Here is a 59241-nt window from a genome sequence, read left to right on the forward strand (position 1 = left end):
AAGTCACTCGCGCGGGAGGTTTGGGCGTCCTCCGCTGGGAACCCTAACCCTAACCCTAACCCTAACCCTAACCCTAACCCTAACCCTAACCCTAACCCTAACCCTAACCCTAACCCTAACCCTAACCCTAACCCTAACCCTAACCCTAACCCTAACCCGAACCCTAACCCTGACCCGAACCCTAACCCGAACCCCTAACCCTAACCGGCTAGTGTGGCTAGGCGGTGTGGCGCTGTGGCGTTGTGGCGCAGTCACGTGAGTGGCTGAGCTGTGGCACTGTGGCGGCGTGGCGGTGGCGTGTGGCGGGCTCATGGGCACGTGATGGCATCACGTGGTGGCTGGTACATGGGGCTGAAATCTCTTGGCGCGCCACTTCCGTAATAGGAAGGTCGTACCCACTTTCCGAAATAGGAAATTTTCCGTAATAGGAAATATTTCCGTTTTAGGTAAGTGTCCCGATTTGGAAGTTGTCTAGACTAATCCGGTACACACCTCGGCTATGCACGGATGAGCTCGTGCATATGCGCATGCAGGCATGCATGCGCGTTGTCCTAGTAGGGATGATCCTAGTACGCGCATATGCGGAACGATGACTACCTATTCTGGCAAGCCTTCCGGTTCCGGCTTACTTGCAGGATGCATGCATGACGGCACGCACACCGATAAATCGGTGTGCCACACCTCGCTTGGAATACGAGGTCGCCGACGCACAACTATTTGCCTCACACCCTCCCACGAGCGGCGAGCGCAAATTTTCGCATCACACCACTAGCGATTTAACGACTTTACTGCGTTTCTCGCGACGGGCGCTCAGGGTCAAACCCACGCCCCCGTCTTCCACACCCGATGGACTTTCATCCACCATCATCTACGGGGAAAGGTATAAGTATCACCCTTCTCCCCCCGTCCTGACGAGTTGATCATAGGTCAACGAAACAAACGATCAATCTCTTTTGATTATTGTCGACACTTTGTTTCACGATTACAACAACTCTCACGTCCTCTTCCCATCAGCACAGCTGTCCGCCCGGCAAGAGAATCGCCTCGCTCGCTTCGCTCGCTCGGCTCATCAGAAATTGACAATTTTCTTTCTTTGGGTCATAGGTTTCTTGCGCCTCCTGTTTTTGGTTTTGATTTTCCTGTAACTGCTTTCGATTCTTTAGCTAGAAGAATTAAATGGAAAGTATTTTTTGCACAAAACCGAAAGGTATCTAATACCATAAAAGAGGATCCGAGATGGCGAATTCCTAAAGAAGAAAGCCACTCAATCCCGCCATTCACACCGAGATGGGTTGAAGACATGCTGCAAAGAGGAAAGAGTGAGTTGGTTCGCCAACTTACGTCTATACCCACTGCAGTACGATCCTCGCGTAGACATCCTTGCTACAAAAGAGAATTGATTGCACTTCAAACCTGGAGAAAAAACAACAATTTGCTAGTACTCCAGGCTGACAAAAACCTCGGTACCACAATCGTGAGACAAGAATGGTACCTGGAAAAATTAGATCATCTGGTACATAGCAATAAGGACTTTGACATGATCGGGGATAGCAGATATGCTGTCTGGTCACGACTCAAACCAGTCCTTACCCAGATTAAAGAGTATAAGAATCCCGAGATGCCTAAGGAAATCTTGGACTACATTATGCATCCGATAGAAAAGTTTGACTTCAAGGTCGAAGAACTACCACATTTTCACGGGCTCCCGAAGATTCATAAAGAACCCTGGGCCCTCCGACCGATTGTGCCATGTCACTCCTATCCGCTTGCTAATGCGAGTAAAGTCTTATCTCAATGCCTCAAACCGTACATTAAGGAGAGTAGGTGGATCCTTCAATCCACGCAAGAACTTGCCAAAATCCTTAAAGATTACCGAACAGACTCTACTGAAAAGTACTGGCTCTGCACCGGCGACGTAGTCGCCATGTATCCAAACATCCCTCGGGAACGTGCTCACCAAATCATTGGTGAAACAGTGGACGTTGGTTACGATGATAATTATAAAAACATGTATATGGACCTCGCAAGATGGTCAGATAATTATCTTCTGTTCGAATATCAAGACCAAGTTTTCTACCAAAAAGAAGGCCTTGCTATGGGTATCCCCTCGGCACCAGATGTTGCCAATCTATACATGGCCTACTTTGAAAACTCTTTTGCGGACCGCTTTCCGCTATACAAAAGATACATCGATGATGTATTTGTCTTGGTTCGCGCACCTACTAAAAAGGCCGCGTACAAACAACTGGAATGCATCAAGGCAGATGGCCTCCAGTTAACATGGTCGGTACAGGAAAAAACTTGCGATTTCCTAGATCTTTCTATCAGTCTCGAACAAGGATATATTTCGTTCAGACCGTACCGAAAACCATGCAACTCCTATGAACGTCTCCCGTTTATTTCTTTTCACCCACTACACGTCAAACGTGCTGCTTTTGTGGGGGAAATTTGTAGGATGGCTCGCCTTTGCTGGAACAGCAAAGTCTTTTATGAGGAGGTATATCACGTGAGAGATATATACCTCCAGCGTGGCTATCCTAGACGTCTTTTACAAACCTGGATTTCACAAGAATCTAGCAAAAGATGGGCTCAAAAAGGTACGATGACACACCCGAGGCCCTTGGAGGAAACCCCATCTTCCTGAAATCCGTTTATAACGACGTATGGGAACACATAGAACTTCGTAAGGTATGGACAGCCATGGAAAATGGCCTCGACAGGACTGATACTCCCCTCGAGGACGTCTCCCATATCATGTTATCGCTCCGAAAATTTAGGAATCTCGGAGAAATCAACAACAAGTATAACGCTGACATAATTCGCGGTTATAGAATCTCGGAAGAGGTCACTATAAAGGACAAGCCGGCCCCGAAGGTCCCTGTCCCCGCGCCTACGAAGACAACGGCTTTGAAACCCGTTGAACAAAGTGGAATGGTAAGGAGAAATCCCTTCGCCCAATCTGCAAGTAGACTTGATCGATACGATGTTGACGGATGGCATCCCCAGGGATCCCACCGCCATTAAGGTGGTTAACTACGTCCATAAGACGGTTTAGCCCGCCTGATTATAAGTCCGTTTTACCTCACTGGAGGCGAATCATTAGGTTGGTTCGGACGGCAGCTTCAGGTATGCAATGGAGACGACACCAATCGTTACATCATCATGTATCAGTCACTACTACCCATCTCTGGTAAGAGAACAGCTCGGCCATGGAGTGAAATCCTGACCCTAGCCTAACCCTAACCCGAACCCTAACCCTGACCCGAACCCTAACCCGAACCCCTAACCCTAACCGGCTAGTGTGGCTAGGCGGTGTGGCGCTGTGGCGTTGTGGCGCAGTCACGTGAGTGGCTGAGCTGTGGCACTGTGGCGGCGTGGCGGTGGCGTGTGGCGGTGGCTCATGGGCACGTGATGGCATCACGTGGTGGCTGGTACATGGGGCTGAAATCTCTTGGCGCGCCACTTCCGTAATAGGAAGGTCGTACCCACTTTCCGAAATAGGAAATTTTCCGTAATAGGAAATATTTCCGTTTTAGGTAAGTGTCCCGATTTGGAAGTTGTCTAGACTAATCCGGTACACACCTCGGCTATGCACGGATGAGCTCGTGCATATGCGCATGCAGGCATGCATGCGCGTTGTCCTAGTAGGGATGATCCTAGTACGCGCATATGCGGAACGATGACTACCTATTCTGGCAAGCCTTCCGGTTCCGGCTTACTTGCAGGATGCATGCATGACGGCACGCACACCGATAAATCGGTGTGCCACACCTCGCTTGGAATACGAGGTCGCCGACGCACAACTATTTGCCTCACACCCTCCCGCGAGCGGCGAGCGCAAATTTTCGCATCACACCACTAGCGATTTAACGACTTTACTGCGTTTCTCGCGACGGGCGCTCAGGGTCAAACCCACGCCCCCGTCTTCCACACCCGATGGACTTTCATCCACCATCATCTACGGGGAAAAGTATAAGTATCACCCTTCTCCCCCCGTCCTGACCAGTTGATCATAGGTCAACGAAACAAACGATCAATCTACTTTGATTATTGTCGACACTTTGTTTCACGATTACAACAACTCTCACGTCCTCTTCCCATCAGCACAGCTGTCCGCCCGGCAAGAGAATCGCCTCGCTCGCTTCGCTCGCTCGGCTAACCCTGACCCGAACCCTAACCCGAACCCCTAACCCTAACCGGCTAGTGTGGCTAGGCGGTGTGGCGCTGTGGCGTTGTGGCGCAGTCACGTGAGTGGCTGAGCTGTGGCGTTGTGGCGGTGTGGCGGTGGCGTGTGGCGGTGGCTCATGGGCACGTGATGGCGTCACGTGGTGGCTGGTACATGGGGCTGAAATCTCTTGGCGCGCCACTTCCGTAATAGGAAGGTCGTACCCACTTTCCGAAATAGGAAATATTTCCGTTTTAGGTAAGTGTCCCGTTTTGGAAGTTGTCTAGACTAATCCGGTACACACCTCGGCTATGCACGGATGAGCTCGTGCATATGCGCATGCAGGCATGCATGCGCGTTGCCCTAGTAGGGATAATCCTAGTACGCGCATATGCGGAACGATGACTACCTATTTTGGCAAGCCTTCCGGTTCCGGCTTACTTGCAGGATGCATGCATGACGGCATGCACACCGATAAATCGGTGTGCCACACCTCGCTTGGAAATACGAGGTCGCCGACGCACAACTAAATTGCCTCACACCCTCTTACGAGCGGCGACGCAATTTTTCGCATCACACCACTAGCGATTTTACGACTTTACTGCGTATCTCGCGACGGGCGCTCAGGGTCAAACCCACGCCCCCGTCTTCCACACCCGATGGACTATCATCCACCATCATCTCCGGGGAAAGGTATAAGTATCGCCCTTCTCCCCCCGTCCTGACGAGTTGATCATAGGTCAACGAAACAAACGATCAATCTCTTTGATTATTGTCGACACTTTGTTTCACGATTACAACAACTCTCACGTCCTCTTCCCATCAGCACAGCTGTCCGCCCGGCAAGAGAATCGCCTCGCTCGCTTCGCTCGCTCGGCTCACCCGAATTTTTTGGTTCCCCTTCTCTCACCTTTACCTACAATATGTCTTCCTCCTCCGCTGCCCGTATTCAGAAGCTCTCGCTTCGCAGCCCCTCTCCCTCCGCCAACGCATTCGCTAGTGCGGCTATCGGTGGCACCTCCGGAAAGAGGTTATTCGCAAGTGCCTCCCACGCAATCTCGGCGGCTTCGAGTGTTCGCGACTTATGCGACACCATTCCCTCGAGATATCGCGAACTCCTCCCCCCCGTTCTCAACAAGGCTATGGACACCCACGGCAAATATCTCGCCGCCTCCAAATTCCTTGTTTCCCTCGAGAACCACTCCTCGAACAAAACGTGGCCAACGTCAATTGCCGGAATGCACAATCCATTCGCATCCGTGCAATGTTCGAAAGAGTCTACCTCCATCATCTCCCCCCTCTTGGCTGAATCAACTACTTGGTTCAACCTGCAGAAAGAGGAAGCCCTTGCTAGGACCATCAAGGTCAAGAAGGCCGAGGTTGAGCACCTCGAAAAACTATGCTCACTCCCTACCATCGAACAACAGTTGCTGAAAGCACTGGAGGACGATTGGAAAGCCCTGGAAAGGGCTATTGGGAGCAAGATCGAAGGACCTCCGGAAATAAACATCCGCGGGGTTCCCGATATTTTTAAAGACGAGCTTCAGCTCGCCAAAGACCTTTGCCCAGTCTGGGCCGCTAAGGTCTGGGACTTTATGAGAATAAAGACCCAACGGCACTCCAGGGAACTGGATGCCAAAAAGGAAAAGGTTGCGGATGCAACTACAACCCCGATGGATGTTGATTCTGGGCCTTCCACCCAGACCATCAGGGAAGTCATCCGCGAGGAACTTCGGCACCAGAAACGAGCCGATAAACCTCGACATACCGGCAATCAGGTAAGTTCATCCGCATCGGATAAACTTCATGCCACTAACTCTTCACTAGGGAAAAGGAAAAGCCCCGAAGAAACGATTGTCGGGCTCCGGCCAGCAGGCCCGATCCAAACCAAAAGGTATCGGCGCCAAAGGGGTTCAGAAGCGGAAACGCATCGTGAGCAACCCCAAAGCTGGCCCTGCGCCGAAGAAGGGCAAGAAGAACTAGAAAATAAGATTCGTTCTTCCAATTGGTCAGTAGAAAACCCCTCTTCCATTCCGCGAGAAATCCTCGATATCCCCCACGAAAAAGCTCTAGAAATAATCCGATCACGCATCCCGTTTACCACGGTCGTCAATGCTGATTTTCGAGTCAAACTAGGGCCCGGGGTATCGTCAATCCCTTCAGAAATTGACAATTTTCTTTCTTTGGGTCATAGGTTTCTTGCGCCTCCTGTTTTTGGTTTCGATTTTCCTGTAACTGCTTTCGATTCTTTAGCTAGAAGAATTAAATGGAAAGTATTTTTTGCACAAAACCGAAAAATATCTAATACCATAAAAGAGGATCCGAGATGGCGAATTCCTAAAGAAGAAAGCCACTCAATCCCGCCATTCACACCGAGATGGGTTGAAGACATGCTGCAAAGAGGAAAGAGTGAGTTGGTTCGCCAACTTACGTCTATACCCACTGCAGTACGATCCTCGCGTAGACATCCTTGCTACAAAAGAGAATTGATTGCGCTTCAAACCTGGAGAAAAAACAACAATTTGCTAGTACTCCAGGCTGACAAAAACCTCGGTACCACAATCGTGAGACAAGAATGGTACCTGGAAAAATTAGATCATCTGGTACATAGCAATAAGGACTTTGACATGATCGGGGATAGCAGATATGCTGTCTGGTCACGACTCAAACCAGTCCTTACCCAGATTAAAGAGTATAAGAATCCCGAGATGCCTAAGGAAATCTTGGACTACATTATGCATCCGATAGAAAAGTTTGACTTCAAGGTCGAAGAACTACCACATTTTCACGGGCTCCCGAAGATTCATAAAGAACCCTGGGCCCTCCGACCGATTGTGCCATGTCACTCCTATCCGCTTGCTAATGCGAGTAAAGTCTTATCTCAATGCCTCAAACCGTACATTAAGGAGAGTAGGTGGATCCTTCAATCCACGCAAGAACTTGCCAAAATCCTTAAAGATTACCGAACAGACTCTACTGAAAAGTACTGGCTCTGCACCGGCGACGTAGTCGCCATGTATCCAAACATCCCTCGGGAACGTGCTCACCAAATCATTGGTGAAACAGTGGACGTTGGTTACGATGATAATTATAAAAACATGTATATGGACCTCGCAAGATGGTCAGATAATTATCTTCTGTTCGAATATCAAGACCAAGTTTTCTACCAAAAAGAAGGCCTTGCTATGGGTATCCCCTCGGCACCAGATGTTGCCAATCTATACATGGCCTACTTTGAAAACTCTTTTGCGGACCGCTTTCCGCTATATAAAAGATACATCGATGATGTATTTGTCTTGGTTCGCGCACCTACTAAAAAGGCCGCGTACAAACAACTGGAATGCATCAAGGCAGATGGCCTCCAGTTAACATGGTCGGTACAGGAAAAAACTTGCGATTTCCTAGATCTTTCTATCAGTCTCGAACAAGGATATATTTCGTTCAGACCGTACCGAAAACCATGCAACTCCTATGAACGTCTCCCGTTTATTTCTTTTCACCCACTACACGTCAAACGTGCTGCTTTTGTGGGGGAAATTTGTAGGATGGCTCGCCTTTGCTGGAACAGCAAAGTCTTTTATGAGGAGGTATATCACGTGAGAGATATATACCTCCAGCGTGGCTATCCTAGACGCTCTTTTACAAACCTGGATTTCACAAGAATCTAGCAAAAGATGGGCTCAAAGGTACGATGACACACCCGAGGCCCTTGGAGGAAACCCCATCTTCCTGAAATCCGTTTATAACGACGTATGGGAACACATAGAACTTCGTAAGGTATGGACAGCCATGGAAAATGGCCTCGACAGGACTGATACTCCCCTCGAGGACGTCTCCCATATCATGTTATCGCTCCGAAAATTTAGGAATCTCGGAGAAATCAACAACAAGTATAACGCTGACATAATTCGCGGTTATAGAATCTCGGAAGAGGTCACTATAAAGGACAAGCCGGCCCCGAAGGTCCCTGTCCCCGCGCCTACGAAGACAACGGCTTTGAAACCCGTTGAACAAAGTGGAATGGTAAGGAGAAATCCCTTCGCCCAATCTGCAAGTAGACTTGATCGATACGATGTTGACGGATGGCATCCCCAGGGATCCCACCGCCATTAAGGTGGTTAACTACGTCCATAAGACGGTTTAGCCCGCCTGATTATAAGTCCGTTTTACCTCACTGGAGGCGAATCATTAGGTTGGTTCGGACGGCAGCTTCAGGTATGATGGAGACGACACCAATCGTTACATCATCATGTATCAGTCACTACTACCCATCTCTGGTAAGAGAACAGCTCGGCCATGGAGTGAAATCCTGACCCTAGCCTAACCCTAACCCGAACCCTAACCCTGACCCGAACCCTAACCCGAACCCCTAACCCTAACCGGCTAGGGCTAGGCGGTGTGGCGCTGTGGCGTTGTGGCGCAGTCACGTGAGTGGCTGAGCTGTGGCACTGTGGCGGCGTGGCGGTGGCGTGTGGCGGTGGCTCATGGGCACGTGATGGCATCACGTGGTGGCTGGTACATGGGGCTGAAATCTCTTGGCGCGCCACTTCCGTAATAGGAAGGTCGTACCCACTTTCCGAAATAGGAAATTTTCCGTAATAGGAAATATTTCCGTTTTAGGTAAGTGTCCCGATTTGGAAGTTGTCTAGACTAATCCGGTACACACCTCGGCTATGCACGGATGAGCTCGTGCATATGCGCATGCAGGCATGCATGCGCGTTGTCCTAGTAGGGATGATCCTAGTACGCGCATATGCGGAACGATGACTACCTATTCTGGCAAGCCTTCCGGTTCCGGCTTACTTGCAGGATGCATGCATGACGGCACGCACACCGATAAATCGGTGTGCCACACCTCGCTTGGAATACGAGGTCGCCGACGCACAACTATTTGCCTCACACCCTCCCACGAGCGGCGAGCGCAAATTTTCGCATCACACCACTAGCGATTTAACGACTTTACTGCGTTTCTCGCGACGGGCGCTCAGGGTCAAACCCACGCCCCCGTCTTCCACACCCGATGGACTTTCATCCACCATCATCTACGGGGAAAGGTATAAGTATCACCCTTCTCCCCCCGTCCTGACGAGTTGATCATAGGTCAACGAAACAAACGATCAATCTCTTTTGATTATTGTCGACACTTTGTTTCACGATTACAACAACTCTCACGTCCTCTTCCCATCAGCACAGCTGTCCGCCCGGCAAGAGAATCGCCTCGCTCGCTTCGCTCGCTCGGCTCACCCGAATTTTTTGGTTCCTCTCTCTCACCAATACCTACTACGATATGTCTTCCTCCTCTGCTGCCCGAATTCAGAAGCTTTCGCTTCGCAGCCCCTCTCCCTCCGCCAACGCATTCGCTAGTGCGGCTATCGGTGGCACCTCCGGAAAGAGGTTATTCGCAAGTGCCTCCCACGCAATCTCGGCGGCTTCGAGTGTTCGCGACTTATGCGACACCATTCCCTCGAGATATCGCGAACTCCTCCCCCCCGTTCTCAACAAGGCTATGGATACCCACGGCAAATATCTCGCCGCCTCCAAGTTCCTTGTCTCCCTCGAGAACCACTCCTCGAACAAAACGTGGCCAACGTCGATCGCCGGAATGCACAATCCATTCGCATCCGTGCAATGTTCGAAGGAGTCTACCTCCATCATCTCCCCCCTCTTGGCTGAATCAACTACATGGTTCAACCTGCAGAAAGAGGAAGCCCTTGCTCGGACCATTAAGGTCAAGAAGGCCGAGGTTGAACACCTCGAAAAACTATGTTCACTCCCGACCATCGAACGCCAGTTGCTGTCAGCACTGGAAGACGATTGGAAAGCCTTGGAAAGGGCCATCGGGAGCAAGGTCGAAGGACCCCCGGAAATAAACATCCGCGGGGTACCCGACATTTTCAAAGACGAGCTCCAGCTCGCCAAAGACCTTTGCCCGGTTTGGGCCGCTAAGGTCTGGGACTTTATGAGAATAAAGACCCAACGGCACTCCAGGGAACTGGATGCCAAAAAGGAAAAGGTTGCGGATGCAACTACAACCCCGATGGACGTTGATTCTGGGCCTTCCACCCAGACCATCAGGGAAGTCATCCGCGAGGAACTTCGGCACCAGAAACGGGCCGACAAACCTCGAAACACCGGCAATCAGGTAAGTTCATCCTCCTCGGATAAATTTCACGCCACTAATTCTTCACTAGGGAAAAGGAAAAGCCCCGAAGAAACGATTGTCGGGTTCCGGCCAGCAGGCCCGTACCAAACCAAAAGGTATCGGCGCCAAAGGGGTTCAGAAGCGGAAACGCATCGTGAGCAACCCCAAAACTGGTCCTGCTCCGAAGAAGGGCAAGAAGAACTAGAAAATAAGATTCGTTCTTCAAATTGGTCAGTAGAAAACCCTTCTTCCATACCGCGAGAAATCCTCGATATCCCCCATGAAAAAGCTCTAGAAATTATCCGATCACGCATCCCGTTTACCACGGTTGTCAATGCTGATTTTCGAGTCAAACTAGGGCCTGGGGTATCGTCAATCCCTTCAGAAATTGACAATTTTCTTTCTTTGGGTCATAGGTTTCTCGCGCCTCCTGTTTTCGGTTTTGATTTTCCTGTAACGGCTTTCGATTCTTTAGCTAGAAGAATTAAATGGAAAGTTTTCTTTGCACAAAACCGTAAAGTATCTAATGCCATAAAAGAGGATCCGAGATGGCGAATTCGTAAAGAAGAAAACAACTCGATCCCACCATTCACACCGACATGGGTTGAAGACATGCTGCAAAGAGGAAAGAGTGAGCTGGTTCGCCAACTTACGTCTATACCCACTGCAGTACGATCCTCGCGTAGACATCCTTGCTACAAAAGAGAATTGATTGCGCTTCAAACTTGGAGAAAAAACAATAACCTGCTGGTACTCCAAGCTGACAAAAACCTCGGTACCACTATCGTGAGACAAGAATGGTACTTGGAAAAATTAGATCGTCTGGTACATAGCAATAAGGACTTTGACATGATCGGGGACAGCAGATATGCTGTCTGGTCACGACTCAAACCAGTCCTTACCCAGATTAAAGAGTATAAGAACCCCGAGATGCCTAAGGAAATCTTGGACTACATTATGCACCCGATAGAAAAGTTTGACTTTAAGGTCGAAGAACTACCACGTTTTCACGGGCTCCCGAAGATTCATAAAGAACCCTGGGCCCTCCGACCGATTGTGCCTTGTCACTCCTATCCACTTGCTAATGCGAGTAAAATCTTATCTCAATGCCTCAAACCGTATATCAAGGAAAGTAGGTGGATCCTTCAATCCACGCAAGATCTTGCCAAAATCCTTAAAGATTACCGAACAGACTCCACTGAAAAGTACTGGCTCTGCACCGGCGACGTTGTCGCCATGTACCCAAACATCCCTCGGGACCGTGCTCACCAAATCATTGGTGAAACAGTGGACGTTGGTTACGACGATAATTATAAAAATATGTATATGGACCTCGCAAGATGGTCAGATAATTATCTTCTGTTCGAATACCAAGACCAAGTTTTCTACCAAAAAGAAGGCCTTGCTATGGGTATCCCTTCGGCACCTGATGTCGCCAACCTATACATGGCCCACTTTGAAAACTCTTTCGCGGACCGCTTTCCGCTATACAAAAGATACATCGATGATGTATTCGTTTTGGTCTGCGCGCCTACTAAAAAGGCAGCATACAAACAATTGGAATGTGTCAAAGCAGACGGCCTCCAATTAACATGGTCGGTACAGGAAAAAACTTGCAATTTCCTCGATCTTTCTATCAGCCTTGAACAAGGATATATTTCGTTCAGGCCGTACCGAAAACCATGCAACTCCTATGAACGTCTCCCGTTTATTTCATTTCACCCACTACACGTAAAACGTGCTGCTTTCGTGGGAGAAATATGTAGGATGGCTCGCCTTTGCTGGAACAGCAATGTCTATCATGAGGAGGTATATCACGTGAGAGATATATACCTCCAGCGAGGCTATCCTAGACGTCTTTTACAAACTTGGATTTCACAAGAATCCAGCAAAAGATGGGCTCAAAGGTACGATGACACACCCGAGGCCCTTGGAGGAAATCCCATCTTTTTGAAATCTGTTTATAATGACGTATGGGAACACATAGAACTTCGTAAGGTATGGACAGCCATGGAAAATGGACTCGACAGGACTGATACTCCCCTCGAGGACGTCTCCCATATCATGTTATCGCTCCGAAAATTTAGGAATCTCGGAGAAATCAACAACAAGTATAACGCTGACATAATTCGCGGTTATAGGATCTCGGAAGAGACCGATAAAAAAGACAGACCGGCCCCGAAGGTCCCTGTCCCCGCGCCTACGAAGACAACGGTCTTGAAACCCGTTGAACAAAGTGGAATGGTAAGGAGAAATCCCTTCGCCCAATCTGCAAGTAGACTTGATCGATACGATGTTGACGGATGGCATCCCCAGGGATCCCGCCGCCATTAAGGTGGTTAACTACGTCCATAAGACGGTTCAGCCCGCCTAATTATAAGCCCGTTTTACCTCATTGGAGGCGAATCATTAGGTTGGTTCGGACGGCAGCTTTAGGTATGATGGAGACGACACCAATCGTTACATCATCATGTATCAGTCACTACTACCCATCTCTGGTAAGAGAACAGCTCGGCCACGGAGTGAAATCCTGACCCCAGCCTAACCCTAACCCGAACCCTAACCCTGACCCGAACCCTAACCCGAACCCCTAACCCTAACCGGCTAGTGTGGCTAGGCGGTGTGGCGCTGTGGCGTTGTGGCGCAGTCACGTGAGTGGCTGAGCTGTGGCGTTGTGGCGGCGTGGCGGTGGCGTGTGGCGGTGGCTCATGGGCACGTGATGGCGTCACGTGGTGGCTGGTACATGGGGCTGAAATCTCTTGGCGCGCCACTTCCGTAATAGGAAGGTCGTACCCACTTTCCGAAATAGGAAGTTTTCCGTAATAGGAAATATTTCTGTTTTAGGTAAGTGTCCCGATTTGGAAGTTGTCTAGACTAATCCGGTACACACCTCGGCTATGCACGGATGAGCTCGTGCATATGCGCATGCAGGCATGCATGCGCGTTGCCCTAGTAGGAATAATTTTAGTACGCGCATATGCGGAAAAATGATTACCTAGTTGGGCAAGCCTTCCGGTTCCGGCTTACTTGCAGGATGCATGCATGACGGCATGCATATCGATAATGATATGCGACACCTCGCATGGAATACGAGGTCGCCGACGCATAAAAATTCCCTCACACCCACTTACGTGCGGCGAGGAAAGAATTTTTCGCATCACACCCACCAGCGATTTAACGACTTAACTGCGTTTCTCGCGACGAGCGCTCAGGGTCAAACCCACGCCCTCGCCTTCCACACCCGATGGACTTTCATCCACCATCATCTCCGGGGAAAGGTATAAGTATCATCCTTCTCCCCCCGTCCTGACGAGTTGATCATAGGTCAACGAAACAAACGATCAATCTCTTTTGATTATTGTCGACACTTTGTTTCTCACGATTCCACAACTCTCACGTCCTCTTCCCATCAGCACAGCTGTCCGCCCGGCTAGAGAATCGCCTCGCTCGCTTCGCTCGCTCGGCTCACCCTAACCGGCTAGTGTGGCTAGGCGGTGTGGCGCTGTGGCGTTGTGGCGCAGTCACGTGAGTGGCTGAGCTGTGGCACTGTGGCGGCGTGGCGGTGGCGTGTGGCGGTGGCTCATGGGCACGTGATGGCGTCACGTGGTGGCTGGTACATGGGGCTGAAATCTCTTGGCGCGCCACTTCCGTAATAGGAAGGTCGTACCCACTTGCCGAATTAGGAAGTTTTCCGTAATAGGAAATATTTCCGCTTCAGGTAAGTGTCCCGATTTGGAAGTTGTCTAGACTAATCCGGTACACACCTCGGCTATGCACGGATGAGCTCGTGCATATGCGCATGCAGGCATGCATGCGCGTTGCCCTAGTAGGGATAATCTTAGTACGCACATATGCGGAACGATGACTACCTATTTTGGCAAGCCTTCCGGTTCCGGCTTACTTGCAGGATGCATGCATGACGGCATGCATATCGATAATGATATGCGACACCTCGCATGGAATACGAGGTCGCCGACGCATAAAAATTCCCTCACACCCACTTACGTGCGGCGAGGAAATATTTTTCGCATCACACCCACCAGCGATTTAACGACTTCACTGCGTTTCTCGCGACGAGCGCTCAGGGTCAAACCCACGCCCTCGCCTTCCACACCTGATGGACTTTCATCCACCATCACCTAAGGGGAAAGGTATAAGTATCACCCTTCTCCCCCCGTCCTGACGAGTTGATCATAGGTCAACGAAACAAACGATCAATCTACTTTGATTATTGTTGACACTTTGTTTCTCACGATTCCACAACTCTCACGTCCCCTTCCCATCAGCACAGCTGTCCGCCCGGCTAGAGAATCGCCTCGCTCGCTTCGCTCGCTCGGCTCACTCGGCTATGCACGGTTGAGCTCGTGCATATGCGCATGCAGGCATGCATGCGCGTTGCCCTAGTAAGGATAATCCTAGTACGCGCATATGCGGAACGATGACTACCTATTTTGGCAAGCCTTCCGGTTCCGGCTTACTTGCAGGATGCATGCATGACGGCATGCACACCGATAAATCGGTGTGCCACACCTCGCTTGGAAATACGAGGTCGCCGACGCACAACTAATTGCCTCACACCCTCTTACCGAGCGGCGACGCAATTTTTCGCATCACACCACTAGCGACTTGACGACTTTATTGCGTCTCTCGCGACGGGCGCTCAGGGTCAAACCCACGCCCCCGTCTTCCACACCCGATGGACTTTCATCCACCATCATCTACGGGGAAAGGTATAAGTATCGCCCTTCTCCCCCCGTCCTGACGAGTTGATCATAGGTCAACGAAACAAACGATCAATCTACTTTGATTATTGTCGACACTTTGTTTCTCACGATTCCACAACTCTCACGTCCCCTTCCCATCAGCACAGCTGTCCGCCCGGCTAGAGAATCGCCTCGCTCGCTTCGCTCGCTCGGCTCACCCGTCTCTACTCAGCTGAACGTTCACTTTAACGTTGGCTTGATTAGCGAATCCATCACCTTCTGTTTGCTGCACGACTGACCATCCACCCTACAATGTTGTCGATTCACTCAAGTTACAACACCCTAGAAACGATCTTGGGTTTCGGCCTGTTTCCGTCCGGCGTTAGAGCCCCTCCAGTTGGGAGTCCCGGGTCGATGTGGGAACCTATTACCCTTTACAATCCTTTCTTTTTCATAACCGAACCTCGTAAAGAACGGTGCATTTGTTTATTCTGTTCGGGCATGAAACGGGCATGTTGCTGAATTAGAATCCCAATAAGACACAACCGACTCATAGTAAAGTATTCTCCACATGTGCTCTAGGAGGACATACTAAAGTGTCAAATCCCGTCTCATATCCTCCGGCGACAGGTAATAAGCTATTTGGGAGCCCGCTGCACCATTCACCAGTTGTGCTGGCCGTTTAGATTAAGGAGAAATCCGAGGGCAATACGCAGTGCTTCGTCGCACCCTACTGCGCGGTATTATACAACGAGGCGGCCTATTGAGCATATTCTCTCTTGCGGCAAATGAAGAGGGAAAAGTCTTTCTCTTCCTCCCTTTGCAAATGAAACATAAACACGCATAAGCAGTCCAGTGGCGGTAAGAATACCGGCCAGCCCTTCCGTCTCCGGTAGGTCCCGTGTTTCCATGGATCTCTCCTCTACCCCTCTTAGGCTTGGAGGGGGGGGGTGTGGAGAGAAGGAAAAGTAATTGCCCTGCAATTACTTTCGGCAAAACCTCAGTCAAAGAAGCCGACGGCAGATCAAGTTTCGGCCCGGCCGGGTATAGCGGAACGAACCGACCGGCATTGCCTGAATGAATTCGCCGGAACAACCAGGCCGGGTCTGAGGCTGCTAACCAGGTACACGGTTCGCGTGAGTGGTTACTGTAAGTGTTTGAGGGAAGCAGGATACTGTAATTCGTGCTGTCCGATACTCCTCCTTCAATTCCCAATCCTCGAATTGGAACACTCGACCCACCCGCCGATTATGATTGACCGCCGGCGTCACGAAACTCCTGCCAAGCCAACTCACGCACGCACCGCACAAGCTTAGTTAGTCTAAGTAAACGCCAGTCTCAGCTCATGTCATTGCCGGAAGTGCCATAGCCTAACGAAACTCTCTTTACCTTCCGAAACCACGCGAAAACGAGAACGAGCAAATCTAGCAAAAGGAAAAAGGGCTTTTTAAGCACGGTTCAAAAGAATACTCTTTCTGGACCCGCCTCCAGAACAATACCGGTACCCCGAACATCCCATCCCGAGCGACGGAGGGAGGTCCCACCAGGATGAACCTTCGCAGGCTTGCCGATGTTTGAAACCCAGAAACACGATTAGCTCCGCATACCTAAGGCACCGGCGAGTGCAGTGGATCAAAAACGCAGGTTAAAACGAAATGAGATTCGATAACGGGCGCGGGAGAGAAACCCGGTGACATTAAGTCACAACACCAACCAGCTCACAATCATTCGAACCCCCAGTGTCTCGTAAACTGGGGATGCGGTCTCAGAGTATGATATTTCCTGGAAATCTCCACCACGTTTACTGAATGTATACGTGTTGTCATTATCGTCTCATTACCTATCAAAAACAACCGAACGACCATACAGGTAGCAACGGGAAAGATCCTTAGGCACTAGTAAAAAGTGAGTTTGATTCACCTTTGCGGCGGCTCCACGAAATCCCCTACATTTCGGAGTCGCGGGAGACGGTGATGGGTTTACTGGAACCTCTTAACGAGGGTGTTTCCGGGCCCACAGAGCACTACTCAGCATAAAGATCCCGACCCATTAGTCCTGGTAAGTTGAGAAATTCTATGGATGTTCTCCCCGTTGCTACGGGACTTGCCCAGTTACTTTGATAGGTGACAGTAGGGTACAGTATAAGCAATAATCCTGCAACGGGGTATCGTATTTCTCAAGTGGTATATCCGAATCGGTGTGCACCGAGAACCCCCACAGCGGATCCAAGAAAAAAGCAAGCCAAAGCCAGTGTTAGGTTATGGTACAAGTAGTCTACGGGGACAGGATGCAGTAGAGGGGGAGGAGAGAAAAAGTAAAAATCGAGTGAAAAAAAACAGTTCACTACTGGTACAATGGTAGATCATGAATTCATGGTACAGAGCAGAGATCAGCACTCGATTGCAGTGGCACAGTGCTTGCGATATGGGTACCAAAATGCTATTTAAATCAGCCTATCGAACTCAACGGAGATAGAGACTAAAGAACCAAATATATCCTGATAATAGCTAACAGTTTCTGACTTTAATCTTTTCCTTTCACCTTTTCCATCACTCATTCATGACCGTGGGTTCGAATGTATGCTTTTCCACTGTACAGTACCAAATTACCTCGACAACGGAGGACAACCACCCCCGCTCTGTACAGTACTGTACCACGAATTCATGATCAACCATTGTATAGGGAAAACGAAAGTGACAAAGTGACCTTGCTTTTCTCCTCTTCCCCTCTTTCCTCTTGTGGTGTAAAGGTTTCTCTTGCTGTTGTCGTCGTCCATATGATCCCGCGCGCATGATACATACATTACACAATACCGTACTTTATACGAGTTGACCATATCACACTGGTTGTGATATTTTGTGACTGGTATCGTCGAATGAGAATGGCTGGAAGGCGCCCCGCTGGAGAGGGGAAGAAAAAAAAGGTGACTAAAGTAGATACTACTTCCACGGAGCGATCAAGATGGTTACGATACGGGAAGGATGATCAGGGATAAAAGCGGAGGCGCCGCCAACGCCGCGAGTGAACGAAATTTGGTAATGGGTGCTTAGAACAGCCGTTAGAGGAAGGAATGTGGGGGGAAGCTAACGAAGTCGTCAAAGTCACCATGTCAAAGTCGCAAGTTGGAATATCATACTGGTGCTTGGGGAGTATTTGGACGCGGGGTGCACGGGGTGAACACCAGAAGTAGGGTAGGCGGAGGTGCGAAAATGTCCGTATACAGGCATACATGACCTCAAGAAAATGCTACTTACGTCTTGCAGAGCCTGGATTCTCAATTAGAGTTCCGCCCTATCGGTATGCATAAATAAAAGAAGGCCGCCCCCCAAGCGATGATAAGATGGTCAAGATCTATATGATGGAAACCCCCCCCCCTCTGTGGGATGATTATTCTCACGTCTTTCCATTCCCCGAAAAGGTGTCTGGGATATCACAAGGAAGCGCAAATATTTAGCTTGAGCATTGAAACAGAAGGATAAAGATCAGAGATGGTAGCGGTAAACCGTGGCAAAAGGAAAAGAGAAACCAAGGGATCACCGGTACCGTATCTCCAATTATCACTCGCGAGACCGGACATTGACAAAGTGAAACACATGCCCCACCCTCCCTCTGATCATCCTCCCTTCAGGTGGATCAAAGGCATTGACCCTTCGATCAAGCCATTGCTCGATTGCGGTAAATAGAGCTCATTTTCCACCAGAGCGATCATATTCCCGCCAATTAAGGACATCCCGGCAAAGCCACACGAGCGACTTTGGAGACTTCCTTACAATCCCGACTAACCACGCGTCGGCTTACTCCGGACCAGCCCGCGAGTCCTCGAACCAGGAAACAGCATCAGAAAATTTCCAGAGCCCTTGCATGACAGTTGAACACTCGAGTGAAGCCACTCCTTTACGGTAACTGCCCCGTGATATCAGTCTCTCTGCCCTTCTCGTGCAAAAAAAAGACCGGTCGCAAGAAAGGCATCAATGACGTGATGTTTTTCTGAGAAGATTTCGTCCAAGTGAAGAGAAAGAAATTTCAAACTTCATAGAGTCCGAGCTTCTGACCGAAACCACGCCAGTACGTGTACTTGTACTGTACAGTACCGGTACTCGAGTAACGATAATAAGAAAAAGAGACTTTGTACAAAGAATCTAGAATTGAGGCAAATGAGGTAACTCATGATACTGGACCAATCAGATGGCTAGGGTCTAACTCTGGACGCGAAATCGCATGGCCCCTAGCCTAATACCCTGCTGTCTGAACTGATTCAATAATAATAAAAAGGGACTAAAAGCACGTGTGTTTGTTTCGCCTTCTTTGCTTGTGATTCCTTCTCGCCATAATCTAATAATACTATGATACCCTTACTAGGTAGCATAAATTTAATAGAAACTAAACATTTGGCTCATTCACTCATTCAGCCTAAATATGTCAGCTCAAGGGCACAGTACCCGAAATTTGTACTACATTTAGTAAGTATCATATCATACATACTTGTAGTGTTTCTCACCATTATTATTTAAACATCTTTTTCCAGAAACCGGGGCGTCGTACAGTACTGTACTGTACCCTACCCTACACGCCCATAACGCCGAGCACAGCCTGTGACAAAGCCCCGAGAAAAAGCTCTATGGATGATCGACGGAATGGGAAGGAAAGGAATCTATTCCACCGACGGATGTTTTCGCAAGTATATCATACGCGGAGGGGATATGGTCTAATCGCAAAATCGGATAAATCAGTTTATCTTCGGGGAATTTGCGGCTTACCGAGAAGAGTCGGACGGATTAAAAAAAAGAGAGAGAGAGAGAGAGAGATTTGGTGGCGAAGGCTCTTAAAAGCTCCGAATAACCCATAATATCGTACATTAGCATAACTTACTGCCCCCTCGGCGTGATAGTACAACATTGTTTGCATTTTCTTCTCTCATATCACGTGACACCATTTCCACTAAAAGCACAGTTACCTAAGGTCTCCCGTTTGTCTGTCATGCACGGTAACTCGCATTAACCTCCATCTCCTTTGTAATGCTACGCGGCCGCCAATTTGTGATTCGAGGTTCTTACTATCGACTCTGAAGCGTCATAGGGGAGCACTCGAAGGATTCGCCCCTTGCTTCCTTTGTCTTTGCTTTTGTAGCTCCCGCGCGGGGGGGCGCACGCCGCAAGGAATACGAGGAGATGGTACAGTACCAACAACATGAGATACTTTCCTGTTTGCTTTCCCTGCCGTTCAGCCCGCCGGGCCCCTCGGATAGGCCAGAAGCCGGATCAATGTCGAATAGATGTAATAAGCTGAGTGAGTCACGCATACGTAAAGGCCGCGTGGGGGATGTTATCATACTAGCAGGAGCTCAAAAGGAAGGAAAAATTGGTCCGTGAGTTGATTTTTGTTGGCTGATCCAAGCTGGGATGTACAGTACCGCGCTAGGCTTGGGGAATCCCTCATAACATGTGTTGTACTGTACCATCACTAATTCGTCACGTACGGGCACTCTGGTGCCATAAAGACCCTGCGCTTTCTATGGAGTATCAGTATGCGCAGGGCCCTAGAAGACAGATTGCACGATTACAATTTCCGAGTGGGCATTCTCAGAGATACGGCATTGAGGTCTCATGACTGACTTGCCCTACTATAGAAAGTATTTTTTGTTCTTTCAAACGAAGACTCGGTTGACGAGTGGAGTCTTAGATTGCACCCGCAATTTCCCGGCAGATCTATCGCGCGATCCCCCCCCACCCCCTAACCCTCTCATTGGGCCAAGTGACAGCAGATGACCTTTCAACAGTGGTAACGACTCGGAAGAATTCATCCTACCGGGATCGACACAACCAGCAACCTGCACTGGAAGCAAATCGAAGTATCTCCAACAATTAATTCAACTGTTTGTGGTGGGCTGCGCGTTTTCTATAGTAGAGTGCGGCAACCTCCTTGAGCATTGCAACAACTGCATATGGGGGGGAACCTTGGCATAGTTTAAGCCAAGGAATTTCAATGCTTTTGCCATGTGCATATTGTTAGAAGGAATTCTCACACAATAAATAAAAAAATAAAAAAAAAATAAAAAAAAAGTTTATACCCCCACCAAGTTTCTACTTTCTTCTGCCTAATGGATAAAGCCATTAGCTCAACCTACTCTCCAATTTGTAATGTTATACGAAAACAGAGGTGCCAAGATGCCCGAATTTCGGAGTAAAACAGCGATTCTTGGCATGTTTTTTGTCCTGATACTTTGCTTATTGCTATGATGTGATGGCGGTAGAGTGCAGTGCCACACTTTTACGAGGAGCAAATGGCTCCTATAGTTTCAGCATTAATCCCAGTTACCCGGTCTCATGCATAGGCCACCCTGCCCCATTGTAGGAACTACTGTACTCGAGTACTCGCAGTATCAGATATCAGTACCCCATAAGCAACAGCAAACACCGCCCCCCCAAGAGTTCCTGTATCAGCCACCACCAACTCCAGAAACCCGTACCCACTGTAGTCTCCCTAGCCCAACTTCGAGGCAGTGGGCCATACGGTATGCTGAATCGAGGAATGAATGAAAAAAGAAATGAAAAAAGTTAGGAGAATTTACTACCCCCGGGTATGGTAGGTCTCACCCCCGGTTCCCGGCAGACCTACCCCGGCTCGATGCAGGACGGCGGGAAAGGGAGTGCAATGCAATACTGTAAAGGGAGCGATCTTTGAAAGGTTTCCTGGATACCTACCTGCGAGCAAGGCGCTGTCGACAAGGCCGGGCACGCTTGTGGGAAGAAGCACCATATCGTCCTATCGTGCCAAAAGTCTGGACCATTCATTAGCTTCGGTCATAGTCTCTGGCTGGCCGGGAACGGCAAAAATTGAAAAATCGCTATTCTACATAGAGGTATCTTTCCCTTTCCATCGCCCCAGGTCATATCTTCTTTAAGTCTCTCGGAGTAGCTGCGGGGGCGGTCACCGTTGTGCCACACGGGAGCCGTTGCCAAGTAGTCAGTCAGATTGGGTGAAGAGCCCTGCTCTTGCCAATCCAGGCAAACAAGCGAGAAAACAAGCTTAGCACCGCTGCAAGGCTGACAGTTCTGAGACCTCGACAAGCACAGGATTCGTCCTACCCCGGGGCCCCATCAAACCAAACCTCCCTACCATCCCGGAAAAAGAAAAAGATGTTGCAGATAACGAAAGGGGCATACCGATACAATTTCCCGCCCTAAATGGTCGCATTGCGCGTTTCATTGCGACAAGATCACCACCACCATCCTACATATCATACAAGTATTAGTACCACCAGTGAAGGCTTTGCGAGTGAGATGGGGTGTTTTGTGGTAATTGAACCCTTCTAGAAGGATTGCAATCATCAATCCTAGCAATCCTTCAGATGACAATACCCGTAAAGTCCGCTCGCAGGGGAGAATCCCGGATCCGCTTCGTCCGAAAACCCCGTTGGGTAGGGGTCGCCGAAGATGTGCTCACCGGTTCGCCTCCGGGGAGAAAGCCCGTACCGTAGCCCACTATTTGCGCCCTTATTCCATCCAACATTAAAGAGCGGAGCCGGTAGGGAAAGTGAAATGAGGGAAGGGGCCAATGCATATGCTTGCATAGGATACCGAATTCAAGCGTTGAATACGAAAGTGAGGGGCGGAGAGAAAGACAACGAGAAGAAAAAAGAAGAAAAAATTTTGGGAAAAATCTACAAGGACATGCAACAAAGCTGAGTTGGTTTGAATAACAACTTTTTCGTTAGCAGATCCAGTCAGGAGCGATCTCCGAGCCCTATCGGCGAAGTTTGGTTCGCTCTCGGAGGACGGTGAGACAGCCGACCGCACCCATACTATACCTACTGCAGCATGGTCGAAGCACCCGTTCTCCAAGAGGAGTACCGGTACAGTACAGGTACGAGTACTGGTCCGAAAATAGTGATTAAAGAAATCCATATCGGTAAGGTAAAAGAAAAGAGGAAGAAAAAAAGAAAAGAAAAAAAAAAAAGAAAGAGAGAAGCCAGTGGATATCTGAGCGCCAACACAAAACCAACTAAGCAACCCAACTAACCAAACTAGCTTACGATCCCGGCATAAAAAAGGACCGCTTGGGCGACGTGACCCCGCCGAACGACGAATCTGAATCGCGGTCCTGGGATGGCAGTGAAGCAACGCTCGAGACAAAGTCTTATTCTCCGGAGTTCCATTTCTACCTATTCAAGTGCTCACGCGCCATTGTTCATCCTAGGAATTCGAGCACTGGACAACAACAAAGCAACAAGCAGCCAAAAAATAAAAAGTCTAACCAAAATCACCACATCTCACTCGTGATACAAACCAGATGCAGCAAAGCACAGTCCTCTTCCGTTGTTAAGAGTACCCTACTGCACCCATGATAGCCATCACCCCATCATCCACCCCCATCCATCCGTCATCCCTCTCCTCAACGCCCAGGCCGATGGCGGAGCGCGCAGAGACACACTGCAGTAAATCCCTGCAGCCATGTTTGACCGAACATACCGTACGAGTAGTTATCGTGTCGCTACCGTCAGATCCAGAATATGACAAATTCACTGATTGTTAATCAAAAGTTGACTTTTTAAACAGCTATCATAGCTTGCTCCTTTTTGAATTGACCCTCTACGAGTGTCGTCGATTGGTTAGTGGTCGAAACAGGGTAATCTGTTACGAGGCGCAACCACAAAATTAGTGGAAGGGCCGTCTCCCCCCCCCCCTCTTCTACCTGATCGTCCGGGTCGGAGCCGAAACCCTCAAATGATGAAAATCGATGACGAGCGACTAGAACGCAAAAATCTCGAAGGTTAGTCATTGATTTCTCAACTCCTTAATGGCCCTCCCCTACGAGTAACTTAATGTTGGGGGTTATGGTCCCAAGTCCAAAATGGCAACAGCGCGCACAGACTGCGCACACACGCACGCGCATCCAATTGATCTCGGAGTGCTTGTATCATACCGCGCTACCACCGCACAGTAGTAGACCCGCAAATTGTTGCGCTTGTATCTACAAGTAGCAACAACAAAAAAAAAAAAAAAAAACCTTGTCTCATTTTTAGAACCTTTATGCAAGATACAAGTATCATACTAGCGGGCACGTTTAGAATTGAGTGGTCCGTAGGGAGGCAACTAGTGCAAATTATCCGCTAGCTATAAAATCGACAGGTTTTGGCAGGGAACCCTAGAAGAAAAAAACTCCAACAGCTGACTGCTCATTCGGGTCCAATCTTTTTCTTCTCCTTATCTTACTCACTTGTTTATCGCCATCATGAATTACTTTATTTGGAGAACAAAGTTCCAGTTGGGTGTTTCCGTGAGCTTATTGATCCAGATCCTACACGGGTAAGCAGTACCCTATCTGGTAATAATTGACAGGAGGTTTTCGTGATTCCCTTACTGATGCACTCCATACAAAAACCCATTCAGGTCCCAATACTTTCCCCCTCCCCCGCGAGCACTACTCGAGTACTCGAGTATCGTACCTGTATGAATCGGACAAGTGACCGACCTTGCGGCCGAAAATACCCTTCCCAACAATGACAGGTCCATTCCCTGCCCATGGGGTCTTCCCGAGACCTTCCAGAAGCCACTCCATCTTCCCAGACATGGGTCCGTGGGACGCCACATTCTTCTACTGTACTCGTACTTGCAAAAATCTTTAAATGCGAATGTAAAATCCGGGCGGTGGTCTGACGATCACACCTTTTCCATGGTCAGGCACTCCCTTGCTATCATCGAGTCGCCAGAAACCCGGGTACTCTCTGGGTATCGTTTCATGACCTGATTTTAGTCGTTTTCGCCCAGTACTTTTTTCTTTTTCTCCTCCGCGTGCCAGACGGTAACGAAGAGGCAAATCTGGAGGCACCTAAGTACCGTATAATCTCGCACAAAACGAACACGACCGGGCTGATTAATACCGCCCTTTATCGGCTCATAAAGGCTCTCCGAGACAATATTGTGCTAGGGTCGTCGTAACAATGTGAAGCTGCCCACTCACAGTTTCATGGATTCCGGCCATGAATAAGCCAAGTTGTATTCCTCGTGCGCGAGATTGTGGTGAGGTGAGGGATTGGGCACCGCGTGTGAGCGGGGTGGGTCCATTTGGCTTACTGGAGGGGCGAAAAGGTAGATGAGTGATGGAGGAGAAGGAGGGGAATCCTGGTAAATCATGCTGGTTGATGATCGCGGGAGGATTACTTGTGGAAAAGTGGGATGGCGGTTCTCGCTCTCGCTAACAACAAAGGTTGTTGGCGCTATTGTCTCGTGATAATAAATTGTTTTGATAAGGGGAAAGGCTTCTCCGTGAGTTACTTGTTGGTGCGAAGGCAGCTCGGGCTTCTGCCGAGAAGGAAGGAAGGAAAACCGTTTGATCTCCGGGCAATAAGTTAAGGAGGGCAAACGGAATCGGTATGGATTAGGGCTATTGTTTCAAGGTTCACATTATGATCAGAAGAACTCAACACTGTGGCCACTCCAGCATTCGGTGGTTCCATCTGCTCTCGGCATCTGCCTCTTGCTCTTATCCTGGTAAATCCAAGAAAAGAAAAGAAGAAAAAAATCACCTCGGGCAGCAGTAAGTTTGAATAACGCAGTCGCCAATACCGTGTCGGAAATGGTAGTGCTATGTCCTACGACCTGCCCCTCTGGCCTGTGGTAACGAACATTTGGTTGACTTCAGTCCTTCCATTTTAGCCCGTGTCTAGGGTAAGGGGAATCCAGAGTGATCCGGAACGGCCCATACTCAAGCGTGATACATTTCACTTCTCGAGTGACGATCAGAGAGAATGGAGTACCGGTATGATAACACAACCGGGATACCTGTAACTTATCCAAAGCGCCATGACTCTTGAGTGAAATCCCCGGGACCCGTTTGTGGGAAACAACTCGTAAGACCAGGAATGCTGATACTAGGATTTCTTCCGAAAATCATACTTTCAGCTCCACACTGTACCCTCAGGAAATTGATTGTACAGCACCTTACATGGCGGTGTCCGGATCCTCATGTCCGATGGGAGAAATTACTCAGACGGAAGGTGATCCTCAGTTCCCGGTCAAGGTCTCATTGTTTGCATGATGGTGCGGGCTGGTCCCTGTGCAGGCAAAGAGGCTCGAAGTCCGGTTAGGCCGGACTACGAGCAGTCTTCGAGCTGCAGCACAAGGACAAAGGTGGAAGTACCTCACCACAACATTTTCGATATTACAACAATTTGTTGGAGGTAAAAAATTTTCCCGGGCGTTAGGAAGTGGAGGATAAGCAGAGAGCCTTCTTATCAGTAGTTACGCAACTTTTCTACCAAGTTAGCAACATTCTTCATGTCAAGCCTCACCTAACCCCACCACGCTTACGGTAGAGCGCAAATCAAACACACGCCTGTTTGCTTAGTAATCCCACTTCGTAAGAAGCAGTCATTCGGTGCTGAAGCAAATTGGCAGAGGCTGATTAGCCCAGGTTGTACTTCCGCGCTAAGGTCATTCTTGATGTTCCAGTTCATGCCAGTACAGTACTAGTATGATAGACTGGACCAAAAGGATAACTAGTCTACAATTATCAAAGCATTTGTAGACTTCGGAAACGCTGCCTGCTGCTGTAAGTGGTATAGCAATGCCCTTTGGTCTACCTGTATTGTGCTGTAGGAACCGAAGGTCCTACCGGGTTATATACCGGTACAACCCCCCCCCCCACGACTTTACCGGCGCCGGGAAACCTGCACATGCATCCAAAGCGGTCGAATGCTGTGTGTGAAAGGGAAAGAGTGGAAGCGTTTCATGCATATCTCTTTTTGGTTTGAAAATTTTCCGAGCATGGGATGTCCACTGATCGTGCCGGATGCCCCGGTTTTGAAATCCGGGACTAATTGTAGCGTCTTAGTGAGAAAGGGAAATTGTTGTCGGGGGGAAAAGTGTTGACGGGCTCCTCGTTCTATAATACCCTCCAAATCCTAGGGGTAACTCATTTGTCTGATCGATGTATGATACTTTCAACGAGTGGAAAAGTGTACATGTCAATCTCGTTGGTAGGACATCTTCATCCCCCCCATATCCCTCGCTCTCCTTCATTCAGCCCAATGGAGGGGGATATCATTTACAGGCATGATACCCTTAAAGTCCCGCTCGCTTGAAGCAGGAGTTCCAATTACGAAATGCGACATTTGCCTCGGCGGGAATATATGTGAGACTGGTACGATATTGAAGCCCAGTTCGCCTCCGTCAGCTCGCACATCACAATCAGATTCCAACTCTGGAACATGCAAAAACAACAATTCCGGTAAAAAGATTGATGGGAGGGGAAAAGCGACCACGGACGGCCCTGCGGGTCTATCACTCATTCGCCAAATTTAGGCAGACAAAAAGGCAAGGAAGGAAGGAAAGCGAATGCATTCTGAAAAATGCTACGAGCTAACGTATTATTTATGGTGGTCTCTATTCATCCACTCGGAATTGATTGCGTAGAATAATATCTCGCACGATAATTTCCCCTCTCCTTGAGCTCAAAGAAAATTGGAAGCTAATAGCGGCGGGCTCAGTGATCGGGTGAGTTGAAGATGGATGGAGAGTAGAGACAATGGTATTTCGAGGAGATGGAGGAGCGTACGGTAGGGCAGGCAGGAGAGGGAGCATGGGCCCGGGATGCAGCCGCGAGGATGTATGGAGCAAATAGCCAGCGACCTCACTACTCGTAGTGTTGGTCCCGAGAGAACGTTTCTGATACCGCTGTGTGCACAGACGTTTTCTAAAGAGGATTTTTGTGGTTCCCTGTTTGTTATGGAATAGCCTATTTCAAAATTAAAAATTTTAAATTGTTGGATGGTCTCTTTTTTCTTTTTTCAATCTTGCTGATGCGTTGCCTTTCCCTAGCCCAGGCAATACAGTACGAGTACAGTACAGTACCAACCAACCCAGCATCACAACCCCCCGCCTCCCTTCGTTCCAGTTCAAATATATGGGGCTCTTTTCGGGTGGTGACACCACTCTCTTCAATTGTGCTTGTATTAATTTTGTGCTGAAAAAATTAATCTAGATGATGATTGGCGGGCGCGGACCGGATTCCTGTTTCCTCACTTACTTTCAAAATGATAGTGAAAGGTTTGTGATGCAATTAATTAATCAACGGAACCAAGTCGATTACAATCGTAAGGTATTGTAGAACCACGCAGAATTCTACAGCACGGTTCATTTACTCTTGTTGATAGGACTTGGGGGAAAGCGCACTATTGTAGTGCTCAGGACAAGTTGTTTCGGGAGTTATCTTCCCTTTTCCAAAAAATAGATAGTGAGTTGTTGACTTGCCTGCATCAGTTCTGATCAGTTACTGTACTCGTGCATATGGTTTATTTTTATCTATTAGTCTGCAAAGTTTCTGCCCCTCACAAAATTGTGATTGTACATTAGTCTTTGTTTGGCTGGACCTTGACAGGTGGGATTTGCTCTTATTGAATACCGGTAACGTTGATTCCGCGCGAAAAGTGTGAGACAGGAAGTGGAGGGAAGGGTGATGAAAGTCCTTTCCCCCCCTCCTCCTTGCTAGAGCCTTTCTGAAAAGGTCAATCATCAAACATTAGCATCCGAGCCATGGTCACACTCTACGAGTTGGCTGATTCCTCATGTTACTCAAGTGATCATCTATGAATTCGAATTGGGGAGGAGGGGGAGGGGGTTGTTCTATGGGAGGAATTTCCGTATGATTTTGGATTTCAACGGCTTCCTTGCATGGCGGGACCGTTATGACCCGGATTATTACTACAGTATCATAATATTATGTTCAATCGTGCTTGCACTACCGGGGCTCTGCTAACGTAGCGCTGCTCCTTGCTCCTTTTCTGCCATAGATGCCTCTCTTTCCTTCCTTTATTCTTCTTTTGTTCTATGGAGCTACTATTTTCTCCCATTTTTTCTGTGTTTCTGACCTCATTTCTTCGGTATTGTTTCCGTGGGTGCTTGCGCAGAACTTGCAGATCCAAAGTTTGGATTTTTCTGCATTGTTGATCAGCACCGTTGGTGGCGTGAGGGCAGAGTAGAAACATTTCCTCATGCGATGCAACACAATGGAAAACACTCATCATCTAGATCCGGGCCCCGGGGAATAATCAGCCTCAACCGTTAACGTATCCTCATGTTCTCATCTAACCCCCATACTTTACATGCTTCACAAACTGTCACTCTCGGCACAAAATAATTGCGATAGGAACGGGTAGTAGTATCGCAACAGAAGGAGCCGAGTGAGGAGGAGGAGGGAAAGCTACGTAATTCCCTCTAAACTCATGTGATTCTTTTGGGGGGGGTCAAAAGGAAAAAAGGAAAGAAAAAAAAAAAGCCCGATGAGACCCACAAAGAGCAAACTTCTGTAGCACTATCAGTATGATATTCCAGGAGTACTCGTATCTATCGAGTATCCGAATCATCACTATCATCCCGCAGATTCTGCGACAGTAGGATCCCCATCTAGATACTCCGACACAGACACCGTGCACACATAACTGCACACACAGAAAATTCACGCGGCGGGAATCCCGTCTTCGGTGCGTATCGTGGACCGTCGTCCGTGGTCTGTTTGGGGCGGTCTACGCGGAATGCCGGTATTTGAGCGGTTACATGCAAGAGCCTCGCCTTCTCCAGTCCACTCCCTCATCCGTATGGTGATATCTCGGGAAAGCGAACCACCCGCGCGCGCTGCGTGAACTTACGTGTGGGGGGAAAGGAGGAAGAAGGGGTAAGGTACTCGAGTACAGTATTGTACATACATGACATCACACCTTTTCTTCTTTCTTCTTTTTGGGGTTGCTCGATTGAGTTAATGAATGGACGCCTAGAAAGAATAGTACGAGTATGATATACCATGGTTGTGAGTTGACTCGGTACGAGCGAGTGAGGGGACTCACTCCTTTCTATTGATCCGCTTCTACACTAGTACTCGAGTACTCTCACACAGTCCCCACCGCAATAAATTCAGTGAACTGACTAGCTGGACACGACTCATGACAGCCATTAGAACCAGCCATACGCGGGGGAAGTCATATCTTTTACCACCACCACCACCACCACCGTCCATCTGGCCAACAAGGGAGGGAAAGAAGGGGAAAAGAGAGGCAGGCGATAAGGAAGAAGTAAAAAAAGAAAAAGATTCCAACTACTCGAGTACTCGTACTATAGGAGGATCAATGGGGGGGTGTCTAGATAGATACAAGGACGTAATGAGGTCAAAGAAAAACAAGTTTTAGGTGGGTTAGTTTGGTGAGTGGATACATTCCCTATTGAGTAGAAAAAGGAAGGAAACGTTGTTTCCGGCAATCCACTCGAGCCACGTGTGTGTGGCTTTCAACTTTAAAATGGTCGGTGGACAATCTTTCACACAGCGACAATTTGGTCCTCTCTCTCCCGCGAGGTTTGTGAAGGTGTTTTTATTTCTGGGAGGGCATATCGTGAATCAGTTAACTGGTGAATATCATACCTGCCAAGTTGGCCAACAAGTATGGTCTACCGGTATCGCAGAGAGAAAAACGAGTGGGTCGAAAACATGCCTCCCACTTCCCCCTCCACCTGGAAAAAGGAAGAGAACCCAACGCGTCAACTGCTCCAACTGAATGTGACGAAAGGGTCTTTAGAAGAAGAAAAAAGGAAAGCGAAGTACCGTAGTCTCCCGCCATATCATAATGGATGAAGGTATTATCATGTGCCAGATAAAGGTTTCGGTGTTATTATTATTGAACGCTAATATTAGGTTCGCTTGGTTCAGAGAAGGCCCCCTCAAACCACTCTCCCGCCACAGACGGAGCAGCAGCAGAAAGACCAACGTCCGTGAGCTCTACACATTTGTCGTGCCGGGGGCTTCCCAGAAGAGTAAAGAAAAAAAGAGAGAGAGAGAGAGAGCGCCTGCGGGGTGAGGGACATGTTTTTTGGCCTCAACTTTGGCCTTAATTTACTGTGCTCGTTTTTAACTATGATATTATAGTTCACAATAGAGAATTGGACTTTTCGGGAGTATTCCCGGCGTAAAATACTCTTGGTCCTCCTCCGACTACTGTATCATGAGCAAAGTGTTAACCAGGCAACGGGGGAGGGAGGAGGAGGGCGTTTAATTTAGTCATGATCGGGTTACTTGTATATTATATATATATATATCTATATCAAAGATGAGAATAGTAGTAATGAGAAAATAGCTGAGCTGTGGAGGCTAGTATCGTACCGGGATTATTCGGTGTGTGGCAGGACAATGTCCCCGACAAGACAATATCCCATCTCCCTGCTGCTAGGGAAACCACCCGAGTAAATATGTATTAGCTGGTAACCGGGTTTACCCTTGGTGGCCGCTACCAAATTCGTTCACTGCGGCATCATCCGTGGCACTCTGTGAGGTAAAAGGTGAAAGATTGTGGATCAAGGGTTAAACGACACCACCTTCTCGAGAGATAGAGAAAGGACCTCATTTTGCGAGCTTGAGCTACAGTATTGTAGTTAGTTAGCTAGCTAGTATACTTGTAAATCACCAGGTGGAATAAGACAACGATAAAAGTTGGGAGGATGTGGGAGCATATGGGGGGCGGGGGTGGTATGATATATACTTGTAGGAAGGGAAAGATGTACAAGTACAAGTACTGGTGGCGATGATCGCGGTGTTGCATGGGCCACAATGCCATAGCAAGCTTGTTACAATACCGTAGCTACTCTCTCTAGCTAACTAGCAAGGGGTTGCCCGGAGGGGATGTCGGATCGGGGGACAAAACAACGGAGAGAGTGGATACAGTACATCTTTTCCTATTGGGAAACCCGACCGACTATGCTTTTGTTGTTCTAGATGAAATGGAACAATATGAGCGGTTTCAAAGCTCGGCTTTTGCGTTCGGGGTGACGGGCAACATCAGAAGGGGGTGTTGGGTGAAGGAGGAGGGATGGCGGTTTAAGTTGGCTCGGGCAACTCGGGCTTCACGGCCGCCGTAAGCTTTTATCAGTGATCAGTGAGGGAGAGGGAGGGAGAACCCTGCAAGATACGGAGGGCGAAAAAAAAGAGAGAGCTCAATTCAATTCCGGAGGTACACTAGTCTAGTATTGTACTACATATCAGGATTGGTTCTGATTAGAGTTATTGACACGGAGCCCTGCTTTTGTAGCTTGGTTAGACAATGATAGCTAATTGATTAGGGCAGACAGAGTAGAAGTTGTACTGTACTCGTACAGTACAGGTGGGCTGCGGGGGCTGGGCTATTGGTGCAGCCGCTGTACGAGTATCAGTACAGCGCTGGAAATTGACTCGAGGCGCTGAGCTGATGATGAAGTGGAGCGCGGTAAGGCTTAGATAATTGTAGACCAACACGAAGCCAGCTCAACAGACAGAAAGAAGACAAGCAGTGTTGAAAGTTGAAACAAAATCCTGTGACTGACGACGATAATCAAGCATAGTATATTATGGGATTAACTGCATTCGTGAGGAAGAGAAGCAGAGAAATTTCCACATTGAAATCTACTAGATCTACCAATGGGCTTGCGGGTGGATGTTCTCTTAGCTAAAGGCAAAGAAAGGTAGCCTGCGATGGAGCAGAAGGTGGGGGGGGGGGTGGGGAATCGGGGACGTGCTGTGAGTAACGTGGGCAAGGAGAGAAAGAAAGATTTGCTCTCTCACTCACGATAGAAAGGAATATAATTCGCCTACCAAAGGCAGAATAGTAGCGCGGGCAGGTAGAATAGCTGGGCAGATACAAGTGATCAACTCCGCAAGCCTAAAAAGCCTAGAAACCCACTATTTGCACTGCGTAACAACTCTCCCCCGCCCCCCCAGAGAAGGCATTAGTGAAGGACGGTAGCGAAATTCTGATTGCGAGCAACAATTATCCGTAGGATGCAAAGCAGTTTCTCACCAGACAAAAGGCAGTCAAATGTAGGCGGAAGGAAAAAAGAAAAAGAAAAAGAAAAAAAAAACCTCAGGAGGGGCATACCGGCATCTTGAGTATTGTTCTACATTGTGCGAGTATGGATGGGTCGGAGGGTGTTTGTCGGTAAAGCTCTACTACACCTCACCATTCCCGTATCCTCTTTTTCCCTTTCCATAATATTATAAATTTTTTTTTTTTTTTTTTGGGCTGCATCATACGAGTACTGTAGGGTAGACTTCTTATACTTCTCTCACTGTACCGTACTCAAAGAGTACTCGGATAATGGACAAAATCAACAGTGCGAGATCTCGTGCTGATTGGTAAATTGGGACTTGAACACACCCGCTGGGACCTTGCTTCCATTCTAAATGTGCAGGGATGAGACACGGATGGAAAATTACAGAAGGGTGATGTACTGTACTGTACCGGTAAGTTACGCCTCTCCTAGAAGTACCACAATTCTTCCGTTCCTTCTCACCTTCATTGCTATTACCACCCCACCCAACCCCATCTTCGCTCTCCACCCCTACCACGCTGTCAGGATCCTCCTTTCTCTTCCTCTATGCCAATGGAAGTCATTCCTCTGAGAAAGAGCTACCCTAGCAGCGCGCCTTGGATATGAGCAACCCCAGGGGGGGCCCCCGCCGCCATCGACTCCCAGATGCGTGGCAAGGTGTTTCAACTCTTCGAATGTGGTTTTTTCTTCTTCTCTTATACCTCTCTACCCATATTATGCCCTCGGTCATTTCACTCGCTTTCCCTCCCTCTCCCTCTCCCTCTCCCTCTCTCTCTTACTATGCCTTCCTCCATTTGAATTTTGTCATGGACCTACCATGTCATGGATTGGGCCCGCATCTGGGGTGTACCGAGGCCTTATATACTTTGCTTCATCCTCCTCCTTACGTCCTCATTTCTTTAGCCGTCTGCTATCCCACGCACGACACAAATATCGCTTGACCCGCTTCTTGCTCTAGACTCGTCTTATAAGGATCTCATCCCCTACTCGTGCGTTGCCTTCTTCGAATCGAGAGTCTTCAATTGAGATATCGTGGCCCCTTTCGGTCTCGCTATATACTACCAGTCGACCGACGGTCTGCTACCCACTCCACCTAATTCTATATACTCCTCCTTTTCTCCATCATCCCCGGGTCGTCGCAATGGCTACGCCGATCGCGCCCTACCTACCAACAGGAATTCACGTCGTGATAGTTGGCGCAGGTTTTGGCGGATTAACAGCGAGTATCGAGGCCAGACTGAAAGGGCACACAGTGTCAGTGCTAGAGAGAGCCCCCAAGTGGGAGCAGCTCGGAGACATCATTAGTATAAGTGAGTTCGGACCCTCTATCTCTCGCTATCCTCCTTCCCCATCCTAACTCCACGAAACAAAGGGAAGGATATGGAAGAGAGAAACCCTAATTGAAGCTGGTCTACGGATGAATAGGTCAAAATGCCGGAAGAGTGCTCTCTCGCTGGGACCCGGCCTGGATCAGCGACAAGTTGCGCAAAATCTGCATGAACCACAAATCCTTCATCATCCACACGCATAAGGGTGAATTCGTCTTTGAGCAACCAATCGTGACCCCAGACCCCGAGCGCCCAACATACAACGGACACCGGGCGGAAATCCACAGGGTTCTCTTCGACTACGCTGAGCACCTGGGCGTGCGCTTCCATATGGGCAAGCGAGTAACGGCGTACAAGGAGGACCCCAAGTTGGGCAAGGCTTGGGTCGAGTGCGATGATGGCGAGACCTTCGTCGGAGACGTGGTCGTCGGTGCGGACGGCGTCAGGAGCAGAGCCAGGAAGTTAGCGCTCGGCTTGGACGACAGGGTCAAGTCCACTGGCTATGCTGTGTATCGTGCATGGTTCAACGCCGAGGAGCATGGGATCCTGGACGACTCACTTACGAGGGAATTCGCGGAGCGGGGGGACACGCACACAGGTTGGCTAGGACCCGATGTTCATTTGCTTGTGGCTACGTGTAAAGGAGGGCGAGAGCTGTCGTGGGTTTGCACGCATAAGGTATGGTTTTCCTCTGGAAGAGCGGAGTTCCTCTTTTTGGTAGCAGTTAGGCATTGTGTGTTGTGTGCGTGCGGCGCGCTGACGGGTGAAACGGTCAGGACGGCGGGGACATTGACGAATCATGGTCCTATCCCGGACGTGTGGAAGATGTTCTAAAGCTTCTGGAAGGCTGGGACCCAAGATGCAGGGCAATCGTAAGCACCCGAACACAAAATCACATGTTAGTTCCTGCTCATCCAAACTAACCGCCGATCCACAATAGGTCGCCAAAACCCCCTCGTTAGTGGACTGGAAACTTGTCCATCGGGAGCCCCTTCCCACATGGATTAGCCCGGGCGGTCACATATGTTTAATCGGAGATGCCGCTCACCCATTTTTACCCACTTCAATACAAGGCTGTTCCCAGGCGATTGAGGACGGCGTCGCCCTGGCCACGATCCTCTCCTTAACCCACACGGAAAAGCAGGTCCCGGACGCGCAGAAGATCCCCTCAGCCCTCAAGATATATGAGCGACTACGCTACGACCGTGTCAAGTCTGCGCAGAAGAAGGGAGAGGAGGTACGCGACATGTGGCACAAGGCGGACTGGGAGAAGGTCAGGTTGAACCCGGGCAGTATCAAGATGCCGCGCGAGGACTGGCTGCTTAAACACGACTGCGAGACGTTCGTTCGGAGGATGTATAGGAGGGCGCTCGCGGAGTTTGACGGCGGGGATAAGATTGCGATTACTAGTCTTGCGGCGAATCGCGAGAGCGATGAGTTCCTGATCGAGATGCCGCCCACGCCCGTCGCGACTCCCAAATGCGAGGTTGAGGATCCGATGAACGGGTTCCGGTAGACCGATGGATCGTGACGACAACGGCGACGACAACGACGACGACAACAGCGGCGACAACAACAGAAAAAAAAAGCAAAAAAAAAAAACATACAGTTCCATGGCTTGGGACAGATCCTTAGAATTTTTCTCCCTTTTTCTCGTCCTTTCATTTGCTATTTTTCACATTTCGCCTTTACTCGCTTTTGCGTTTCATTGCATTTTCTTTCAGGGGTTTTCTTGCCTTGCCCTACGATACATAGCCTGACCTTCTCTAACGAAGGTCCGGTCCGGCCTGGCCTTGCCTTGCAACCTTTCCTTTTTCCTTTTAAAGACATCGCTCTAAAATAGATGGAGCGGGATAGCAATTGGTTGGGTTGGGTGGTGGGGGACATGTCATATGGTAGACGGTATTAGATTAGAATCGGAACTGGGGGAAACTGGGTGTTGGCGTTTTTTCATATTCATCCTTAGAATTGTCATACAAACACACACGCACACATACAAAAGCTGGGACTCCTGTATATTGGTTGGTTAGTTTGTTCCTTTTTCAGTTTCATTTTCACGTGAGACGTCCGTTGTATTCCATGGATGGGTATTTATTGCATGTGTATTTTTCATTTTTTTCATTAAAAAATTTCCCTCTTGAGATTCACTACGTGATTATTTTTTTATGGCTTAGATCAATTTTTTGCTTCGATTTTCTCCCGTTATCGCTTAGAAGCCGATTTACTGTGGTGCGGTGGTGCTGTGGTGCGGTTTTGGTGGATGGGTGAAGTGGAAAGTATGGAACGTTCTAAATTTATTAGAGTATCATACAGTAAAAACTCGCCAAACTCGCTATGCAGCCAAGGTCAATATGCATGCTAGAAAGTTGCTAAGAGACGCATTAGTGTAATGCATGATAGAAAAGGACAATGAGACTTGACAACACTTTGCCGTAGTATACCTGAATTCTAGTGAAATCATAGTAAGACTTCCAGTAGTTCGAAAAAACATCAACAGAATATCTCAAGTGTTCATAACTGATATGCCTCAAGCATGTTGATGTCCCAAGCCAAAACCACTTGTAGAGAGAAGCATATCAGAAGTGCAGCAGATTCAATTATGAATCATAGGTATATTAAGGCATTCACGCATATGACTCATTCGAGTCATATGACTTGTTTATGTTATGATTTGTTATGTTTCGCACATGACTCGATTATGAGTCATGGGACATACGCCTGGTGAGTGTGCCTTGTAAGTATGCCTTGCAGGTATGACTTGAGCATATGATTTATGTTTTGCACATAATCTTATTATAAGGTTATAGGTTTCGTGCATGTGACCAGTTTAGTCATATGACAAGTTTGTTATGATTTGGTTTTGTGCTTGTGACCACTTGGGGCTACATGACTAAGGATGGGAAGAGCACTATATAAGGAGGCCAGTACTGCTGAGGAGGATAGGCTCTTTATACTTTGTTCTAAGCACTTTCCTCGTCCTTACATTTACCCTGTCTCAGAAATAGACACACCAATCCTTTATTTTATTATACTCGCAATAAATACTTCATCTCCTGTTACTTGTTTGCGTTTTGCATTTGGGCAATCAGTTAGAAGTAGTGGTTCTTTCTTAGAAGGCACTTGTCACGAACATGGCGTGACATGAAAGAGGCTTTCACGTGACACATGGTTATGAGTCACAGGTATGTTATTATTTTACACATATGACTCATTCGGGTCATATGATTTGTTATGTGTGGGATTTGTGATGCTTTCGTACATGGCTCAAATATGTGTCATAGGACGTGCGCCTGGCGAGTATGCCTTGCGAGTGTGCCTTGCGGGCAAGCCTTGCGTATATCATTTATGTTTCGCACATGACCTCGTTATGAGGTCATGGGTTTTGCACATATGACTCAGTTGAGTCATATGACTTGTTTATTGCTATATGATTGGTTTATGAGTTTTGTATATGACCTCGCTATGAGGTCATAGGTTTTGAGCATGGGATCACTTTGGTCACATGACTAGTTTGTTATGATTTGGTTTCGCACATGTGACCACTTTAGGTCACATGACTATGGGTGGGAAGAATACTATATAAGGAGGCTGATGCGGCTGAGGAAGATAGGTTCTTAACACTTTGTTCTAAGTACTTTTCCTACTTCTTATACTCTGTGTCGGTGGTGAGCAAAACCAATACTTTACCTTATTTCGCTCGGGATAAATACTTCATCTACTGTTACTTGTTTGTGTTTTTCGTTTCAGGCGGTCGGTTAGAAGTAGTTGTTCTCCCTTAGAAGATACTTCAGTGTGAGATATCCGTGGCCTGGTCCTGGTAATCACTGAGTATAGTTTGGGCGAGTATGGCATCTTTGACAGCCTCCTCTTCCATGGATTCTCCCCCCCCTTCGAGGATGTCGTCCCCCGTGCGGTTCAACTCCAACCCTTCCTCCTCGCTTGAGACAGCCTCTACAGTCTTGTCTCTTGCGCCCGCTACTGAGGCTGACTGTGGCCTCATACCTACAACTACACGGTCATATGTTGCACCCAAAGGGAACTTTAATTTCCTACAGTTTCACCACTGTCACGGATGTCAAAATGCGTTTAACCCATGGTTTGATGATTTGGTTCGGCAAATGGTCGCTGATGCGACTGTTGCCACGATGAAAGAAGTGGAGGTTTTGGTGAGAGGTTTCCTGATCGGGAGGGGCTGTTCAGCCACATCTGGCTTGGACAAGGACACTACCACAGGACTCTTTGTTCGGTTCAACTCAGACCGTGGCTCAGAATACTCTCCAGCCCTTGTACCTTCCCCTCCCAAAGACTCTCAGGCTGTAGTCCCTGAATTCTCCGTTGCCCCCACTAAAGACAACTCGGCTGCCACCACGGTTGAGGCCAGCTCTTGGTCCACTACTCCTCACCTCACTAGGGTTGTCCAAAGCAAGATGCCCAGCTTCTTCCGCCAGGCCTACAATACCGGGACCGGCTCCTCCACTCCCTCCTTCCTGGCAGGAATGTCTTCAGGCGAAAGGGCTCTTTACGAAACCCTGAAGTTCAAGCTGTACGACCCTGATGACGAGGATTATAACCCTTCTACCTCTGGAACATGCCGCCGAACACAGTCGGCATCCCCTATTAAGTGATCTGCTGCTCCTCTCCTGGGTCCCCAATTTTTAAGGGCTATCAATGTTGATGAAGGACGGAAAAAACAGATTGTTCGCGCTCTTCCTGGCCTATCCCTGAATGTTCACCAAGGGCGCTTGGCTATCTCTCCGCCTGTGGTGCTCCCATCAACAATCGAGGCCACACCCCCTTCTCCATCCCAGCTAATGACTGAGGACATCCTACCCACCTCTGTGGTGATGGTTAGAGACACCCCTATGGGCGTGGGTAATGGGCGCAACTCGGAAGCGACTGGTTTGGGCGACAGCTTACACGCCCCTTCACCAGCCATGGGCTCATCACCTCCACCTATTGTTGGACGATGGGTGTCACCTCCCGGAGGCCAACTGGAGGGTGCCTCGGAAACCCCCAGTGGTGATTCAACCCCATTGGAAGTTCAGCTGCCAGAAACCCAACCAGAGGATGCCGACGCTGTGGTAGCGCAGGTGGACTCAATCATGGCAGGTGTCTGTGAGATGCTGGATGCTGGTAGGACTCCCTTACCTGGGCCTCACTTGGGTAGTGTAATTGGATCCATGTTGGAAGGCCTAGAGAACATCCGGTCTGGCAATACTTAGCCTCTCCTCTCCTCGGAGTCTGGGTCGATTGAAGACGACACAGTACAGAACATACGAGCTTGGATGAACAGTAGCCTCACCTTTGACGATAAAGGTCCGAGGAACGGGATAAACTACTGGAGTCGAGTTCATGTTTTAGAACGGGCAGTTAAGGCACTAACTGACATTGTTGGCAGGCAAGGAGAGGAAATTGAATCCCTTCAGGTAAAGTTGTCCCCCCGCCGCTGTCCCTCCCCTTCTGTATCTCGCAGCACCTCCACTGTCTCTTTGGAGCCAACCCTGCCGTCTCCTACCCCCAAGAGAAAGGAGGCCTCTACGGAGGCCACTACTGCTAAAGCCTCCTTTACGGAAGTAGTAAAACGAATGGCATACATACCCAAGCCCCCTGCTGGCCCACAGGAATGGGTGTGTCCTGCCTGGCCCACATCAGCAGCCTCATCCCACCAGTCTAGCAGCAGTGGCGGCTCCTCCAGCGAAGGGAGGGTAGTCGTGCGAGCAGCCTGTGGAGGCGAAGGCAAGTCTGTTCACTGGGAAGAGGAGGAGGGGGAGGAAGAACATAAGAAGAAAGAATGAAGGAAACATGGCAGACACCTAAGTGGTGCTGCTAGAAGGAGAAGAAAGGTTGCCAGAGGATCTGGTGAAGAAAGGGAAGCGGTGACCTCGGCCAAGACTCAAGGGAAGGCTGATAAACAGGAATCGACTCCAAAGGATGTGATACCTGTTGCTACGATGGCTCAGTCCGGGCCAATGTCAAAGTAACTGTGGCTCAGATACGACAGGAATACTGACGGGTACCAATGGGACCCCTAGACCCATTAAACTCGGTACCACTACCACCACGCTCGTCACCAACCCTGAATGCTAGAGGGAGGCACATCACCATGCATTTCGCCACCCAAAAGAAGGTTGCCCTGCCAGAGGGTGTCGATATTGAGGCAATCTGGAATCGGATTAATACGACCTTTTCCAATCAGGGAAAGATTCGCGGAAATGCCCCTTATATTCGTGCAGGACACGTCCGGCCAGAAATTGGATGCATCATTCTGACCTTGGCAGCACACTCCATGACAGAGCTAGGCAACAGGTTGGACAAGGCCAGGCTGGATCTGCTTAGAGAATTGTCACTCCCGGAGTTGGAGTTCCAGAGGAACTTGGAAAAGGTGAAGATTTTTGTTTCTGGTGTTTCGCTTGCTGACACAGGACGGGGATCAATTTGGAGGGTGGAAGGGTGGACTGGAAGCGCGGCTTTTGATGGCCTTCGCACTGATCTGGAGCAATCCAACACCGGTGTAGTGACTGTTTCACTGCCTGATATTATGGGATCCATACACGACATGAGGCAGGCCAATGCTGCAAGTTGTGGCATCCGCTTCGTAGTGGAAAATAATGAGGCTATCAAGGAAAGATTGGCAGAGGGAAAGAATTGGCTGCGAGGAGGTGCCCACAATGTAAGAGTTTTTGAAGAGCATCGCCCCCTTAAGGTATGTGGTAGATGCCTGGAAACCGGTCACTTCGAGGTGACATGTGGCTGCCCCCCTCGGTGCCGATTCTGCTTCGGAGAGCATTTCTCTCGGGAGCATATATGCAGCAAGCTGGCCTGTCCCGGAGGTGTGGGTCAGGCCTGCGGACATACTAGGAGGCAGTGTTGGTTGTGCGACCAGATGGACCAATTCACAGGTTATCAGCAATGCCGAGGTATCAAATCGTCATCACCAACTCCACCTTCCTCGCCTGCTGGGCAAGGAATGACCGCACTGACAAGACCCACCAAGGAACCTGTCAAAAAACCGGAACAGCAGAGTAGGAGGACAGGAGAGAATGGGAGGAGAAGAAGCCGCAGCCGTGGAAGGTCCCTGACGACCAGGTTGGTTGAGATCAGTAGTGATGAGGAAGATGAGACTCCCCGCCATAAGTCGGAAAAGGCAAAGGGTAAAGAACCAGAACGGCCTTCCCCCTCCCCGGCACGTGGGATTTTAAAAATAAGGGCTGGCACTGCCACCAAGCCCCGTAATGAGGAAACGAGTTGGGTTGCCCGGGATCCAGATACCGGCTCTGCCTATGCCTCTGGCCCTTGCGGCCCCAGTGGATCAGTCGAGGTCCCCTTTTAACGCTTATTACGACACTGGTATTAAATGTGGGGAGGAGTAGTTGGAATCGGGCGCTGGCATTTGATTTGTTTTCTTTTGTTAATTTGTTGTTTATTATTGAACTGCCTGTTGATCGGGAAGGACAACATGTACCAAGAGATGTTGATGGGTGGGATTTGTTTTCCCTTGTTGAAGGGTCAGGTGTTGAGGTATTTGTTCAGTCCCACATTTGTGGGCTGTTTGAGGTGGTGGGGCATGGGGAAGGCAGTGCTCGGATTGGGTATTGGGAGAAAGGGGCAAAGAAGGTACTCGCTGGAGTTTACTTTTGACCTGGCTATACCAAAGACCAGTTTGTTCGATAGTTGGATGAGGTTGGGGAACCTGACATTGCGTTTGGGGACTTCAACGCCAGGCATCAAGACTGGGACCCCAATGCGGACCATAACAATACAGGTGGATGGTGGCTGAAACAGTGGTTCACGGCCCCGGCTCGTGATATGAATATGGTACCACTGACAGTGCCGACCTTTCGAAATATTTCCAGAATTGACCTCTACCTGCACTGGGCACCTTATGTCCGACATCGATACATGGACGCTGCTGGCTGTGAGCATAGTGCTCAAGCCCTTAAGCTGAAGGTGGACCTCCCAAACAACATTATGCGTCGGAGGCCGGCTTGGAAAAAAGCAGTCTGGGAAAAGGTTGGGAAGCAGTTGGATGCCCTTAAAGAGGTGGGAGACGAGAGGTTATGGGAAGGTGTGAAGAGTGTAGTGGACACACTCCGGCGGGCCTCCATTGGCAGAGGTCAGTGCGAGTGGTAGATACTGGAGTTAGAAACGATGAGGATGGATGTGGCTCGGCTATGAGGATACTCCAAGCGCAAGGCGGAGCGGACGGAGGCCTACAAACTGGTCAGGAGTGTGTACCGGGCTTGCCTGTTGAGGGCCAGGTTCGAACACATCAGGACCAAGATAGCTGAAAGTCAGGACCTGGAAATTTTTCGGCTAGTACGAAAATTGGAAGCCAAACGGACACTTCCCTCCATGGCCTAATCAGACGGGTCCTATGCTACAATGCATTCTGACATCAGTAACCTGATTGCACAACAGTTATCCCCTGGCGATCCTGCTCCTTGGAAGGACTCCAGGATTGATATGGACAGTGCTCAGGAAATGGAGATGGCCCTCGCTAGGTCTCCTACAAACACGGATCCAGGCGAGGATGACATCGGATACCCTTTCATGAGGTTCGGGAAGAGGAGGGATACAACGACTTTGCAATGTCTGGTTTACTACGGGCTACGTCACGATATTCTGGATTGGCATCGGGCAGAGGTGGTGCTCATACCAAAGATTGACAAACCCAGATACAATGTCGTCAAGTCGTGGAGAATGATACACCTCCTCCCAACACCTGCAAAGGTTGCGGAACGCATGGTCCTACTGAGGCTGGCCATGTGTCTTGACCTAGGGGAAACACAATTTGGTTCTCGCCGGAAGAGGGGAGTTCATGATGCCATGACAGTGGTCTTTGAATTCCTACGACATAATGAGGGCTATAAGGGGCTGATTTTGTCCATGGACATTGAAGGAGGATTTGATAACATTAATGTTGACCACCTGTCAGACTTCCTGGTTGCCCGGGGGTGTCCATCGAACCTGTATCAGTGGGTGCGAAGATGGACTTCCTGTCGGTCGATTCATTTCCGTTTTAATGGATGCGTCTCTAAGGTCTACCATGTCAGCAAAGGGGTGCCTCAGGGCTCGCCTCTCTCTCCTTTTCTCTTTGGGGCATACGTGGCGGATATATTCACACTGCGAAAGCAATACTCCCCTGGGGTCCGACAATGGGTAATCTCATACCTTGATGACGGGGTCATCATGGTGGCCGCAGATTCTTATGATGCTGCCAGATACCATGTGGGAGAAATCTTTGCGGACTGTAATCGCATAGCGAGGGCTAGGGGGATGGGGTTCAGTGCCCTCAAGACTCAGTGGATCAGATTTGTGGACAGGGTGTGGGGACGACTGGATTTGTTGGGAGAAATGGTTTTGCCTTCTGAGGATTTGCGGGTTCTTGGGTATAGGTTCAATGTATTTCTTAACTTTTCTTCTCATGTAAGGTACTGGTTGGAAAGGGGGTTGGGGGTTAGGAGAAGGATTTCAGTGTTGGGGAGAAGGTTTAGGAGTGTTGGTGGGCTAGGAGCGTGGGAGACTTACCGTTTAGTGCAGGCAGCCTACCTTCCGACTGTCTACTATGGACTTGAATTTGTAACCGACCACGGGTCGTATGTGAAACAGATTCAAGTCCACGTTAATGACTACCTCCGATCAGTGTTTTGAACGCCTGTGAGGTTGGCAAACAACATACTGCTAGCCGAGTTCAGGATGCTGCCAGTTACCATCCAGGGAAGATATCTACAGCGAAGGCATTACAGCTGATTTATTAACTACCGTTACTGTGATAACCACCTGTGGTTCAGTGAGATACGGCTCAGTTGGAAGCAGGAAGGGATGGTGGCACACCAGCAGACCTCAGATAAGAAGCTCACCCGCCACCCCACAATTGCGATCGGGAAAGGCAAAGCGGTGATAGCTGCACGTCACCACTCCCTGTACACAGATCTGTGCAAGTCCTCGGATGTGATCATATACACAGACGGGTCCAATTCCTCTGAAGGGGCTGGTGTGACATGGGCGGTATTTGAGAAAGGGGCTCTGACCTGTGTCAACGGGTGCTCGGTTCCCCTGTCTTGAAGCATTGTTGAGGGTGAGCTGTTTGTGGTTGTCTGTGCGCTCCGACATGCCCAAGGGATGGCCAAGAGGTGCCCGGTCCATGGGTTTCTGGATTGCATTCCAGCTCTCATCCTGGTAGACAGTATGTTCTGAGAAGGAGATTCGGCTGAGCTGTGGGAAGATATGGTACCACGGCTTAACGAATTTAGCCATGTCAACCTTAGCTGGGTACTGGGACACATGGGCATCGACGGCAATGAGATGGTGGACCAAAAAGCTAAGGCTTGTGTGGATTGTCCATTGCGCCCTCTGCTTTGGGAAGGAGTTAGCTTGGGGATCGGGCATGTGGCCTTGGCCTGCGAGTTGTGAAAAGAAGAGTGGGGTTCCTGGCACGACAGGGAAGGACATGGGTATTATACTTGTGAACCTAGGGCACCTCAGCATCTTCGTGGTCTCACCCGCATGGATTCCTATGTTTTACCGAGAATTCGTAGCGGGATGGGCTTGGTCAGGCATGACAGCTGTGAGGGGAAGGATAACAGATGCCACTGGATTGAGTGCTCCCGTTATGCTATAGGATGCCCTGCTGACGAGGACTTATACAAGGATTCGGTGATATTGCGGTGGAAGTCCTGGTGGGTGAGTCACAGATGGTGAGGCCTGAGGATTCTCCGGCATGTTGAAACGGTGGATGGGGAGTTGGTAGTAGCAGGTAACCCCTTTAACGGCACACTGATGGTGGAGAGAAGTGGTCGGTTGGCAACAGTAGGAGATCTCATGACCTGCACCCAGTGCAAGAAGAAATACAATGGCAGTGGTTGCATTTTGCCGGGGTTGGTAACCATGCCGAAAAAGTGGTTCTTCTTGCCTGACCCGTGATGAGGCGACTGGCCCTGTTGTGGGACTGAGATCTCTGCGATGGCCACCCAAAAACGGACCACATTCGCCGAGCACTTTGAGAAGAAGCCCCACTATTTGCAGACATGTTATGATCGGATTTGGTATTCGCGGCACCAACAATGGGACGAGCTAGATCTCGCAACTCGAACGTCGGTAGTTTTGCGGTGGGCTAAGACAAATGGGTTGTTGAAGGAAGAGGGTTGCACATTTTGTAGGATGGTTCTGGCTGAGGGGTACTTGGACCTGGGACTACATTATAAGAGGACGGAAAGATGTTGGGATAGACTGTATGTTTCTTTTGTTGAGTACGTGGGTCAGATTATATTAGGGGCAGATAGGGGTGAGGGTATGAGATGGTAGCTGGGTAGCGAGGCGGGAAGATGAGATATTCCGGGGTAGCGCTAGTTGCTGCGAGTACCCGTGAGCCCATTTAGGTAGTGATTTATTTAGATTTATGTTTGGGAGAAGCGATTGCGAGGTGGAATGGTCCACGGTAGTGTATTTTAGATAGTTTGTTTTATGGGGTGTGGGGGAGACTGGTCGTATGCCGGTGTCGGCGGTACTAGTATAAATAAAATTAGATTGAATTCTAAGTACTTTTCCTACTTATTACTTTAATGAATATAAAATACCTTTATGATCTTTATCTTTACTGCAACGTTATCGTTATGCGAAGGAAAGTTCTCCACAGAGACAAGTTAGAGAAAGGTTACGATAGGCATTTCCGATAGAAGACAAAGGTCTGGTACTATCAGTAATGTAGACAGAGGCCTAGAGCTATCGTAAGACGAAGAAAGAAGAAGACAGAAAATAGAAGTATCATTCCCCATCGCCAAGAATTAACTGTTCAAAGGGGGATCGTTACAGCACTTCAGTGTGAGATATCTGTGGTATTGTCCCAGTAATCACTGAGTGTAGTCTTGAATAAGGATGGTGTCTTCGACAGACTTCTCTTTCATGGATTCTCTCCCTCCTTTGAGTTTGTCGTCTCCTATTCGGTTTCACTCTAAACTTTCCTCTTTGCTTGAGACTGCCTGTGTAGTCCTGACTCTCACACCTGCTACTGAGGCTAACTGTAGCCTCATCTCTACAACTATTCCTTCATTTGTATATATCACTTTTTAGTATGCGGTGATTACTGGAAACAGGAATAGTGAGAACAATGAGCTAGTAATATCAAAACTCAAAGAGGAAAGAGATATGAGTATAAGTATTAATAGCATCAGGTATAATACACAAGCATAAAAGAAAGATTTGGAAATAGCAATCTTGAATACTTTCATAGTAGAAATAGGTTTATTTTCTGATAGATGAATAAACAGGAGATAAATAATACAAGAAAACTGAGGGAAAAAAGGCAAAAGAAATAAACTGATCTCACTATTCCTCATTCTCCAAATTCAGTATCATTGAAGCTGTGAAGAAGATTAAAGTAAGGACTTTTACAAAGCAGAACTGTACAATAATTACAGAGAAAGAGAGTTGTACGTTGCTGACCTTTAGGTGGTGCCCATCTACTTACATATGCTTAGGCGTAAAGTAGTCGATCTAGAGGAGTCTTAGAGAGTAGCGGGCAGGAAAACACTAACAATGGTGCTTTTCTGATTGGACAAGTAGATGGCTTCAAGGATGTGTTCGAATAATAGATAGTATGGAGCCTTTTGTCACATAACCTACAAATAATATTTAGTGTAAGAGAACAAGCAGATATAGAATAAGAAAGCTCCATATATTCTGTTGCCGAGAGAGAGAAAAATTTTCAAGAGGGAGAAGGTTGGGACAATACCGGCTATTAGAATGAAAATAAGTAGAGGAGAGAGAAGGAAAAAAAGCAGAGGCTGATGAGACAGAGTAAGGAGAAGAAGAGGAAGAGAAGGTAGCAGACTCAGACTGAGATTGAGAAAACAAGTTTGATATGTGAAGACTCATCACATAGGTAGGATTGATGGAAGCTAAACCATAGTGGGCTAATTTCCAAGCAAGATTGACTCGGTACTCTTGCTGTGGGTAAGACATTAGTCAATGGCGCTGTCAATACTCATTGCAGATAATCCAGCTATTGATAGTTATGATATCAAGTAACCAAAAGAATAGTGGCATCCAGTTTCTTGACACATGCAGCTGAGTAACATAATAGCACCGGAATTAATCAGAGAGGTCCACTCCATTCATCTTCATATTATAGTCAATTGCGATCTGTGGAGTTGGTAGTAAATTGTAGGCTTGGCTTCCTTAATCAAATTCAATATATCTTCGATTATAAGAAGTAAACTGTGGACAGTGATGCTCTTTTAATGGCCAATTAGAAGTGGAGGAGGATGGATTAGGGGATCCAGTAATGGAGTGAACAGTGGTTAGAAAGTCAACTAAATTGTTGTCTTGCCAGAGTACCGCAAGAACATTTCTGCATATAACCTCTGAGAGTATTATGCAAAAAGCAAGGCTTCCTTTTGCCAAATTTAAAGGTATTAGGATACTTCTTTGAATTTGGTCAGGCTGTTCCACATCCTCTAATGCCTATACTACGCAGTGTATTAAGAAGATAGATATTAGTAAAGTAGTTATTCATATATAAGGTGAACCTGTGGGTATTATAAGAGAGGGTGGAAATCAGCTGGTATACAGCTTTCGAGGTTTGGCCCAGAGCCACGTTACAGGAATATAGGAATTGATTGAATTTGGCAAAGGAATTGAGTCAGGAGGTTAAGAGATAATTCCAAGATTATCTTAGGCGGAGACAACTTGATAGACTTCAGAGTTGTCTAGGCCAATCGAGATTTGTTTTTGTAGACGGAGATTGTCTAGAAAGGCTCGGACTTGGCTCGTTTCCTTTATGACTACTAGGAGCGAAGTAAAGTAGGTAAAGTAGGGAAGAATTGTAAAAACAATATTATATTGTTAAGGTCTCTTCTCCTTTGCTTGATGATGTCTAAAGCTTGGGAGACACTTCGATATTTATATTCCATGTCTGAGTGTTCACGGACTACATCTATCTATCATACAACCATGTACTTCTTCAATTGTAATTCGCAACGTCGAGTTTTCTTCCAAGGTGCGAACACCTGTGGACCCCGAAAACCATCACATCCTCTTCGGTAATTACCATATTTCTTCTTAGGAAACGTACTGTGCCCAATAGTAATAAACTGATTAGCAGAATCTTTAGACTTATAGCCTAGTTCTTAAGTCGAACTGAGTGGGCTCCAATTGTCTTTGCCATTGATAAAATGATCAGTTTTATCTAAGGCTATATCTGCAAAGGTGGTTGTTATTACAACTATCATAGGTCGCCTGACTCTGATCCTTTGTAACTCCATACCCAACCAATAGATTTTCTCTGGATGACTCCTATTAACTCGCAAGAAGCTATTCCACCAGATTGGTAATTAATCCCTCGGTCCGCAACCCTTAGTTGCTCTCTGGGTACTAGGTTTCAGTAACTATCATAGTATTGGGAATCACCCCATGACTATGACGTATTCCGAAACCCAGTTGCAACACTCTGTGAAGTTCGTTGGCTTCTTTGGTAGTGTCTTTTTGGAGTTCTAGACTCTTCTAGTAGATGTAAATGTATTAGTCTCTAGTAGAGATCCTTTACCATTTGATACCATCTCTTTGTGCGAAATCGTCCCGTTACTTACAGCCCATACGAATAGTGTCATATGTTTGAAGCCAAATAACTCTCTGAGTAGTTGATGGAATTACTCTGTTCTACTTCCCAGGTCTAGCCGAAGGTCTCCTCTCATATGTCATGCGAACAGGATCCGGTAGGATGGACAGCGGCGATATATATGGTATTAATCTAACACCTTCAATTTTGTGGTAATATAGTAACAGGGCGCAACTGAGATTGATATATATGATAATGCGCGTGCCCCGTAAGGGAGCTGGAGGGGGGTGTTGGAGACCAGAGATTCCGATTCCAAGTGGGGTTACCCTACTTAGGGTGGTTCCTAGGTATCGGATTCTGGTATTCCTAACAGTATAGCTATGCTCATATAAGGCTAAAATCTTGAAGCCATGTAGAATAGGCTTACTGGAAATATGCTGTATATGTGCTGACCAACCTGTAAACCACGGTATTACTTAATTAATACTAATATTAATTCTCTGAAATGTCTGATAGCTTAGTTGTAAATCGAACTATCATCTCATCTAGAGTAATATTGCTTGCTAGAATTAAGAATGTTTGAAACTTACAAGAGGGGTTGCCTGATAATGGTTTTATCTTTTGATACAACTCAGTGGGCAGGAGGGATTCATAGGGCACAGAAACATGAAGGTATTGCTTTATTTGCTCAAAGTGAAACTTTGACATATACTTCTCTATACTATGCTGAGGCCATATATATGTCTTCGCCCAGTAGTTAGTATATTAGAAAGACTGCGAAACCACAATATACAGAATCGGAGCCAGAAATACATGTAATTCTGAAGCTGAAGTATTATACCATCTTTGCTTATGTGAATCTATAGTGCCCTTACTCAAAGCATATCTGTTCGTATTCTGAGTGAGAATTTTAAGCTCTGGCTTATCAAAAAATAAGAGGAAGAAGTCCAATGTCCTGTTTTGATTGCTTGAAATTGTATCTAGAAGCTGAAGGTGACACTTGTAGGAGAAGTTAGATGTTTTAGGAATTCAAACTCAGAAGGCGCTAGCAGAATATTTGAATCCAGATTGACAATCGCTTTGGTATGGTGTCTTCCTGAAGTATGATGAGCTTCAGGTATGTCTTCTTTGCCTTCCTCCCCATGACCATCACTCTCTTTATTACTATCACAGAGACAGCCTTCACTGCCTCTGCCACTGCTCTCTCTTCTCCCTCTTCTACTACTGTAACTTTTCCTATCACATTCCTCCTCATGATCAGCTTGTTCCTCAATATGATCTACTCTTTCTAGCAATTTCGGCTCTTTCTCTATACTCTCATTATCAGACGCAACATCCAGAAGTACTATTTCATTGTCTTGTTCTTGGTTGGTTTTGAGTGTAGTAGTAGTACCAGCTGGGGTGAACTGTATTGCTCTGTGATCTGCAGGAATACACACATAGTTGGCTATCTGAAAGGTATTTTCCAATTCCATACTGGCTTTAATTCTTTTGGTATACCTATCTCACACTACTATTTATATTTACAAGCTACTAATACATGGTAATTGTAACGATCCCTCTTTGACCGGTTATTTCTTGGCGACATGAAACGATACTTCTCTTCTCTTCTTCTTCCTTCGTCTTACGATAACACTAGGCCTCTGCCTAGGTTACCGATAGTACAAGACCTCTGTCTTCTATCGGGGACACCTATGGTAAGTTTTCTCTAACTCTTCTTTGTGAAGAACTTTCATTGGCATGACAATAACGTTGCAATAAAGATAAAGATCATAAAGGTGTTTTATATTCATTAAAGTAATAAGTAGGAAAAGTACTTAGAAAAATCAATCTAATTTTATTTAAACTCGTACTGCCAACACTGGCATATGATGAGCCCCCGCCAGCACAGAGATACCACTAATTAGAATACCACTAATCCTAAGCTAACTAAGTCTACGGCCCTGTACCTGCCATCCCCAAGTCATGCCCGCATGAAGACTAATTACAAGACCATCAAACAACCCAGCGCGCGCTCTGGTCCAAGTCTGTAGCCCCTCTGGTATGAAGCCAACCAGCACCAAGCGTAGCTGAAGCTGAGCAAGAGACTAACCCAACCAGATTCCTCGTCCAACAAAATATAAAATCACTACCACCCGGTCTTAAACACCGTCCCACAAAACCTTCACCACAGTAGAAAACCAACAAAAACCCCCCCTAAACAAATATAAACTACAAGTGACACAATGGCAGAGAGGAGGTGACCAACATGTCCACCTCTCGCATCCGCATGCCTGGCCGTTGACCCTATGAACCCACGTTGCCATGTGCCTCTGAAGAGCATAATGGTGAGGAGGATCTGTACCTGCTGCCTGTCCTCCAAAACAAACATATAAACAAAAGAAATACATAGAGGTGACGACAGACCTAAACAGCTAGTGGGACCTATCTCCCATCCATGGTGCCGTGCCCCCACCAGCCATGCCTATTGCCAAACCAAAGAAACCAAACAAATCCCACAAGACCCAGCACGCAAGACCCAAATAAGTCCAACTATGTGTTCGCAACGCACTATCAGTACAGGTGGCCATCAACCATCCAGGTCATCGAGGAGCCTTGTACCACTCAGCAGCTTCACCTAACAACCTCAGTAGGCTGGAAACTCTTAATTAGACATCGCCCAATCTGACGCATGGCTGACCGGTGCTCACAGGGGCCTCTCCCCCCCCAATCAGCCCCCCCCAAGCCGCACACACCAGGCACCACAGAGCCCATGGGCCCCCTCAGCCCCTCAGACAGATCAACCATCCGACAGCCACAGGACAGCTATACCTAACCCCATCAGGGAGCCACTGGTCTTGGCCATGCTAACAGAGCCATAACCCTCGACTTCACATAGCTGAGGGGAGCCCACCAGCCAATGCCGGGAGCCACAGAGGAGGCAGCACCAATACCTGAAGGTACCAGCACCAGCCATACCATCCAATCCAGCCGAACCGAAGTGCAAAGGAGTCGGAAAAAAGGTAAGCAGAGCCAGCCAAAGCCAGCCCCACAGGTCCGGCAATAGGCACGGATCAAACAACGGGCAAGAGGCATCTCCAACTGACCCGACAAGAAGGGGGAGGGGGAACAAGCAGAAGCAGACAAACGGAAGGTAGGTCCCCACTTGCAATGGATGAAACTGCCAACCACAGACCACAACCGAACCACCCAAACGTACAGACAACGCGGTGTCTGGCAGCCAATTGTCCCACACCACCACAGGCAGCAAGGAAAAACCACACCAGAGGGTAAGATTTTTCAGGGTCAAAGCCATCTCCACCGTAGCGAGGAGGGAACACCTGGCTGAACCACTGTAGATGCCGCAAAGACAAAACTTTCCAGGGAGCGGTGATAAACAACATCGTAAGAATCTGACCGTAGAAACATATAGTAACGAGGAGGGGGGGGCCGGCGAGGCCTCCTCCTCAGTGGATTGATATAGCTAGTATGACGAGTTGAAACTTGAAAAGGTCATCAGCCTAACCGAAGGGCATTTTGTATTGTGAGAACTAAGGACTCTGTTAAAACCCAATAAAAGACATGAGCTGGCACAAAGAACGACATGGATGATCCACCTAAACACAATGTTCAATCCTCCCAATCGAACGCGAAACCTGCAAGTAGATGATAGACAAGAAGCCGTAGACATTTTACCGAAAGGGGCTCATATGCGACCGTGATGAAGTGCTTGAAGTGCTAGTATCATGAGATAACCAACCCAATGAAATGAGATGCAAACAAGTTATTCGCCATGTAACACCTAACAGACCTCAACACCAAAGACCTCAGGAACTACAGTGCGAACTCAGATATCTCCCACAGAATCTGAGGCATCATGGCCCACCATAGATGCGAAAGAAATGCTCGGGGTGAAGCGAGGGCAAGGACGAGGAAAAGCACTTAGAATAAAGCGTGAAGAACCTATCCTCCTCAGCCGCACTGGCCGCCTTATATAGTATTCTTCCCACCCAGAGTCATGTGACCCAAAGTGATCACATGTGCGAAACCAAATCATAACAAACTAGTCATGTGACCAAAGTGGTCACATGCTCAAAACCCTTGACCTCATAGTGAGGTTATGTGTAAAAACTTATAAACCAATCATGACACAATAAACAAGTCATATGACTCGACTGAGTCATATGCGTGAAACCCATGACCTCATAACGAGGCCATGTGCGAAACGTAAATTATATATATAAGGCTTACCTGCAAGTCATACTTGCAAGGCATACTTGCCAGGCGCACGTCTTGTGACTCATATTTGAGACATGTGCAAAAGCATCACAAATCCCACACATAATAAATCATATGACTCGAATGAGTCATATGTGTGAAATAATAACATACCTGTGACTTATAACCATGGGTCATATGAAAACCTTTTTCATGCCAAACCACGTTCGTGACATTAGCTCCCCTCCTCCTAAGCCTGAGTCCCATCAGGCTTTTTCTCCCAGTTTCAATAGTTTCTGTCCTGCCGAGCACATGGTTCTTCTCAGCTTGTGGAACTTTTCATCTGCCGTCCTTCATCTAATCCTTACTGATTCTAGGGTCAGATTTGCCATCTCGATCATGTGCCGCAGATTATCGTTCAGCTGTCTTAGCTCCGCAATCATTTTGTCATTTGCTGAAATTCTGGCTTCGGCTTGTCCAAGTTGTTCTCCGAGTCCCCTGATTTGCCAGTGTAAGCTTCTAATACCTGGTTCCATATCTGCTGAAGAGCCTTTGGCTCCTCCTTTCCTGGACTGCATTCTCGGGGCCCATGCCTTCTTGGTATCTTCTCCTTCCAACTCTTTCCTGCTTCCAACCTTCTGCAGGTAGAATCCCGCAGAGAATTTCTTTGCCCAGTGCATCCTGCACCCATTTCTGAAGTATTGTTCCCAATGCTTTATGACATGGTCTGGGCGTGGACTACACTTTCGATATTCCCTCAGGAACCATTCTGAGCCTTCTTTGTCACCAAAATGTGCTTGGCAACTGTCATCATAGCCTACCATCAATGACATAGCGTTAGACTGTGCTTGTTTTTTCCTTTCCTTTAGTTCTTCATCAGTTGGCTACATGAATGAGTATTCTGGGCTGGTTGGTGTGGTTTGGGGGGGGCTATCGCCCTAGCCATCATGCTGTTGCAATGGCGTGGGATCCTTTCCCTCACCTTTGTCTTGGTTGAACGAGATCGTTAACTGGGCCGGGCTTGCCTGGATATCTCTAGTAGAAGGTTGAGATGGCATCTTGTGCGTGTTCAAAGCTGTCTCCGAAATACCAAGTTTTATCGTGTTCAGGTGAATATCCCGTCCACTTGGCTCGATATTGGAGGTGACTGTGGAAGAAGTGAGAATCGACTATTTTGCCAAGCTCGTATTCTGGTTCCCCATTGAGTTCAATCGGAGGAGGAGGAATAAGAGTTTGTGAGGGAAACTTGTTGTTGTTGTGTAATTCGAGGAGTAAGATGTGGAATGTGTTGTGTATTCTCATTGAGGGTAGAAGGTCGAGTTTATAAGCTTGGCTGCCTTCTCTTTCCAGTATCCTGAATGGTCCTATTTTCTTGTAGTCCAATTTCTTTGATGGTCGTGTCGTATGGATATTGCGTGGTATTAGCCATACCATATCTCCCGGTTGTATGTTCGGATCTGGTCTTTAGTGCTTATCGTATTGTTCATTTTGTTGTTGTTGTGCTTGACTCATTTTGTATTCTAAGGTCTCGTGTAGTTTTCCCATATCTGTTTTATCCGGTATCATACCATTAATCATAAGATATGTGGTCTGACTTTGTAGATGTTGTCTGTAATTCGCGAAGAAGGGTGTCGTGCTGATCGCTTCCTGCTTTCCATTGTTGTATGTAAATTTGGCCATTGATAACAGTTTGTACCAAGCATCTTGTTGATAATTGATGTAGGCCTGTAAATATTGTTCGAGTATCGCATTTACCCATTCTGTTTGTCCATCGGTTTGCGGGTGGAACACTGTACTCATTCTGTTTTGTATCCCCATTGCTCCGGCTACATTCTTCCAGAGTTCCGACGTGAATAGCATTCCTTGATCTGTAATGATATTCTTGGGAAGGCCGTGAAGTCGGAAGACTTCTTGGAAGAATGTCTGTATAAAATCCCTCGCGTCGATATCTTTTCTGACCAGAATGAAATGGCTCATTTTGGTCAGACGATCCACCATGACCAGGATGCTATTGCAATTTTCCGATGCTGGTAGGTCCGTGATGAAATCTATAGTAATTGTTTCTCATGGTCGTTCGGGAACTTCATTTGATTTCAGTAACACATATGGTGCGTGTTTAGCCATTTTTGTCCTTTGGCATATGTCGCAGTTTTTGACATATCATTTGACATCTTCACATAGTACTGGCCAATAGAATGACCTCGTGATGAATTCAGTAGTTTTAGCTGTTCCTCCGTGTCCTGCTGTTCAGATATCATGATGTTGTCATATGATGTCTGTCCTTATCACTTCTTTTCTGGAATGGATTGTTTTTCGTCGCACCACATGTTCCCATCCTTCCATTGGTATAAACCTAGAGAAATTCCTTTCATCTCCTTTTTTCCTTCCTTCAATGCTTCTCTTATTGCCTGAATTGTTTTGTCTCCTTCGTTTACCTTCTCAATCTCCCTTTCCTCAGTTAATGTAAATTGGATAACCTCCATTACCTCGAAGTAGGTTTTTGGTAATAGCGTTCATGTTTTCTGTTTGATTCTTTCATCTTCTTTCGTTTGTGGTTTGTCGCTTGCAATCATTGTGAGAGCATCTGGCTTTCCACTCTCCTTGTCTGGTCGATATTCGATTTTGAAGTTGTATTTGCTAAGATGTTCCATCCACCTTATCTGGCGGTCATTCAGTTCTTTTGTAGTCATGAACGGGACCAGATTCTTATGGTCGGTTAGCACTCTGACTGGATGGTCATTGTTCAAAACGTATCTCCTCTATTCCTTTAATGCTTAAACTATTGCTAATGGTTCTTTGTTCACAATGTTGTAGTTGCACTCCGTGGGGGTCATTGTTTTGGATCGGTAAGATACTGGCTACTATTTTCAATCGTCGCATTGTTGTGATAGTATACCTGAGCACACATATTTTGAGGTGTCCGTTTCCATCATTGTCCTTCAATTTGGGTCGAAATAAACCAGTATGGGTACTGATGTTAGATGGATGTGTATTGCATCATATGCCTGATATTCTGTTTCTCTCCATTCCCATTTCTTGTCTTTCTTTATTAGGTTATAGAGTGGTTTTGCAAGCCTGCTGAATCCCTCTATGAACCTTCGATAAAAGTTGCAGAATCCCATAAAGCATTGAACATCTGCTTTGTTGTTTAGTTTGGCCTAATTCCATATTGCTGCTGTTTTGATAGGGTCGACCTTGACTCCAATTCGATTGATGGTAAATCAGAGGTATTCCTTTTCTTCTTTATGGAATTTGCATTTTGTTGGTTTGATCTTCATTCCTGATCCTTGTATTGCGGCCATGATATTGCTGATATCCTTCTGGTGTTGTTGCATGTTTTCCAAGTAGATGAGTACATCGTCCAAGTATACGATGCAACTTATATCCAGGTACTTATTGAGTACTTTGTTGATCCATTTCTGGAATGAAGCCAGTGCATTGGTTAGCCCGAAAGGCTTAACCAAGTATTCCAATATTCCATATCTTGAGGCGAATGTAGTCTTCCATTTGGCTCCTGGCTTGATGGGTATATTGTGGTATGCGTCCTTGATGTTAAGTTTGGTGAAGTATTTTGCTGACCGCAGTCTATCCAGTACTTCTCCAATCAAGGGTAGTGGATATCGATCTTTCTTGGTAACTGACTTGAGGGCTCTGTAGTCCAAGCAGAGTCTTATTTTTCCATCTTTCTTCCTGACGAATAGTATTGGGGATCCTCCTGATGTGAAGGAGTCTCTGATCCATCCTTGTTTTAGGTTTGGCTCGATGTACTTCCTCAGTTCTTCGAGCTCTGCTTCCCCCAGTGGGTATAACCTCTTGTAGGGAATCTCTTTCGTTTTTCCTGTTTTCTCGTCTTTTTCCACCTGAAATTCGTGATCTATTCCTGGTCTTCACGGTGGTAGCTCTGTAGCTTTCTCTTCATGGAATAGGTTCATGAATTGATGATATTTCTTTGGAACCAATTCTTTCCATCGCTTTTTGTTTTGGTATTTCCTATCCTGGATTGCTAGTTCCGTGCTAATGTTGATTTTCGTGAGGACCACTTTTCCGTCTTCATATGTCCATTTGAGAATTCCTGTTGTATCTCTCCTTTGATATTACCATCCAGAGGCCTATACTGTGATCTCTTTGATCTCGATTCTTTTTGTTGTATTGGGTGCTTTTTGATCTGTACTTTCAAACCCATTGTTTCCTCCTCTGGTTTCTTCCAGTTGATCTACTTCGTGCAGATGCTCTTGGTTGATTTTTTCGATGATCAACTGTGTGATTTGATCGCCTTTTTGGACTTCGTAGTCCTCTTGAGTCAAGTTGGCCAGGACCACTTTGACTTCACCTCTGTAGTTGATGTCAATCACCCCTGCTATGGTCATGAGTCGATGATTGACTGCCAGACCACTGTAGGGCGCTATTTGTCCATAGGTGCCTTCTGGTAGTCCGAGGGCTATTCCTGTTGCTATCATTGCCTACCCGTTGACAGGTATCTTGATTCCTTTGTTGGCATATAGGTCATGTCCTGCTGCCCCTTTGGAACCCTTGGTAGGCACTTTTGCCTCCTGGTCCAGTTTTTATATCCAGACTCTCTTATCTTGCCGCATCTCGACGAACTTTTCATGCAGAGTTTCTTCTTCCGCTTCTCGTATCGTGTTCAGTAGACCACAGGCGAACTGTTGAGACATCGTGTCACACATAGTTCACTTGTAAAGGTTATCTTGTTCTCATTCCAGTCCATTGTCAGATTATGTCTTCGCAATCATGGCATCCTGAGGACTATCTCATGGTTCTTGAGATCTGCTACCTGAATGGTTGCCGTTTCCCTATGGCTGTCAATATCCATACATACTGTCATTGTATGGGTTATTGGATCCATTGTGCTTGGCTTTCCTTACACTAGGTAGACTTGTCTTGCTTTCTTCGCTTGTTTGGTATGGATGCCATATTTGTTGCTGATTTCCTTGTCGATAAAATCTTCGGTAGAGCCGGAGTCGAGTATTGCATATATTGTGGTTTCCTCGTTTTCTTCTTTGTATATCTTCGACTTGATCATCACATGATCTCCGTCTCCTTCTCCTCTTTGCGTGTGTAGTGCCATGTAGTAGTTCACTGACTTGATGGGTTTTCCAGGTTCACATCTTGGGTCTCCCAGACTACAGTTTACTTGGGACCCTCATCGTTTTCCGCCGGTGAATATTCTACGATCATTTCACGAATATTGCTTCTTTTTTAATTTTGGAAGCGATTATTTCCAGCAGCTTTGGAGCCTTAGTACCCGCTGTCGGGTTGGCTTCTACATTCTTGTATCTGATGTCCTGCTTTTCCGCACTTTAGGCAGAGTTTCCCGGTCATTCTTCTGGCGTATTCTTCCTTAGCCAGGTTCAGAGCAGGTCCTGTTCTTGATTTGTCTAACTCCCTTGGCTCGCCTGGTGGTAATGCTCGACTTTCACCTCAAGCTACTTGCGGTTTCAAGGTTCCGTCCACATTCCTGGATGATTGGACCACCCTGTGTGCTATAGTGTTTTCCGAGTTGCTTCGTACCATATTTAGTTTGCTTTCCTTATTGATCGCCTATCTTGCAAATCAAACTACTGTTGTGTAGTGCAAGCCGGAGATTCCCCATGCCTCTCAGAGTCTCTCACTGCAGTTTCTTAGGAGGATGATGTTGAGAGCAGCATCATCAAATTCGGCTTCTTATTCCAATAGTCGGCATTCATTCCAGTATGCCCAGAAGGTTTGTTTTCCATGTTGGAGTTTCTCCAGCTTTCGTCTTGCTGTTTCTTTGGCGTTGGGATCCCCGAATTGCTTGAAGAGTGTCGCCTTGAACTCTTTGTACGTGACCTATTCTCTGTGTTTTCTTCCCTCTTGGAAGGGCATGATCCATTGTCCCACAAGTCCTCTTTGTAGAGATTCCACATATGCAATCTTGATCTCATCGTGGTGTTCTCCATATCCCTTAACAGTAAAATATCCTTCGCACAGTGCCCAGAATATTCGTAGCTTGTCTTCAGCTCCTTCGTATGTGTCGTGTTCTTTTGATTTGTGTCATTGTATGTTTCCTTGTCCTGTATTTTGTGTTGCCACTAGAAATGCTTGAAATTGATTCTCAGTCATTCCAAGTATGCTAGTGCCTGGTGCAGGAGCAGCAGGGGCCAGTGGCCCACGAACTGCTGATCCTGACATTCTCTTGGGTCGTGGAGTTCCTACAGGGGAGCTATCAACAGGTGATCCTTTCTCTGGGGTTACTGGGCTTGCTGCCCTTGAGGACTCTATTGAAATATGATCTACAGTGTCATCTCCGTCAGATATTGGGCTTCCGAGTAT

General features: G+C 47.6%; 1 protein-coding gene across 1 annotated transcript; it reads left to right on the forward strand.

The window, feature by feature from the left end:
- Positions 1-33991: 33991 nt before the first annotated feature.
- Positions 33992-35694, forward strand: GSTUM_00012239001 (uncharacterized protein; the record flags this gene model as incomplete). Its single annotated transcript, XM_002842434.1, has 4 exons — positions 33992-34160; positions 34276-34856; positions 34955-35050; positions 35119-35694. 4 exons carry the CDS (start codon positions 33992-33994, stop codon positions 35692-35694), a joined length of 1422 nt encoding a protein of 473 aa, XP_002842480.1.
- Positions 35695-59241: the final 23547 nt, after the last annotated feature.

Source organism: Tuber melanosporum, assembly GCF_000151645.1.
Source record: "Tuber melanosporum whole genome shotgun sequence assembly, scaffold_99, strain Mel28".
Lineage (NCBI taxonomy): Eukaryota > Fungi > Ascomycota > Pezizomycetes > Pezizales > Tuberaceae > Tuber > Tuber melanosporum.